Here is a 72089-nt window from a genome sequence, read left to right as displayed (position 1 = left end):
CTATTCAGATCAGGCTCTCCTTTCCTTCTCCATTAAATCTACACTAATGCAATAAAGAAAGAATCTAGCCCTTTTTTCAGGAAACTATTACTGAACATTTACTCCCTTTAGAAAGACTAAAGCAACTTCTGACAGATCAGGTGCTATCTTCTGAACATAACTGCCTCTATTAAACTTATTAAGGGCAAAATATCTTTCCCTGGCTCCCTAGCTCTCACAGCCTCTCAGCAAGCATGTCTCACTATGAAATGCCTCAGTCATTTTATTATAAAATACTAAATGGAGAGATATACTCCAGGCAAATAATACCCATTAAATGAGCACATGCCTTCCATTACAGGTTGTTGATTTAGAACAGATGCTCTGTAAATCAGCTACTTTAGAATGATACTTGGTGAGTTTCTATTGTAGCAGCAGTCCCCACCAGGGAATAACGAGCATTAACTCCATGACTGTAGAAGGCTGATCAATCACTTTATTCTTACTACACTATATGATACTATTTCCTATACTATAGGATAAACCCATCGCCCTTGCCAGACAGTCACGACACACATGTGGATCCAATTGGTCAGTGAATCCAGAACACCATCACCAGTGTCCAATTAAGAAATCACCCTTTGGTAAACAAATCTCCATAACACATTCCTCATGCGCACAACAACAGCTGCAGCAAGTGAAGATAATAATTGTTTCTCATTCTTTTCTCTGAGCTTTCTCACAGCTTCTCAGGAAAATCCTAGGAGAGAGCTATGTCTCTCTCTCTTCAGAGGATATGTGATTACCACAGGTTTCAGACAGACAGTCTTACAGCTGAGGGAAGCCATAGCTGAGGTTTTGGGGCAGGAAGAGCTATAGTGCCAAAAGACAGCTATTGAGAGAACTTTGGTGCACTTAAATTGTTCTGTCTTCCCTTAATTTGGAGATTGGTCAACATACAGAATTGGAGCATAGCAGCAAACAATTCATATTATGCAGTTGCAGAGGCTCTAAGTGCAACACCCCATTTGATGGTTTAATGCCGCTCGCTGGGTTACGGAGTGTCCCCAGATGGCTGCATTAGAAGCAAGATAGCTCAGTTTGGATAAGAACTGCCTGTCCAAGCTCCGAGCAGTGCCTGGCCACCAGCCGCCTTAGTAAGCTTTAGTGATCACAGCTCTTGTGATATTCAGCTCATTAGTGATTTCAGCTCTTAGCTTGCTAGGGGCCGCGGGCCGCAGCAGGCATTCGGCTGATGCGGATAAAGAGAGGAGGAGAGGTGTATGAAATTCTGCAGCGATGTCTTTATCGGTCTTCTCAAGGACTCTTCTGCGAAGGGGTTCAGGGACGGCTCTTCTGATGAACTGGGCAGAAGCAGGGGTTTATATAGGGTAAAGGAGAATTGGGAATTGTCCAATGGTAAGGGTTAAAGGAAAGTGACCTATAAGTGGCCTTACAGAGAGATAAGCAAGGGTCTGAGAGCGGGAGAGAGGGGCTCCTAAGGTCCAGTCATCATGACTCAGCATTTCCTATTTTAGGCTGCCGAATGCCAGGGGAGGCTTGCAGGCCCTGTGCCTGCTACAATGGTTGAGGCAAAAATGCCTGTGACTTTAGTTCCCCTTCACTCCACAAAAGTGAAATCATATTAATGCACAGAAACAAAAACAAAAGGATCATTCCAGCAAGTCACAGTCTTGAAAAGGTCAACAAAATGAAATAAGTCTCGTCTTCATGCTAAACCCTGAAAGATTTCTAGGTTCTCCTGTCTGTGAATTGAAGCGTTGCTTCTGTCTGTGACTCTGCATTTGCAGATAAATGCTTCTAAAAGATGATTTCACTGTAATTCCTAAATCAAACAAACTGGGAAATCCACTGTTGTTTGTGTCAATATCTAACACTACACAGCATGTGTGAGTGCACAACTTTACTTTGCATGCTGGCATGAGCAATGGATCAGACTACAGAACAATTACCTTTACTCTAAAATTGTGCCTTCTATTATAGCGTCTCCAGTTTTAATGAAGATCAACTGTGACAAAGCTACATGGCATAATGGAAGTACCAGAGTGAAATTGCTTTTGAAAACAAAAAGCTGTTTGAAAAGTCACAAAAGGACTGGGGGAGCCATGAGTGAATTTTCTACCCTAACATTTTGGCATTACCCTGTGGAACCTAGTGCTAGCTGCAAGGAATGAAAAATTGCAGTTGACATGTACACCTGGCATTTGTCTCCATTAAAGATTAATGCAGGGTCTCTGTTCTCTTGGCTTAGTCTCCACCTGTCAGGTACTCTTTAGGAGAAAAGAGAGCAGGGAGAAACCAAAGAGATTTAGGCTTCCTTATTTTGAACAAGATTTTCCAGTGAAATCCATAGGCAAGTGTTATACCCGCATTCTTAAGGAAACAATTTCATTCTCGCCTTGCCTGTCTCCTCTCCTTCAAAGCTGCTGTTTCATTCACTTGTCTACTATGGGAATTTTCTGCCTGTCTTTTCATATCAGGAGCTTTAAATCAATGGTTATACTTGGCCCATCATTCCAAGATGATGGAAAGCCTGTGCCATAGCTGTGTTTTGATAAGAGAGAGCCCACTTCTGTGTCTCTGACACAGGAGGTAAAATGCTGCTGGAAGACAGTGCCTGAAGAATTTTTCTATCTGCTATTGGAACAGCAGCTCCTTGGTGGAGATTGAGTGAAGCAGGAAAGCTGGAAGGTGGTTTATCTGCATGTCTCAAAGGAACATCTCTCAGACTGCCAGCAGAGATCCTGGTATGGCTGTAAATGGTTCCAGATTCCCCACCTCCTCCTAACTCAGAGGATAACTCAGAGCTTTGTGCAGAAAGCTGGTTGGTTTTTTCTTGCATTGAACAGGAATGGCTGCAACTTAAGAAGGCAAAAAAATCACACCCCTAGCTTTTAAACACATTGATTTTAGAGGTTATCCATATCTTTCTGGCATGTTAGGTGCACCGACTCGATGTTTGCTTGTTGTGGCTCCCAGGAGCACCCCTCAACTCCTAGAATTGGAGGCACACTACAGCAGTAACCCAGCTCTGTAGTATTTTTGGGCAATTATCTCCACAATGTAAACCTGGGCCAAATTTTTCCAAGGGTGCTGGGGCATGCTATGGTTCTCTTCCATGGCTGAGTTACAGTTGTCCAATGAAAGGTGACAGTTTGCTGTTTTACCATGGTCATTGGAAATATCTTTGAAAGACAGCATAGAACACAATAAAAGAAATAACAGGACTTAAGTCAGGGCCAAGGCTGTTGCTGAATAGAAATCCAAGAATTGTTACAGCAACAGATGAAGGAGATTTTTTTTAACAAATTCATGTACCTTAGAACCCTAACATAGCTGTAACTGTGAGAAAGTCTAAATGGTACCTCTTAGTCTTGTGTGTGTTTGCTGTACTTGCACTCCGGGCTGACCAAAGCTGAGTGTGTCTGTATTGCTGCCATCGTAAGCCCAAGCTTTCAAGACTCAATGAGGATCCAAGCCTTGGATATATCAGCCCAGCCCATCATCTGCTCTAACTGGGACATAATTTTTGGAACACAGTCATTTGTTCTGGAGCCCAAGTGGACCAGGCTTCCATCTGCCCATGAGGTACTGTGGAGGCACAGCCTAGCTGAGTTTGCCTTATTTTACTGTCAGCAGCAGTGTTCTGAAGATCACAGAGATTTAAAGCACACTGCTTTAAATGAGAGATGACAGCTGCTGTGCCATCTCTCACCTGACACGGGGCATGTCTAATCCACTCACTAATAACACAATGTCAGCTGCATGAGCCTGGATTTCAACTAGCATTCCTGCCCCTTGTAATACTAAAATAGTAGCTACTACAAGAGTAGGAGTTTTCCTCACACACAGAAGTAGGAGAAGGGATTAGAAACATCCACAAACAAGGCGTAGATGAATACATGTTCCACTAGAAGCTAACCAGATATTTGACCTCAGGTTCATATTTCTGTAAACACGTATCTTGGCAACGTATCATTCAGTTTCTCAGTATGATGCAATAAAAGCCATTTCTCATTCATCTTGGCTGTCTTGTTGTGTTATGTTACAAATGATTACTGTTAATTCTTTCTTTAATTGTGCTTAGCATAATATATTTATCCAGTGATTTTAACTGTTGGACATAGCAAAATATGGTTGTTTTCTCTTCTGCTTCCTTCTGCTTCTCATTTGTGGATGCTGAAAGCAGCTGGACTTGTTCCATGTGAATGGAAATAATTATGGGCATGTACAACAAATTCATTAATCTCAAGAAGGTATCTCATATGCAGCTATGCTTGGAGTACTCTTCATTAATTATCTTCAACTTTCCGTCCTTACAAAATTCCTTTCTTTTAGTTTTCCGTCACAAACCTATTCTCTGAGAATCTACCTCCTTTCTCTTGCTAATGGGGTTTGCAAGCAAAATGTGTTTCAATTAAAATTGGCAATGATGACATATTTCCTAAACCAAAACGCCTGCCCCAGAGATTCTGGAGAAAAGGGAAGTCCTAAATCTTTCAAATGCAATTGGAGCAGTGGGACTATTTCATAAAATGTGAGCCCAAAAGAGAGCAATTTTGCTCAGTGTCATTGTCCCCTTTTTAAGTACATTTTTCCTGGGTTCCAAATGCAGAGCCCTCAGGGCACAAATACTTTATTTTGTAAAGTTTCATAGTCTGAAAATAATCCATGTATTTTCTGCTAGACTCACTTTTATTTTCCTCTTGGTTTTGCCTTTTTAATCCTTGAGTGCCGTTTGTCAGTCCTTTATCAGACTAGGAGTAAACCTTGTTCCCTTGGTGCCTAGAGGTTCTGCTTGCCCTTGAAGCCACTCCTGGATGATTCTGTTCAAATCTTACCCTCCAAGGCTCCCAAAGTGCTTGAGTAGGAATCCACATGAAAAACCAAGCACAAACCACGGTGCTGAAGTCAGGCAGCAACTATGAAGTGCACCATGATGGCTTTCAAAGAGGATAAGAACCGTGCATCCAGCACAGCAGCAGATGTGTTCAGGTCTTAGTACATACACAATAGTGTACATATTTCCATGCCCTTTCAACTATGAGCACAGGGACTTGTGTGCATAACCCTGTAGTACAGCTAATGAATTTCCTGAGGTACACAGATGGAAGATGCTCCTCCATCTTGAAATCAAGTCTGATAATGCCCTCACCACTGATATTGCCTTTTAAATATACTGGGTTTGATCATATCAGGGAATGTTTCCAGTTTATCCATATTCAATTTATGTTACTTTTGTTTCTTATTTACCCAAAATACACTCTGTGTGAAAAAATGAGATTTTTCATTTTTCTTAATGGAAGGAAGCTTTTGGGGATGTCTCAGCTCTTGTTCACTGTCATCTGCCAAACAGAATAATGAAAAAATACAAGGCAGTGCATACATTGCATCTACTGCAATTAGTCTTCTAATGCAGAGGATGTAAGGAAGAACACTGTCAGCAGGTAAAATGGACCCCATGGTAAATATTTAAAGAGTGCAAGGCTAGTCTGAAATACAAAAAAATACAAAATTAGCAATTTTTTCACTGTAGATTCTGGTTTTATGTATATATATTACTTAATTACATTGAGGAGGAACTGCAGTGAGACTGCATGGAGATGGAGTGTTGGGAGAAGCAACATAAATTTGGTATGGTAAGTTACGATTAAATCCTTACCCTAATTAGATTTTGCAAAGGTGCACTTCAGGCAGTAATTGGAATTATGGACGGTGAATGGCAGTAGAAACTTAAGAATCTATTTATCTTATAATGCACTGTAGACCTCTCTGCACAATTGTTGTGGTTCAAATCCAGCTGGAAATTAAGCACTATGCAGCTGCTTAACCGGGCAAAAAATGCAGCCACAACAAAAGTGACCTCAGTTAAGAACAGAGTTGTATCTTCTACTCAGTATTCAAGGGGTGTCTAGTATTTTATCTGAGTTCTTTCCCATTTTTCTATGAAGGGTTTGATGATGGGACAAAGAGCTTTCTGTTTGCTTTTGTGAATGGGCCTCCAATCTATGCACTGAACCTCATTAGATGGATAGTGCTTTCACAGGCATGACTGGGAATGTCTGGATTTTATGATCCAAAAGGTCCATCTGAGGTCTATAAAAGCAAAAAAACCCAAACCATAATCTACTATTTGCATATTCAGATGGATCTTCCCATCTTCTGTTTCCCAGATAAAATTTCTTGTATTTCCAATTTGTCACAATTAGGGCTGGTCAGAGTTATCTCAATTTTTAAATCGTTATAAATTGCTGATTAGAGTTGTTTTTAAAACCTCCCTTTTTTTTTTTTCTTTTTTCTTTTTTTTTTTTTTTTTTTTTTTTGTGAAATACTCCAGCAGTGGTTCTATCAATAACTATCAGCCCATAATGGAATTTTTACTTGAAAGAGAGACAGGCAAAATATTAGATGTAGACTGGAAAATCAGCAGAATTGAAGTGTGGTGGAGAGGGGCCTTACACTGTATGCAATGTGTTGCTAATGATTGGCCCAGGTACTTGCATGCAGACTATTTTGAGCTGTGTGTACATATAATCCCTATTCCTCCTAGTGCCCTGTATCAAACTGAAAAGCTGTGCTGTCTTAGGCTCATATGAATTGAAAACTCTCCCCAGCTTACAAACATTTGAGGATGTAAAAATTCTTGTTTGTTAGCAAACTTCAGCTGCCCTTTCCTGATCTCTAATCCTACCACAACTTACATGTCAGCGCAATGTTACTTTGATTTGAAAAACTTGTTTAGGAATTGAGGACTTTTTCTAGTGTAACAGTTCCAAAATTGGCATATATTAAAGAACTGTGTCAAAAACACATGGAAAAAAATTTCATCGTTTTGTTCTCAACATTTTGAACTATTCTTTTGTGAGTGGAGCTCCCTAGAAGGTCATAAATAAATTTCATAGAAACATCTGAGTTCTTCATTTAGTATTCTTTCTTTTCTTTCTATTCTTTCTTTTCTTTTCTTTCAATCCAAATAACAGATTTGATTCACAGACAAGAAAGTGGTTTTGGCATTAATTTCTAAATGAATCCTGAGGATGGCAAACTTTGTGTGTGTGCATAGATTCACAGTAGGAACTGGGGCAATAGACTGTCCTGTAAATGGTCCCTGGTTAAGTACCATTTTCTTTAAAATGTCCCTTCTTCTCCATAACTGGTGTCTTTGGATAGATAATATTTTGCAAGCAAGGAAAAAAATCAGCTGCTTCAGGAGGGACACACATTCATTTAATTGCTGTTATTGTATATTTCCATGTCAGCAAAGTACAATCTGCATTATTTTTCTACTGTCATAATATTCTTTCCAGTTCAACAGCATTCTTCAAAGTGAAAATCTCAGCTGTTTTCAGTTAGTCTCCCAGCTAGGAAGAAGATTTGAAATCAGTTGCGTCAGCAACTTGTTCTTGCTGGCATTGAGATTATATTTTCTTGCCCCTCCCTAAGTATCCTAATGCCTTTTTCTGTTCCCTGCCACAGCTCCACTCATGAACCAGCCATGCAAAATTAAAGATTCAAGGCTTTCTTGCAACAGGAGTGTCCTAGAAAAAGGAGAATGGGTATCTAAATAGCTATGTGCTAGCAACAAAAAATAATCCATTCTGATTATGGAGATCTTTGCACAAATTTGGTTATGGCAGGATTTTGCACTAACTGACATGGAGTGAAAAAGTTATGTAGGGACAAAAAGAGAGTAAGTAGTTGTTGATGTGGATGTAACAGAATTTGTTCAGTTTCTTCACTGACTTTAGGACTTGAGAGCATAGAACTTAATACTGTCCTAATTAGTATGCCAGGGGAAAGCAATTATTTAGATCTCTTTTTAGTATTCTGTAGAAGTGGTAAGTCCTGCCAGAGTGTCAGTTAGATCCATGGACCTCTCCAGGGAAGGAGGGGAGCTAGGGAAGCATGATGATTATTTAATGCATACAAATGCTGGATAAGAATAGTTATATCTAATGAAAATGCTGCGGGGGTGATAGCCACTGTTTTCATTTCTCTCCAATCGCAGATGATATGTCCTGTATTTTTCCTCTTTGTGCATGTCTTCTTTGGAGTTCTAAATGTACAATTAATGCAGCATAGAAATGTGCTCTAGCCATATTATTGAAAGTTCTCATGGCATTAACATTCAAAAATGAGTAGCAACTTGAAGTTGAGGCTATATAAAAGACTCTCTGTGAGGAACTCCATGACAATGCATTGAAATTTATTTCAATATTATTTTATTAGAGCTTTTTAATTACTATGGACAGATAAGCAGGTCTGTCCATTATCTTTGCAGAACATCTGTATTGATAGTGTCACTCAATTTCCAATGATTGCCACAGAATATTCTGTCCCTTTTAGGAGCTTAGTTTAAACTTATATACAAAAGCCAATCTTCTACAGGGCCCATTCTCTTCCACTGGGCTCCCAAGTCACAGCGGTTTTGCTCAGCTGGCTGACAGCCCTCCCTTAAGCAGTATAGCCAAAGAAAACAGAAAAAAAATCCCTCCTGGAGCACGTCCATAATAGCAAGTTCTGAATGCATGCATGGTAGACAGAACAATAGTCATCTTTTTTGTTTTAAGATAATCCTGCTGTTTATAAAATGTGAGACAAGCTCATTTTGTAATGCAAAACTGTACTTACAATTATTTACAGGTACTTCTGTGGGTTAGGTTTTCTTTTTTTTTTTTTTTTTTTTTTTAATCCATAACATGAAGCCCAGCAATTTATTTCAAAGCGTAACTTTGCTTCTAAGTGGGATATTTGTAGCTATGATAAGGGATGAAAGAAGAAGATATATTCTAGTTTACCCATCCTCTTCAAAAAAATTAAGTATCAAGTTCTAACACTGAATTTGAAGTAGCAACAGCTTTCTTGTAATGCTACAGAACTCACCAAAGCCTTACATGTAACGTTCCTGGTTTGGAGTGATATCCAGATTTATACATTTCAAGCAGGAGTGATATTTTTTGTGGATAAGCTAAGCAAATAATTATTTATGGATATCATTTATGCTACACTGTTCTGAGTTTTATCTGTGGGAGAACCCATTATGTGTGGGAGAACCCACACATAATGAAACAATTAAGAAAGTCAGGGTTTGCTGTAGCACCACAAGAAATACCCATTTCAGTTCATAATGAGATTTTTAAAGTACTGCTGAGAAGATTTCTGATATCTATATTGGCTGCAAACAAGTTTTTGTCCTTGAGTTATCTTGACTTCATTTAGTTCAGTTCAGTTCAGTGTTTGTATTATACCTCCACAGCTCTCCAAATCTTACATAGAAAAGGGACATTAAGATCCATTGCACTCTCTCTTCTTTGCAGGTCAAGGCAGTATTGTTCCTTAAATTGCATTTTTATGGCATTTGACTGGCCTTGGTAGGCAAAGCCATAAGCTTGGTAAGCTTTGTTTGGCTGATTTTTTAAAAGGGCAGCTGCAGAAAAGGAGCCACACAGAATGGAGATGAGAAGGCTTCCAATTTTGGAAGCTGATAAAATTGGGTTTTGGTATTCATGCCAAAATGTGGCAGGAGTGTCTTGAAAAAGTGCGTTGGGGATGACTCCTGCTGATAAGTGTAGAATTGCAAGTACAGATGTCCACTTGTGGCTTCAGGGCATGAAAACACAAGTACTTTATGAAAATCAAGTTTATGACCTTAAGGTTTTGCAGTTGTGCACTGTGAGAAATGAACAACCTTTTAGGATGCTGGTACAAAAGTGAGAGAATACTAGATTGAATGCTTAGATGCATCTGTTCAGGTTTTTTCTCTTGAACTCTGAGTCTTAGATACTATTCATACAGTTGAAAAAAAATGCAAGATATTGTTCTTCTAATTTTAAAATTAAAACAGATTTTGGGGTTTACATGGAATATTGTAAGATTTAATTTTTGTCTGCTGACCAAAGAGAAGTGTTTTATCTGTGGGAAAAGTTAGGAATTGCATAGCCAGCAGTGGAGTGGTGGGAAACTGGATTTATGCAACTGAAAATACCCTTATTTCTAATTCTAGTGCAGTTATTAACAAAATATTAAAAACTAAGATAATTTAGAATTTACCAGAAATAACTAATATGATAAGTGTACTGCTCAAATATCTGTTTATAAAAGCTTTTCTACAGCTTTTCTAGCTGTAGTCTGTGGTCTTACAAATAAGTTGCAGTTCAATGGGGAAATGGCACAGTTGTTAAAAATAAGAGGTAACAAATGTAAGCATTTCTATAAGTGACATTAGATGGTTTACCATGATATATGACTCAAAAAATTGGACAGTTGCTGGTAAGACTGTCTTTACCTGAAATTCCCTTCTTTCACTATGTTTTTTATTATTATCATTATCATAATTTTGATCTTATGAGCTAATTTTGAAATATTAGCAATACTCTCCATGCTGCCCTCCAACTTTTAAAGCCACAGCCCCTTCACTGAAATGTTAACTATTGGCATCTTTCATGCAACTCTTCTATTTTACAGTCTCATCCTGTCTTTAAAAACTTTTTCTCCTGGATTTATACATCCTTTGTCTCCCTCTTCTGTGTAAATCAAGTGCCCCTGTAGGTCTTCATGGTCACCTTGCAGTTCTTTGATAAGCACTAGGAACAGGAAAAACACTTAAAATACTATTTAAAGTCATCACTTATGGCATGTGAGGTAGTGCTTCTTGAAGTAAGCAGGGCTGCTCATGGTTGAGAGTTCCAGTCTCTCCACAAAATCCTCCATTCCTTTCCAAGGAATGCACTCCACAGCTGAAATCCCTCTGCAACTGAAGCAGTTACAGACAATGGGTTCCTCATACTGAGGTAACTGTCCTTGTGCTTACACACAGCATATGTGAAGTAGTGTCACTTATTTTGAGTTTCTGTCATCTGGAGAATCCTTGATGCACGTTTGCTGAGTTCCTTTGTTTTGCCTTTTTCTTTGGCAAAAAGGGATTGGCTTCTGAGAACAGGATTCACACCAGTCTGTTAGCACAGCACAGCATTCCATATGGCCACACATTCCTCCTTACTGTTTACAAAGGGTGCCACAAATGAGTTGATGTGCTCATCCACCTCCTCTGAAATACTGAGAAGAGAAGCGTTCACAAAGGCAGGAAGGGCAGGTGATAGGGCTCCATGATGTGCAGCTTCTGGGAAAGGGGTTGGAGTAGGGGCTAAGGGTGAAATGAGAACTTGAAATAGAGATATTGTCACAAATCCAAACCTCAGCACTGTATGGGCTGCTATGAAGGAAATCAACTCCATCTCAGCTAGACAGAGTACACACACCAGGAATGTTCAGTTCACAAAGAAAATACCTCATTCCCCAAACCTTGAGGCTATGTTCAGCCAGCTCTACAAACATCCCTGTGAGATCCCAAACCAAATTGTCAGTTTTCTGCAGCATGTAGGGCTGGACATTTTCTGCAGGACAAATTCTGCCCTAATTGGTGACACCTGTACAAAGACACTTGACAGCGGGGTTTGGGTGGGACTGATTTCCTCCTGATGTTTACTTAGGTCATGAATGAGCAAACAGCAACAGTATCTTTCCCTCTGTAGTGTGGTCTCAGTTAATTGGCAAGCTAGGAAGAAAATAGGGAGAAATTTCTAGTCATGGCAGTCTGCTACAATGATCATTAACAGTATATGGATCTGTACAATAAAAAGAAAGACCTTAATGCGGCTCTTCAGAGAGGCACTCTACTTGGAATACTTTTTTCTCTGTCTACACAAGATACCCTGCGTAAAGAAGGACAAAAATACTAAACACATGTAAGCTTGTGAACGGGAATTTGCTGGCTGCAGTTAAACATATAAGTCAGACTTGAAAATAAACCATTTAAAAAATAATCCTATGCAGAAGGCCAAAAAAAAAAGGAGAGCAACCACTGTGAGAGCCAATAATTTGCCAATTGTTGATATACCTGAACACCTGCTATATCCTGTGAGTTTCCTGGGCTTCCATCAAACCTGCCTTCCATGTGGGGCTTTTCTCCACTAGACTTCAGTGTAAGGGACCAGAAACAGGGGCTACTTAACATGAGTGCTGCTGGCTGTGTGTAGAAGGGTGCTCTGTACTTTTTCTTCCCCATTATTTGAAAGAGAGCAAGCACTAGCTAATATCCTGGAGCTCTTCCTTCAATTAATTACTAGTCATTTTAATAAAAGAACATCCTTGAGCAGGAAAGAGAACAGGGTTGTGAAAACCACATTTGTTCCAGTGACTTACAATGAGCTTTTTTTTACCTTCTTTTTTTTTTTTTTTTTTAAAGTTATCAATACAGCACCAGTAGCTTCATTATACCTCAATGTCAAGCTTTTCTCAATTCCACTGCTTTCTCTAACTCTTGAGGGTGGTGTTTGTACAGGGCAGGATGAACAATGTAACTCATATGATTAATTCTCTTCTTACATGCTTCAGTGTGTCCACTGCAGAGGAATCAGGCAAGGCTGGAGGGAGTGCAAACCAAAGCCAAGTGCTGATTGATCTCTGTTGCCTCTTTTTCTGCTTTTGTCTCATGCTCTACAGGTATTCAGCTGTGTCTCAGCATCTCCTTAACTTCTCCAAAGCCAAAGGTAAGCCGGCATCAAGAACAGTATTGCTTTTCTTTCTTCACCTGTAACTGTATTATATAGCTCTGTCTAAACACATATTATTGAAGTCATATCCCTGGCATGTTACTGTTCAGGGAAATGCCTCCTCCAGGCTGCAGTGGACTTGTGCCTATTGCTGCAAAAATCCTCTGAGCTGGGAAAAAAAAATGTAGGGGCTGGATGGGAGTTCAAAGGCGAGGTGACTTTTCAGAAGAAACAGAACACTATGATTACAGTCTAGAAAGTGAATAATTTGAGGTTAGTTCTCTGTATATTCTTCTGATGGTGCTTGAAACCATATTTGTGTGAGGAGGTGTGAAAAATGATTGCTCTTTCTCTGGGATGGAAATGTGGTTTATTGAGGGAATTATGTGTCAGAAATTTCCATTGTAACAGCACCAATAAGGGGTGGGGTGAAGAGATTCTTTGAGTTTCGTGGGGGTTTTGTTTTCCTTTGATCCCTTCTAAACAGTATGGGCTGATTTATTTGTCCAAACTGATATCAGTGATATTCTATTTACCTACAGGAAAAGTGCAGTTGAAGCTGGCACAGGTATAAAAAAAGTATTTCTATTTTAAGCACCTGTCCATCAAGTGTCTTATCATAAATTCATTTCAAGTAGAGAGATCACTAAGTGACACCTTTTCATCATTATCAAATTAGATTTGGACAAAAGATGTTGACATAAGTCTCACTGACTTTGCCATCACTTGTGAAGCATAAACCTTTCCTATCTCTGCACATAAGTTAAGACCACAGTTATGGTCTGAAATAGAAAATATTTTGCTTTTATAAAAAATAATCTGAAGGTTGGGATGTCAGCTGCTCTTCTGTTTGTGAGAAATCTGCTTATCAATCACCTGGAGAAAATAGTTAAAGTGGCTCTTGCAGAATGCTGATACTGATCTATGGTGTCTTTTAGAAGTGCTTTTTAAAAAGGCTGGTAAGCCTGACTAGTCTATAGATGAGCAAATAGTATTGTGCAGGATTCTTTCTTCACCTCAGAAAAGTTTTTTGACAAAATTATGATGGGACTGTACATAATAACACTTGAACTACAGAGGAAACTATAATTTCTTAAATAGGACATGGGGATTACAAATGGCAGTCCAGAATAATGAGCAGGGATTAGCTAATTAAATTTTACCTGTGCACGCTATATTCCATCTCTTGTTCCTGTTTTAGTTAGAAGACTCAGACATGGGTGAGTTGCTTTAAATTAAAATAAAAACTATAGTGCTCTCATCTTCAAATTCAATTAAAAGTAATTACCATTTTTTGAAAACTTTTTCAAGGCAGGGAATTGCAGGATTACACTTCTGCATGTTCTCACAAGTTCCTTTCTCTTGGCATGCAAGCAAGTTGCCAGTCATCGTAGAAAATGTTTTGGCAGTCCCTTCCTGACACTTCTGTGTGGGAGGTGTAAGAAGAAATAGGGAGTTTGCTCTTTGCTGCAACCATTCTTTCAAGAAGTGAGATTTTTGAGGTGGAGTTGCTTCCTGAGAGCTAAGCAATGGGGGCTGCCAAAGATTTCCAAAGGGGAGAATAGCAAGAGTTATAAAATGGCCTTTAAACATAATATTTGTTTAAAACTTTTACTACACGAGCGATAGCCTGTTGTAAACAGACTTATGTGCTGTGTATGATCCTTCTTCCACCCAACTCCAGCCAACTTGTCCAACTTTAGAATCCAAATTCTGTGCTTCAGATGCTTTCAGGGAGGCTTTCCTGACTTGTGCTAAGAGCCCTTTGGGTTGACTGACTTGTACTGGGAGCCCTGGGGTACATCAGGGAAGCCAGGAGCAGAAAGGAGTGATGCCCCAATCACAGCTGTCTCCTCCTTGATGGCACCTACAAGCCTTGGTAAGACAGGTTTCTTTGGACTCTGCACAAACTCTGCAAGGTCAAATGAAGAGTGGATGGTCCCTACTTCCTCTGACCTCGTGGGGCCTCCCAGCTGTGTCTGGACTGCCTCTCCAGAGCCCCATCTGGCTCCATCCTCTACTGTCCAGGCCAGTGGTGACATACACCAGGTGACAAACACCCTACTCCTTGTTTAAAAAACACAACTGCAATTTGACCCTACCCCAGTCTTCTCTGGGGCTGTTATGATGCCTTTTTCTGCTTCATGTCAGGCCTGCAAATAAGCAAAACCTCACAGCCCTTCCCCGTGTACATGATGGTTCCACCATCAAGTACACTTTGGGGTGATGCCACTTCCCAATTTTAGAGTTACTCTGTGCAGGGCTGGAATCAGTCAAGTCCAGTCAGAAGCTGGACTTGATTATCCTTTTAGATGCCTTCCAGCTCAGGATATCCTGTAATTCTATGATTTCTTCTTGCTTCCTCCTACCAGGAAGGGAGATCTTTACAGTAACAGCCACGGCCATGTGTGTAATCCCAGAGCATGCATGACCTGAGCCCTTTTTGGATCAAGCCTGGAGTCTCCTGTGTGGTGTCTTTTCAGCAGGCTTGTTTCCTTACATTAACCCTACCTAATAAAGGAAGCAGCACAATTGAAGGAACCGTGGGTTTTGGGCTGTAAAATCCCCCTGGCTAGTTTGGGATTTAAGCCAGCACAGATCCTACATGGACAAAGTAAAGGACGAGAAGCGCTCTTTCTCCACGTGGTTCTGATGTCCTCTTTTATTAGCTGGAAAGGGACATCTGCATTGTAGAGCATCCAGGTGAAAAAAGAGACTGAATTCCAATCCCAAGGGACATTTACACCCGCGGAATGGGAGGCAAGGGCAGAAGGCCGCAGCCAATGGGACACCAGTGAGGAGGGGCGAAGGGAGGGACTACAAGGGACAGACCACCTAGGGAAAGGGGAACCGCCCATGCGTCACAACACCCAGTGCAGCATCCGAATAACTATCTAGTGCATCACAACACACAGTGACACACTGTTATCATGGCTTGTGTAATGGTAAATACTCTGCTGTGTGACTAAATCACCTGGTCTTCCCCATGATAGCCTTAAGCCAAAAAAAAAGTCTCAAGAGGGAGAAGAAAAGATGTCTTTCCAAGGAACAGCGTACAAAACTTATAAGTTATTTCCTGGGAAAGAATGCTCTGTGTGCGAGATTTTTAAAGTGTGAAGGTTTTAAAGGCATGGGGATGAAAAAGGTCGTAGTCCAAAATCCAGACATTTTATTTTTTGAAAGCAAAATATTTTCCAATCCTTTTGCTTAATTAATTAATTTTTCCTACTTTTTCCTACTTTCTGTGTCTTGAGGCCACATGAGTTTCCAATTCCCAGACAAGAGGATCAGAATCACAGTGTTTTGTGTGACCCCCATTCCCCTCCACCTGCACATGGCACATTTCATCTTTTCTCCTTGCTGCCCTCCTGCTCACTGCACCTTTTTGCATGAGCTGCATGGACACTTGGCTGTTATCTCACAATCACTTGCCCCACAAACCACTGAATGAAAGGATTCATCTGCAGCATCCAAAAACAGAACATTGGCACAAATATTCATAAAAGTCCTTGCAAGGAAATGCAAGAAAATTTGAAACTAAAAGTCTATTTAAATTCTATTGAAACTAAATCTAAAAGATCACTTTGTGCTTCCACTTCACTATTTTCAGCTGCCTCATGCAGACACTTCACCTCCTCACCTGTTCTATGCTTCTTTGTGCCCAGCTCCAGGCTACATCTGCCAGACGTGAGCTCTTCCCAGCCAAACTCACTCACTCCCATGGATGCTCTGCTCTCCTGGAAGGAGGCAAACTTATTTTTCGATTCAGTTTTTACTCTCCCAAGCCAAATCTCTTTCCAATGTATTCAGGATTATGTGTTTCTACTAAATAAAGACTTGCTTTCCTTTTTGGAGGAGAAGCTCAGGGAGTATTTCTGTTACAAAATATGACCCATATTTGGGGTTTAACTATGTTATTTAACTGTTTCTACACTTACCAAGGAGTTACACCTTCATTTTTCTCTGTTCTTTTCCCAAACATACCAACATTAACCTCTGAATGTGAAATGTGTTTATCTGCCAAAGTTTCTAGTGGATATCAGCTCAAAAATTGACTAAAACACTTGTCCAAACCACTAAATCAGAAAAATACATGCAGTTCATTACTAACTCCTGTCACTAGGCGTGATGGTAATCAATTGATTTAGGCTGATTTGAGGAGTGTTTTGGGCTTTACGGAAGGTGTTGAGACCCGGGCTTTATACAATGATGTGTTGAATGACTTCCTGGACTGATGTCATCTTGCAAGAAGAAATTCTTGAGTCATCCCATGTAGTTCTGAGGCTCCTTTTGGAAGAATCTCTTTCTCTCACCATTATGACAGTACTATGCAGAGGAAGAAAAAGTCAGTAAATTTAATTGAAACAATCTGGAGCTTTGTGGGACAAAATGAAACTCTGTCCAGAAGCTGTAGCCTATAGAATCACTGGTAGTAGCTGTAGTTTCAATAAGGCTGTTTCAATAAGCCATTTTGCAGATTTAAATCTCAAATTAAATTTCATATCCTTTTGACTAACCTGATCTCCTTTGAATGTGCTTAAAGAAAGTATTTCCTCTGTAAGTGCCAAGGCCACAAGGTTGAGGGTTAGTGGTAAAAAGCATCTCTACTAGAACATGGAAGGGAATTCAGGGAATTCAGATGTTTATCTATGCAAAAGTAAGTCCTCTCTTCATTCAACTTTCAACTGGAATTCAAGTGACATGTATATCCATGCATGAATATTTGTGGGCTGAAAATTTTAATTGTTCTTCTGCTGGTCAATAAGGTGAGTGCCCAGCAGGACCTGTGCTCATTTCTCCGAAAAGCAAAGACAACACAACAGGATCTGCTGTAAAAATTGCAGCTTGGCATTCAAGATTAAATACGATTTTGTAGGTTCTAAGAAATGTAATATTAAAAAAATGTAAAAAAGCTGTAAAATTAAAATAAATACATTAACCTAACTGAAAAAAAATCACAACACTTATTTTCTTATTTTCTTCAAATTACTCAAGCCTTCTTCAATGACATTGAGCCCAGGTAAGAGACAAAAATGAAAAACTGAGTTTCACTCTCAAAGGAGACACTGCTAGCATATTATTATATCTGTCTGTTGTAGGGATTGTTCTATTCTACCTGTGCAATCTTTGCATGGATTCATCACCCTCCAATGTGTCTGCTGATGAAGTACCTGTACAACTGCTATCGTTAATTATTTCTGGAGACACTGCCATTCCAAATTAGAAGGACATCCATACATGCTGGAAAAGCCTCAGGCCTCATTATCACCTTGTAATTCGATAACATTTTCCAGCATTTTTGGAAATCCATTTCTCCAGTTCTCACTGTGAATTGTTATGCCATCTTGACAGCCAACTTTTCTGGGTTTGAAAAAAAAAACTGTGGTATATATTTACTTGCATTAATGCAAGCTTGGAGATCTCTAAAGCCTGCAGTTTAGCAATCTCTTATTGGTCCATTCCATTTAGCTTCCAATCTAGGCAGTGGGGAAAAGAAGAAAATTAATCAGGCATATATCCATATGTTTAGATATATCTATATAGCCTGTCCTTGAGGAGACTTTCTACAAAACTGTTGTTTAGTCACAAGTTAATAACAATCCTGTCACAAGATAATGAGACAGAAACACAATCCATTATTTGCATTGGACATCATGATTGGTAGGGCTGTTGCACATCGAGTGATCTTGTACTAGAAAGGTAATGAATTCACTTCTGTCCTCTTCAGTGCTGTGAGCCATTTTCTGTGAGCCTGAAACACACACGTTTCAGGATGTCCAGTTTTAGGGGGTGGTAAGATCAACACTAAATTGATTGAGTCCTGATGCTGCAAGACTTGTACGAGAAGACATATCACTTGCACCAGGGTCAAATGCAAAGGACAGATTCAGTCTTTGCTAGCCAATTTATTGACACAGATGAGCTACTTTCAATCCTTGCTCAGAACCAGAACTGACAATTTCAAAACATTTCTCTGAGAGTTTCCATTCTGGACATCTGGATATTAACAGCAGTCTCAAGCTAGCAGATTTCAGGGCAGATTAGCTCAGTTTGAAAAAGATTCAGAGAAAACTTGGCTTGCCCAGGCTGTCTTCTAATCAAGTGGCTACAATGCATGTAGACTGCATGTGATGCAGTCTTCTGCTGTGTTAAGCTCTATTAACTCATTAATAGTTCTTTCAGAAGCTCATTTTAGGAGAGTGTGAGTAAATTTTCAGCATGCATTGGTAACTGCCCCTCCATTTCCAGCATGCGATTTTACATGTTAGTTAAGAACTGAAAAGATTCTGTCAAATAACATCCTGTCCTCAGTTGTCACTGCTCTCACTAATAACGTAGCTTCAAAGTTTTCACTGCGGGAAAGAGAGGTCCATCTGATGAGCAATTCTCTCAAAATCCTTCAGCTTCCTTTTCTGGTTTCAGACTAGCATGCCTGAATTACAAAAACTATAATTTCAAGAGAAGGGACTTTTTCGTAATTCTCTTATTTGGTAATTGCTGCTGCATATGCTGTTCATGATACAATTGACTTGACAGATCAAGGTAACCTAGACATTTTAGTGAGGCACAGAGTAATCTTTGGTTGCTATAAACAGTACCTGTAGTTGTACTTGGGCTAGATGTCCTCTGGTAATTATTAAGAGAATGAAAATAGATTTTAGATTGGGGCAGAGAAGATGAGAAAGGAGTATTAAACTGTGTAATCCTGAATAATGAAAAGGGGGATTATATTCTTATTTGTAGAAAAATTATTTCTGTTTTCCACAAAGTATAATATTGAATTGTTTGTACACTTAGCAAAAGGTATTTGTTTCAAATGGCTTATGAATAAAAGCGTGGGGGTTTTAATTTTTTTTTCCTCTTAAGTTCACTATTTACATATTTTAAATAGACTCTTCCTCGTTACTGCAAGTCCTCTAAATTAAAAACCAAAAGTCAACACATGTAGCTTTGCTATAATGTTGCTTTATGAAGTACCGTAGGAAAATTTGGACTGCATCCTGCCCACAGTTTAATGTGGGGCTGTATTGGTCCCAGACCATCAGGAAGCTTGTGGTAGATCTTTCAGCAGTAAGCCTCCACAGCAAGGGTAGCACCATAAATATTTCAACAGAAACACCAAGAGGAAGCAGCACTTTATAGTTCTCAGTGCTGTGTTCAACTAAAGCCAGTTTGAAGTTACAAATAATATATTTTTTAAGTATCTCTTCTAAATAACTACAAAATCAGTTGTTTTTCAGGGCTAAGCAGCCACCACCACCATCCATGGTTTTATTTTTAGTCACTTTCTTTCTGTGGTTGATTTCTTTCCCTTAGATAGTCCTACCTTCATTTTGAAGATATCACAATAACTGCCTTCTCATTGCACCTTGCACAGTCCAGCCTCGCATTTATGATAATATCATAATTACCAGCAGTTGTAAGGATGTTTTATAAGCCTTCCTTGAGTGAGCTCCCTGCTGCACAGCAGCTTTCAATCACAAGCAGGACATAGTTGAATTATTCAGACAGGATTTCACATACTTATTCAGTTCTGCCACGTAGGCAGTGACTGGCATGAAATCACCTTAGCAGTGGCTGCTATGACCAGGAATAAGGAGGTGAATAGGAAGTGTAATTCCAAGCTGACTATCCTGTAATGCCTCATAGAGAAAGAAGCTTTTAGGAGTTGACCCTGGAGGGCTGAAATTCATCTGTCTGTCCTTCTTCCCTCCCTATCCCTGTCTGGATTGACATTGGCATAGGGAAAGCTTGCTCCCCTTGAGAGGTGGTGGTTAAATTTGCATTACAAGTCTCAATGAGTACTCGTTCTATCTCTAAGCCAGTCAGCTGCAGCTCTCAGCCTGCCTAGTGCTGCAGTGGGATGTGGCTTGGGCTCAAAGGGAGCAGATGTTTGCTGTGTTGTCTTACGTTGATCACCTTTACAGATAATCCAGCTTGTTACCACTCATCTCTCATAGAAGGAATTGCTCCTCTTTTTAGCAGCTGGTGGAAAGTAGTCTCTGCAGGTTTGGAATTCATCTCTCTTCAACAGTTTTTGAGGCAGAATAGTAATTACTGATGTTTCTTTACTTAACATAATAGTCACATACAAAGACTGCTTATTTCCTGGCTGAACTTTTTGATTTTTGGATAACTTTCTAAGTTTATATTTTAACTACTGAGCTCATGTTCTCCTATGGATGATGCAAAACACTAACAAATTATTTCACACTCTACATGAAGTGGTTGTGGCAACGCACCTGCCTCAGGTAGGTGGTTTGTATACTTAATCAGCCAACATAAATTGCTTTGAACACAGCTCACTCTTGCTGGCAGCCAGCAGCAGGTGTAGATTAGATGAGTATTTTGTCTCAGCTGTTCTGGTTTAAATTAAGACAACAGAAGATCAAATGTAAAGCAAGGCACAACATTAGTGTGATGTAAGCTCGAAAGGTTTATGCGTTAAAGTTATCTGGGACCAGGTTCAATCACATGAACTACAGCAGTGATGAAGTAGTGCATAGAACTTTCATTGAATACCAGTTATCACTGTTCTGTTTAAAGAAACAATTTCAGGTCATAAAATAAGTGGGTTTTGCTCATTACCTCTACATACTTACCTGCTGAGCTTATAGAAAACTGTATCTTAATACTTATCCCACATTCGACATTTGTAATGTAGGTTATATATAGGTTACTTGGATTCTACAGCTTCTTCTATTCACTGTGTTCAGAATGACTTGCTTTTCTCATTAAAAGAAAGCTATGGACTATTAATCATTTTCTTCAATTATTATTGAAATGGCAGGTTTTCTTACTTCTCCTGTCATGTCTGACTATAGTGAATCCCTTCTTTGTTTCCCTAACAAAGCAAGGCTCCTACAACCATGCTGTCTCCACAGGTACATGTTTATCCCTTATGTCTAGCCACAGTAATTTTTTAACTTGTGGGTTGTTTTCAATTCAATTTGACAGAGTAGGAAAGATTGCAAAGGCAGTTTGATTCTTCTAAGATTGGGAAAATTAGGGATACAAGAAGGTGGGGAAATAGGCAAGTGCTCTGAGGAAGGATTTACAGCATGACTGACTTGCCACTCCCATGGGAGGGACACCCTGTAAGGACCTTGCCTGGCAAAAAGCTGCTGCTGGAGATATATATCAACCATGAGATACCTGGAAATCCTGATTTCTGTCATTCTATTGATTTTAGTCACCGTGTTCACATGAGTCAGAAATAGTTGGAAAATCAGGCTGCCTGGTAGATGTTCTGCATCCATGAAGTTAACATCTATACAGAGACAAACCTGACTCTAGCTTCCTGCAACTCCCCTTCCTCTCTGCTTGTTCCCCCTCTCTCAGAGGAAGTCTGTTCTCTCTAGCCTCAGGGAGTTCTGGTATTTGTGTGGCTTAGGGGCTTTTTTCCTCAAAAAACTTGCAGAATTCAGAAAATAGTAATAAATACTGCTCTCCATTGCACCAGAAGCAAAATGCCCTGAGATCTGTAATTCCACTCCCATGATCAGCACAGATGTACTTGAAGTTCTCTTTAGCTTAACACTATTCTTTGGTTTTGTCATTGCTAAGGTATTGCATGTGTAGAAAAAGCTGTGCTGTGTAGAAAAAGGAAAGGAGCTAAAACCTGTAGGTGGAAACATAAAGATGTGTTGGAAAAGTCATCAGAAAAGGGTCCAGCTTTACTTGTGTTAAAGTGCTGAAACAATATGTGAAGATAAACAGGGGGAGCAAATTCACAAGGTAAATATTTTCCCCAGTTATTAATAAATGCAGATGAAGGTGTTTAATATTCAAATGCTGTGAAAACCATTTGCTCATTGTCATGAGTGGCATGTATTTGATAACACAAAATAAGCACCTTATCCTCCACCGCTACTCATGCATGCACAATTCTACCCATTTAATTCAGCAAGACTAATTATCTGAATTACTGACATTAGCTTGAAGCTATGGATTCGCAGATTGAGTATTGAGTCTCTGGCTTTCAGAACAACTCCTTTAAAGCAATTAGTCATGTCTAAGTACAACAGATCTGTCAAATTGCATACCCTGGCATTGTCTGATGTTTTGGCTGCAAAGCCAGCCTTGTGCAAGACTGTCCTCGTGGCAATAGACAGTGGTTATCCTAATTTTATGGCTCTGACAACCCTAAAATGACTCATAAGGGTTAGGCAGTTACCTCACTAGCTGATAGCAGATAGTAGCTGATAGCACTTCACTTTGCCTTCCACCTCACTAATGGATTTTGTTATCCCCACTCCAGGGATGTCTACTGTCCATCTGCAAACCAGCTCCTGAACTACCCCCATTTTGGTTTAACTTGACATGCAGGCATGAAAACTGCAGTTAACGCACAGAGAGATCACAAACCTCTGCCTTGACAGAAATGACATCAATTAGAGAGATAGGCAGAAAATAGCAGTACTTCAGGAACTGGCTCACAAATTGTGTGGGCATCAATGCCTGCAGAGTTGCAACTTCTCTGGGACCAGCAAGATGCTCAGCTAGAGCAGGTGCACCCTTGGATTTTTAATGCATATCCACTTAAAAGGCAATGCTTATCCTTACAGTCCTGCATTTTGCTATAAATTGAAGAGTTTCAGTAACTCCATCATGTCTGTGCTGCTACTGAGGAAATACTGGAATTTTTAGGGTCTGGAGCCCTAGCTTGTCCAAGGTTGACCAGTGCAGAGAAGGCAGGCAGCAGGGACAGGCCATAACTGTGTTTAACCAGTGAGGTCTTCAGTCTATACATCACTTGTCACCCCATATCTTTGAATGAACTGTTCATAATTAAGTGGTGTGACTAAAGATGTGAAATCATACATGGCAAATACTGAACTTGCACCTCATTTATCTCTTTCAAGTGTTTAATGAATTTTCAGCTACAGCTAATGAATAATGGCAATTTCAGGCTCATTGTCCTATGCAGAGAAATTAATAATGGCCTAAGGATAGTTCATACTTCATACCTAGAAGCATGGTAGAGATTGCCAAAAAGCCAGAATGTGGATTTCTTTCTAGAAGAGCCAACATTATCTTCAATTTTTTTCCAGTTAGTGTATAGTGCATATTCACAAAGAATCCTGAAAGCACAGGAAGAAACTGCTCTTTGGGGATAAAAAGCAAGCAAAAATTTCCTTCCTTCACCTACCCTGCCATTAGGCTACCATACACTTTGTTTTCCTCAACAGGTCATCTTTATTCATGCAGAAATTTTGGCCAAGTTTGAAAAAGCTTTTAATTGTTAGCATTATATTAATAACATATAAAAGAAACATGGAAGCCTCATTCTCTTGTCAAAGATGTTCTGAAATAAGATACATTAATTAATAGGAACCAGGAAACTTCCAAGCTCAAGAACATAAAGAACATTTGTCACCACCATTTTCTTTAGAGGAAAGGAGCCATCAATGTTTCTACTATTTCCTATTTCTGTGGAGTAAGAAAAAACAACTCACAGTAATAGCTGTGAGTTTGCTTCGTTTTGGCATTCAAGACCAAGTACAGAAGATTAAATGAGGAATGTGTACTACAACACCTACAACTAGTACTTGAAAAAATGGAAATGCACTTGAACTACAGAGGTACACCTGAAGCAAATGTGCTCTACTTCTCTCATCCATCCAAAGTGACTGATTTTCATTTCTTATTCACCTCTCAAAAATGTTTAATGTTTAAGGAAAATACTGAGAAATAAAAACGTGGTTTTCAGTCACAGAAGCAGGAATGTGTAGCTTCAAACAATTGTTTAGTCAAAAGAATGTTTTACCTGAAAACACTAAGCATTTTTAAACCCAACCTGCTAAAAGTTCATGGTTGGTTTTCTTCAACTTATTTAATTTATCATGACCTACATCTCAGTTCTACTCATGAATATAAAATATGCAGTATTTAGGCAGAGAATTAGTGTGTTAATTTTGGGTTTAGACCCAAGTGGGATGAGATAAAGTCATCTTATAAAATACATAATGGCAAATACATAACATGCCATATTCTAACATGGCCAGATACAAAATGTGTAGGTTTTAATAGCTTGTTGCTGGAGGCGAGTCTCAGACTGCTGTAGTTGCTCCATGTAGGATCTGATGTTGTTGCTAGAAAAGATGGAATAAATTGCTTTTAGGAAAAAATAAAAAAATCACAGAATTGATTTAAAGATCCTGTCAACAGCTGTAGTCTTCAGATTTGCCAGCTTTCATAAATGTTTTCTTCTGGAAGTACAGCCCCTGAACCAGATTCCTGCATGGGTTGTATAGGCTTTCCATTTCAGAACTATCACTAATCAAGAAAAATAAGGTTGAAAAGACTTCTACTTTTCCATAATGGTCTTTTTAACTTCTAGCTTGATGCTTCTTTGCTACTATATGGCTTCTCAAAAACTCTAGATGTCAATTCCTGTCATATTAGTATTGGGAAGTTTATTTCAGTCTGTGAGTTAACTACCCTTGCTTTGAAATCATAACTATATTTCAGTGGGAGTTCCTGCAAATGTGTTTATGTAAGTGGCTTTAAACCTGTCATATGACAATCATTAGGATTATCTTTCTGGAGGCATAACTCATCCTGGAGTCTGCCTGGCAGCTGCTGCAATCACAGCCATCAGGCACATGAATGCACAACCAGTAATTAGACATAGAGCTTTTCTCTGTGAGGATTTTTTTTCTGATGGGAAAGACAGTGGGTTTTTTTTTCAGAAAACTGAACAAAGTGTCTGCAGGTAAATTTGTCATAAAGCAGAAGTGACTGCTGCTATCCACCCATAACAGTATCAGAAATTGTGAATGAGTAACCTGATGCTTCCTTCCAGTTGCCCAAGGGCACCAGCTGTAGCCTCAGTAGGAGGAAAAATAAATTATAGCTTTTAGCTATTCTCTCCTACTTTGCTTCTGCTCAGAGTAAGTGAAACTAGTGTCACCTTTCAGGTCGAACAGTCCTGGAAAGCTCACTCTGAGAGTCTCCAAGTCAAATTCCTATCTTATAAAAAATAAAAGGTCTTTTGAATAGCTGCATTTCAAAATGGAACACGTTTTCAAAAAGAAAGGTACTTTTAAGTCAATGAAATTCAAAGCATATTCAATTCAAAGTATATTAGAAGTTTACCCATTTTCCTATTAGTGGTTTCGGTCAGACTGACAGATTGCTGTCCTAGTAATTATTTTAAGCACTGAAACTGTAGAGTTTAGTTCTACCTGCTCCTGTCCATTTTTAAGGACTGCAGTATCTTCACAGGAAAAGTGTTCCACAGGAATAATGTGGGTATTATGCATGTCCAACTGAATAATTTAGTAATTGTTCCCTCAATTTGAAAAAATTTTGTTCCAAAAAATGTGGCCAGTTTTAGCACACTCCTTAACAATTTCTCTGAGACAGTTTGCAACACTTCATTTCATGTACTCCTGTGCCAATCTATAAATACTGCTTTCACCAACTGCTATGTCTCATTCGCTGCTTTCTTCTGCTGAGGTTTTATTCCACACTGAATATAGTTTTGTTACTAAAATAGATGTCATTTTTTATCTTTTATTTTTCTCCTCAGGAATTCCTTTCTGTCTGCTTTTTAAACCAGATCTATAGGAAGCAGTTTAGTTTCTGTGGACTTTTAAAAGGATATATATTCTTCAAGCCCTTAACGATCTTTTCCAAAACATACTTAAAAAAGAATCTGCCACAATAAAATGACCACATTTAAATAACCATTAAACTTGGACAGTAGAAAAAAATCTTCTTTAATTTTTCAAGATGCAATTGAAAAATTTTATCTGGAAAAGTTTTTCACTGTGTCAGGTTATGACAGTATTAACCAGTTGTCAGCAGTTTTGTAGGGATCAGTTTTACTTACTTAGGTACACACAGGCTCCGAGTCTATGAAATGCTCTGTTGAGAAACTCCATCTAACACAGTTGTTGAAGGATTGAAGGCAAAAGAGTCCAAGTCCATGTAGTATTGCGCTGTTTCCCTCAAAGCAGCCCATGATTCACTAATCTGAAGTAGATCAACACAGAAAGGAATATTCTGAGCTTTAATACTAAATAAATACTCTCTGTGACTACTGTGCAACCTTGCCCATGTTGAGAAATCAGAAAAATTTCTGCCCTTGACCCAAAGGATTTATGTCATACATTAATTCCAGACCCGTACTTTATTTTTCTCAGTAGGTGCTGCAGGAGGAAGGGTGATACCTGTTCAGCCACAGTGTATGCCCACGTGTTCTGGCTGCTGCCTGAGTCCCAGTAGCTCGGAGAATATGGTATGTGTCGTTTAAGCCGCATGAATTGATTCGCTGATTCTTCTGTCAGAAAGGGTGCTCCAAGGACACTGGAAACAGAAGCTGATAAATATTTGTAATGTCATAAAAATAAGTTAGAATGTGCACTTCAATAATACACTTATGTCCACAAAACATGGTTTTGAATTTGTAGTTTATTTAATAAAAATTGAAGGCAGTCCTACTTTAGATTAACAGAAAGAAAATTTCTTTTTAGGCCTGAAGTTAATAAAACAAATGTTCTAAGTCATTATTTTGCTGTTCAATCTGAAGTAAATAAAGTTACAACCTAATTAAGGCACTAATTTATTTTTAATGCCAAAGTTTGTTACAAAAATTCTCTTAGACTCTAATAGTCTCAAGTGTGCTGAGAGCCTAAAGTTGTTTTAAAATAACACAAACCCTACCTATGAATGTATCTATGGTTTCTGAACCTCATATAAACCATTTTGGTTTATATGTGATATTTACTCTCATTAGTATCAACATAGAAACTGCATGCTTGGGAATTACTTTCTGAACAGAAGATATTGCACTTCTAATCTTGTTATTGCATTGCTTCAGATAGCTTCTGAGGTCACCATAGATGCAGAAGGAGTCCTTGCAAATCTTGAAAAAAATATTCTTCACAAGGCAAAGGCCAGAATTCCTCTTTAGCTTCATATGAAAGGTCCTGGTACAGAAAAAAAAAACCTTTTCTTTTTAGTCTCGAGTGTTTAAAAACATAAATTAATTTTGAGACATAAATTAATCTGGGGATAAAAGAGTCCAAAATAGCACATCAGTCCAAATCACACAATTTTTAATGAACTACTGATTAAGATGGAGCTCAGATCCATCAGCTGAGCTGAGGCCAGTGTCTGTCAGCAGCTGTTCTCCAGTTTAGTCAAGTGGGTTTAAATGGACACTTGAGAGTGACCTGCACATACTTGGAACACATGGGCCAAGAACTTGAACCCTTTTCTAATATATCTTACAGTAGGAGCTCAGCAGGACAAGCTATAAGCTCACTCACAGCCCTCCAATGCCCTGATTCCTGAATTTCTAGGGGGAAAATCTAACTAGGAGTATTAAATGTTTGCTTTCATATGCAATTTCAGTTGAATCCAGTTGACTTTTAATTATTGCTGGCTTTCCTGATCATCCCCAATATTGTTGCTTTTTAGTTTTTTAAATAGAAGAAAATGTTTGCTGAATTCATATAGGTAGAAGCTATGTGAGCTAGAGTGTTTGCTGCTCCCTTTCACTTGGTTTCTTTTCAGTGACAGAAATGCTTAAAAAGAAGATGAGAAAGAGTTTGGTTATACAGTAATGAATAAAAAAAAACAAGTGAGGACGGTTGTAATCTTTGCTCCTGAAGTAGACACCAAATAGTACTTTAGAAAAGTTACTAAGCAAGCAATCACAATCCCAGTAGTTCCTTGCTACTTCAGTTTCTTCATTTTGCAAATAACTATAATCATAAACTAGAGGTAGAAGTTTTAGGGTAGGGAGTTTTCAAGGAATACCATCTTCAAAAATGTTACCAACTCCGTTAAAAAAAGTAAGTTCAGACATTTAGTGGAAGGCTGGGAAAGAAGAAAATATATTTCATGCATATGTCTATTAAGCTGCTATACTTGTATTCTAGAGCTGCACAAGAAAAAACTAAGCTTGTGCCAAATTTCAACATTCCTCTGGCAATTTACTGTTTTCCACTAGAAAAATCTATGAGCTTCTTTAGTGAATTTGGGGAGTTTCTTTTTTTTTTGTATTTAATATTTTGTAAGCCTGTGATTACATTTCTGGACTGAAATAACTGAACTGGGATCAGAAATTGACTCACTAAAAGGCTTCTGTTTTCATTAAATGTACATAGAGTTAGTAAGGGCCATTAAACATCATATTTTATCACCAGTATGTGCTCTGGCCCTCCAAATTTGAAATAAACTAAAAAAAAAAAAAAAAAAAAAAAAAGATTATTATTAAGCAGCTCTGCTTCTTGTAGTTTTTTTTTTTCTTGCTGCCAGTATCTTCAAAAAATGATCTTGTCATTCCACTGGTGGGACAGTGAGGTGTTATCTTGGCTACTGTGGTGCAGAGAGCTGCATCTTCAGGGTATTATATGTCAGTTTTTAATATATAGCCTGCTCTGGCTGCATCTGTATCCAATGAGAAATGCCACCCCTAACTAGGCTAAGTATTCACTTTGAATGAAATGCACTTGCCTGCTCTGAGGAGAGGCAGGTATGCCAGCACTGCTCTTGGCTTTTCTTGTCAATGCTGACACCCAGTTCTTATTCTTTTCTAGCTGCTATTTCATTTCCTGGGAGCCATCTCTGCAGAACTTGTCCCCAGCTGCTGGAGCACTCCAAAAACGCAGCAGTACCAAGAGAAAATCAGGTAAGTGCCTTTATATATCACCTAATCCTTCTGGCTTATCTCATTCTCTCTTTGTCTTGCTGTAAAGTTCACAATAAGTCTCTGAACATGGCAAACTTCATTCACCTCTGGAAAAACTCCAGCGAGGTCATTTCTAGCATAACTAGAATTAGCCCTGTTGGTCTTTCAGTGTGGTGGCACATTTGCTTGTGTTCTGGCAGAGCTCAGAGAAAGCAAGGTATTCACTTAGCTCTAATGTAGACCTGGGGTCATCAGACCAGCTGTCTCCATCTGAGTAGCCCCTATGAATACAGTGCAGAGTTTTCATCAAATGAACTATGTCTTGCCTCAAGTTTCTTGGACTGGGTTTAATTTCCCCCCTCCTTTTGAATACCTTAAAATATTGCGGAAGGATTTGCTTTATAAACACAGAGTATTCCTGAAGGAGTGTGTCTTGTAGAAGATTAGCATACGAACCAGGAGATTGGAATTTCAGAGCATCTGATGTGAGACTAGAGGGAGTTAGAAGCAGGTGGGTGATGTTAATAAAATGGCTCATAGTGTGTAAAGTTGAGCTGCAAAAAATGAAAAACTTCAAGTTGTACTTAAACAGTTAACTCACCATGAAGAGCAACCAAACATGTTGTATTTTTTTATTATTATTCAATATTGTTTTCCTCTCTTACATAAATATGTGATTTGAAAAGTACTTTTAGATATAAATATCCCAGTAGGAAAATAAGAGGAACATGTGTGGAGGGTGAACTATTGCTGAGGTTGTATCAGCTGTTACCTGTTAGATTGTCTCCTTTCATCATCTCCTGAAGATTCACTCAGTGTTCTCACATGAAAAGCAAATTATAGAAAAAAAATTGGCTGGTTTTAGCGAGCAGGTGCTTAGCTCATATAATTATTGCCTTCAGCAGATAGTTTTGTCTATCCTGTGCATCAAAAGACATTGTCCAGAAGGAAAACTGTTAGTAGTCATTATTGCTACCCTGCCTTCTGAGCATCTAATTTTGGATTACTAAGATCTAAGACTAAAATTGAGGAGAGATGGTGATACAACCCTGCCATCTTTATCAAAAAAAGCAAATGTGCACTTAATCCAGCATTGAGTATATTAAAAAAAAAAAAAAGGACAAAAGTCTGATTATAAAAAGGCATATCAAATATCTTAGAATATCAAAGTAATAATAAAAAAAATCACAGTATAGCAAGCAAACTGCACTCAAAATAGAAAATCAACCTGGATACTTCTTAAATTACTGTGCTTTAAAATCTCTTCATCCTAGACTTGAATGGAAGCATATTTCTCTTTACAAGGATAGATTTCTAGAAAGCAACATACTCAGCTGGATGTAGCCACCAAATCTTCCCAGGAAGACATCTTTTTCTGTCAGTTGAATGTGCAGTGATCCACTTCATCACACACTCAAAAAGGTGAGTATGGGATTAAGTTTTGACACATTTGCCTGCTAAGGGACCTATTTATTTGATATACATTTTCTTTTGTGAAAGTTAAGTAGCAAGAGCCATTGTGTGCTTAGTAATCTGGGGAGAGCGGGCGGGCCACAATTTGCACATCTAATGGCAGAGTTTAATGATAAGAAGACAAATCTTCAAACTTGTCTTTATATAGTATATGCTTCTTCCACTCTCTACCCCAAAGCCTGTTTTTATCCAGATCAGCACTATTGTATAAGTGGTAAGGAGCAATCTCTAGGCTTAGGACCAAAATTTATCCCTGGTGTGCATCTACCACAGGGAAAAGTGCTTTATCTCTGATTTGTTGTGATATTTACAAAAAACCTGACAATTATTTAGCAGCACTTCAAACACTCTCTGTGCACACTATTGGTTTTTTCCCAGTTTCTAAAGACTTTCCAGTTTCTGACAACTTGAAAACATATTGCTTAAGTTAATATCAATGTAACTTAAATGTCAAAAGTTGGCAACTGCTCTGGCTCCTTTCCTTTAGGTGAAATAACTCCTCTTTATATTGGCTGAGGTGACTTTGGTCAAAATCTCAGCTCATGGAGGTAAGGCTGCCAGTCTTATCAGCTCTTTAAGACAGAGCTCGGACAGAGGCTAAACTTGGACAGAGCTAAACGTCAATCTTGCTGAGGTGGCAGTTGCTGACATGTTAGGAACTTTGAAAAGTAAATCAAGTCTGCAGCTCAGGTGTGTTTCCTACTACTAGAAATGAGCCAGAATGGACCACCTCCCCACCATGTTTCAGCTATCTGACTTTCTAAATCTAAGTTTACACAGTCAGACCACAGAAATCAGTCTGAGGACTCAGAATACCACAGTGTAACAGCTGAAAAGAATGTGGCAGCAGCTACTTCTCTCCTCACTCAAGTATTTCACTAGATTATGTAGCATTCCATGGAAATCAAGATGTGTCAATCTGTCAATACACTCCATAAAGCAGCTGGATTGCAGCAAAGAGAGACTTGTGGATTCTGCAGGCCAACTCTGGCCCAGATAGAACCTTTTTTTTAGTTGAAAAGTGTAATTGTATTAATGTCTAACACTTACACATTGCTTTTTTCAAATTATTTTTTTAAATATTTGTATGTACATGCCAGGACTCATCCACATATGGGCCAGCAATTGTTAGCATCAGTGCTTGGCACCAATCTGCTATCACCATCAGTTTATCACCTTACTGCAAAACTTTCATACCTTCTCTCTGTGAGTTTCCACAGGCAGCTCCTCATAACACTGACTCCTTTACTCTTCCTTCTACACAGCTAGATGACTCCTTCCTGTCCCTCACACAACCACCTTACCCTTACTGTTCCTCACAGCAACCAACTTCCAGCTCCCCTTTTAATCAGCTAACCCACTTTTTTATAACACCCATCCTTATTGGACATAGCTGTGGCCTATTTAGGGCAGGCCTGTTCCTACTCTTTGGTAATTAGTACAGCTGCAACTCCTCAGGGAAGAGATTGCCTTCAGCACTATCTCTATTCTCCTACAATCCATCCTCCCACATGTACATAGGCTTTGTATCCTGGAGTGTTTGGATGGTAACGAGCCTTAGCATAGAATTAAATCAGTCAGATTTGCTAATACCTGTTGACAGCAAGATTTAAAGTCACTGATTAAGTACTTCAACTCTTCCCATATCACCCAGTTATTGAAATTTTGGCCTTATCTGTTTCTTTTTCAAGCTTGAAGCAAAATAGATTTTATTCTTTGACAATTCTTAATTTTATATCACAGGACACAAAGAGCTCTCTGGTTCAAGAGATGTCATTAACAATCCTTAGAGCTACAGCATCAGCCTCATTCCCTCATCAGCAAAGGCAGAGAAGTTACAGACACTTAATGCAGAATTAGCTATTGAACATATTCAATATGTGTGATGATGCCCGGGGTCAGGACAGTTTTCAGGCATGGTTAAATAGCAAGGCAATTTGGTTAAAATCCTAGACAATCCTAGGGAAGGAGCTACTTCCACTGCAGCAAAGTATTAGAAAAAGCACCAGTCCGTTGGTCCACTCAGTGAGTCCTGTTGAGATTTCCTTTCTACATCCATTTGTGGCAAAACTCCCCCATCAGACACCCAAGAGACTTCAGCAATTGTCTCAGTGCCAAGACATCACACTCCTACCTCATCCCTTGCTGCTGCACTCTCCAGAGGCTTAAGCAAGGTCCAGAGAGCCTATTCCCAGCGCTGTGACCATCGGTTATTATGAGGAATGATTTATAGCAGCTGAATTGAGGGCATGAAGAAAAATAAGATTCTCATAAGTCTTATAGTCTCTATTTGACTTCACGGCCACTTTAACTGTTGCTGAAAGGATTTACAATTAATGAAAACTGAGCTGATTGTGATCAATTAAATTTTTAACAGCTCATTAAAAACTAGTAATAGGTAGTTGTGCATGTATTTTGGAGAATAGAAACCTGAAAAAGAGGGTAAACAAGACAAAAGACATAAAAGAGATGAAAGTAAAGTCTTCCGAAAGGAGGGGCTGCAAGCTGCTGTGCTCCCAGCTTGGCCTCAGGTGACACTTTGTGCTATAAATGGCCTTCAGTGGAAAGGAGGCGAAGTTCAAGAAGATAGTCAAGTACTCAGGAATTGTACCAGTTCAACTGCAGATCAGGAAGGACAAATAAGGGGGAAAGGTTTATAGGTGAGCTCAAACTTGCAGAAGAGACAAAGTCCTTTTCCATCTCCTTATCTCCCTACAGAGCCTCACTGCAGTCAAAACTCAGGTTCATATGGCATGGAAGTGAATTCAACGCATGAGAGAGATTATACCTGACTGTGGTCCCAATTTACAAAACATTTTTCAATAATCCACAATTAATCATTGTCTCCCTCTTTCTGCCTTAGCTACTCACATCATGTATTTACTGCATGTGTATTGGAGCACTCAAATCTAAGAAATGCTTTTAATGAATGCATGAGCATAGACCATCTTGTCAAGATGCAGGCAATCACTTGGCAAGTCAGCTGTCACTTACTGCCTGCCTGGTTTGTTCTAATTATGTGAGGAACAAATTAATTCTGCAGCATATGCATCACTGATTAGTGACTCTACCAGTGTGTGCTGCTTTGGGAAGAGCATGTGGTAGCCCTGCCCCATCCATTTTCCCTCTGGTCCAAGTTTTACAGGTTGAGTCTTGATTGTAGATGCTCTGGTTACTCAGTGTTGTGAAGGATCAGCATCTAGACAGCCTGAGTGCTTTAAAACAATCAGTCTCCTTAAGAAATTCAAGACAAGTATTCCAGAAATTACTTGTGAAATAGATTATTTTGGATCCTTATAAATGCATGTGAAATTGTTTCCAATTGCATGTGTATTGTTTACAAACAATAAATGCTGAGATAAGAGATATTTAAAGAAGATTTTGTAGAAATAGCATCAAGCTCTTTTTACAATTTTAACAGTTCAGGAAGTCATCCTGTAAGAATGCCTTTCAGTCAGAAATGCATCCTTCTTCCTTATACATGAGCAGTAAAAGCCTCAAAAGTAGTCACGAAGTGTCACCACAACATTTTTATGAAAATCCTTTTGCCAGGATTTTCTTCTCCTGAGAAGGTGAGGAGCCTCAGGAAGGAATGTAAACAATAACTATCTGCTGCTGTGGAATGCAACAGGTGCATCATTGATTGGTCCATGTGAGGTGTTTCTACTTAATAACCAATCAAGGATGCAGCTGGCTCAGATTCTCTGGTCAGTCATGAGCCTTTGTTATTCATTCCTTTTTATTCATGTCTTGCCTTCAGATGAATCCTTTCTCTCTATTCTTTTAGTATAGTTTTAATACAGCATTTTAATATAATATATATCATACTATAATAAATCAGCCTTCTGAAACATGGAGTCAAGATTCTTGTCTCTTCCCTCGTCCTGGGACCCCTGCAAATCACACAACATTTAGTGACTACAAGTGACTGAAGACCACAACAAGGAGCAGAATCAAACTATATTTCACAGAATTTGCCATGCAATCTTGCGCTCATCCATTCTCCTGTATGTTCCCTGCTGCAGTGATTTCCAGTTAATTCTCTTCCATTGGTGCTGTTGTGGTGGTAACAGAGTTTTTTGGCAGCTGACTATTTAACAAGCATGAAGAGAATGACAGAGATATAATGTCAAGCACTTACCTGTAAACAGCAGAGCAGACACCAAAATTTGAAACATTTTCACAGACATGGCAAATTATTCAGAAAGGGTTTTGTTTGTAAAGTGAAGAGAGTGATACAGTTTTATACTTTGTTATCTTAAGGTTTGTAAATCATTTACCAGATACGTGTAAGGGGTTGGTTCAGGCAGAGGGCAGGGTACAGTGCTTATTTCAGATTTGTCCTATATACCTCTGTTTGTACACTTTGGACTTTGCAAGCTGAGCCTCTAATGAGCCATAATGGCTCATTATTGTGTGGATGGATTTACTTCTTCGTAAGTGTTATGATGCAAAATAGCACATTGGGCTTGTTCTGTGAGCATTTAACAGGTAAGCCTCAGTCAATCAGTCTTTTTTTTGCATGACTGTTTCCCCCTCATCCTGGTGACAGGCACAAGCAGTTTATAGTTTGATGTGAATACAAATGGTGTTTGAGTCCACCTGCTCTGAGAGCAGTGCCAGAGTAGGCTATATATTTCAGCTGCCTACTGCTCTGATTAAGGAAATAAAGCTGTAATAAAATTACCTGAAAAAGCACTAAGCAGGGAAGGAGGGAAGAAACTTGGTTTCTGACCTGAGCCAGGCAGAGGTCCCAGGGTGTCTTGTTGCCTCCTGCTCACGTAAGGACTCTGTAATGTGGGACACTATGAGTTCATGCTGCCTTACCTTTCCCACCCATCCAGTTAGCTGTTGCCTTTTTATATACAACTCACCTGTTGGCAGCAGCAGTTGTACTGCAGAGCAGTTTATCTTCAAAAGCTCACCTACACTGACGATAAGAGAGCAGAGCAAAGCTGAGCTCTGTCATGTGTTGGCGTGCTTCGATCCGCAGTCCATCAACACAGGCTGGCGTGTACTCTGAGGTCTTCATGTCAGGCAATCAGATCCTGCTGACGTTACAGGTCAGGGACCAGGCTCCCTGCTGATGGGCAGTAGTACTTTACCATCCAGTGTAGAGAGTGCATGGAGTAAAGGTTTGCTGGGAAGAAAAAGAACCTCAAGTTATGTAGTTACAAAGCCGAATAGATTTTATTGCACACAGGTGGGTAGGGGTAGGAGGGCACACTACTGAACAGCAGGTCTAACAGTGTAATCCTTAACTTTGCTATAGGTCATGTCACAAATTTAGTATTATTTTAGTATTTTTCTAAAAAAAAAAAGAAAATCAATCCATCCACCCCAGTAGCAAATTAAATATGGAGGCAGGTGTTCTGCATGCTGGTGCCATATTAACAACAAATATTAATTATCCAAATTTATGATCAGTTTCCCCACCTCTGAGCTACTATATTAAATGTTAGATGTCAGCTTTCTTGTGGACTAGAAAAAAAGATGTAATGACTGGGATATTTGCTAATAGGTGGCACAGAACTCTTGAGAACTGTAGATCCCCCAGAAATAAGTTCCAGGAAAGCATACAAGTTATCCTTTCACCTCACACACTTTAAGGGTCATTGCCTCTACCCTTCCACACTTTTGTCTTAAATGGGCCTGCATTTCTATTGCAGCTTTCCTCCCACAGGTTTTTCCTCACAGTTCCTGACATAATGACTGGAAGAACATGTTGGTGTGTCATTTTATATTTATTGCAGTCTTTAGCATGCAGCTTGCTCACAGAGGTGGTCTCTGCTAGTGATATGGCACAGGTGAAGAGAAAAGAGCAGCCAGCAACAGATCACAGGGAGGCATGCTGGACTGGCAACAAAGACCCAAGTCACCTACTCCTCCTACTTAATCTTAGGAAACAAGAGGAAAAGATGAGAAAGTTTTTTCAGGAACAGGAGTCAAAAAAGTGGTAAAAAAGTTAGAGGCCATAAATCCCAACTGATTCTGAGTAACCTAAGCCCAGGCTCCCATAACCTAAAAACAGCCTTGTTCCCATGATTTCCAAATAAAGTCTGGAGAATATTACTTGTCTATATCCTTCACTGATGAAGCCTTGAGTCTGTTATAGAAAAAGTCCTCCCTGAGAGGCAGAGAATATCTTCTGGTAGGGTCACAAAACATGATGGGGATGTTGCAATGCCTTGATCTGGCTCTGAGTTCAGAGCACAAGGCTTTCTCTGCTGTAGAGTGGAACAGTGGTCAGCCAGATTAGGCTTTGATACAAGATCTGGGAAGCAGCTAAATTACGGGTAGCATGTCCCCTAGGACACGGAGATCCATGACACCTGAACACTCCTCCAGTTTTCCTTTGTTTCATCCTCTATCCTGCCATGTTTGCTTCTTGTCTGTTTCAGGCCTTACTCTTGGCCCATACTCTGTCTTATGTAGGCTGCCCAGCTCTGCATTCTTCCCCTGAGACATGTCTTCCATCTTGTGTGTTTTGTAATTTCACATAAAAAGATGTTATGCCTGTAAAACCCAGTATCTTTAGATTGAAGAATTTATAGATCTCTTATGAGAAGAGTGGCTTTTCAGTGTGATTTCCCTTTCTTCCTTCCTTTGGCGTCCTGTTTCCCATATCCACAAGGGATGTTCAGCTCTGACGTTCACTCCCTCCCTACCTCCTACCCCAGCCATGCTGTTTCCAAGTCTCACTTCTGCTTATAATAGCCAGTGTTTTTCCTGAAGCCCTGTAATGTTTAAGTAGTTTGGGGCTTGCATACGTCCTACTGGCTCACATACAAAAATTTTCAAAAGACAGATGAGTTCTTAGCAGTTCTTTGAGGACATTATATAGACAATCTGGATATCACTGAAAACCCAAGAAAAGCATGATTTTTTTTTTTCATTGAATGTAAATTTTCAGCTGTTAATCACTAACAGACATGCAGGCTGTAATTTTTGGAAGATTTGTAACTTGGCCCAAAGGCTCAAATTTTCATATGGAGGAATCAATCATTGTATCATTCTCTTATGATGCCCTCCCTCTCCTGTCAGACTTCTATTCCCTACTTTAAAATACAGAAAGCTTAGTTAAATGAGTTGTCATCAGAATATTCAGTGCAAATTAAACTTCCACACACACATCCTTATTTCATCTGCAGAAATTATCAAGATATTGGCTAAAGTGGTTCCAGAAATTTCAGCTTGATGCAGACACCTTACAGAGTAAAAAAAAAAAAAAAAAATTTAAAAAACTCAGACCAAATTATAAAAGTTCAAATGAGTTATAGGTGAGTGAAAGCAGGATTATCTGAAGGGACATTTTAGGCAATATACAATGCTACCAGACTTATCAAGAAGGTGTAAGGTAGACTTCAAACAGCAGAACTCCGTTAGGGAAAGATCAGACCACTTTTCCTTTTACATTTACCTTAGACAGTAAATCACCATTTCAGAGGAAATATCTGTGTTCTTCCCATAATAGTATTAATTATTCTTCTTTAAGGAAAAAGAGTAAAACCCCAAACCTTAGCTGATTATAAATGAAACCATTTTAGTAAGAAAGAAAAGGATTTAAAGAGGTTGGACTCATTTTAAAAAACATCCTGAGGAAGTTGATGGTGAGTGGTTATACAATGAGGTCTCCAGCTCCTTGAATGATTATTTCGTTTATTTTTCACAGATGAAGTGGTAAAATATTTGAAAGGGTAGTTGACTATCCTTAAGATTATTTGTTGCTTCAATTTGATTGAAAGCAGACAACAGAAAGTTATTGGGAAGGAGAAAGCAGGTAGGAAATCTTTGTTGAGTTGGGAACAAAAAGCTGAACAACTTGAGCCAGAAAATCCATATTCTTTCTCTTCTTTGGCACCAGTTTCTCATCTGCCTAGGAAGCTTAATTCTTTGGTTCACTTTCACAGCTAAGTATAATGCTAATCTATAAGATTTTGTAAACCTCTATGTAACTGTTGAAAAATGTAATCTTCTGATGTATTTAATATGAAATTCCTCATTTGTTTTAGCTTGTCTAACACTTGCCAGTTCTCTTTGTTCATCTCTAAGACATCTTTGATTTAAGTAAATATGCCAACACCAGTGTTTAACTTCAGGTCTTGTGCATCTGAAAATGCCTGTTGTGTTGCTGTGGAATCTTTTCAGAGTAGAGAGGAAAAAAGTGCTAGGTAATGTTTAAAGGAACATGAAACATATAGAAAAACCTCTTTCAAGAAAAAAGGACTAGGGAGAGGGAAAAGAAAATAAAGACCATTTTTGATGTGATGAGTACCCCATGACCTGTACAACCACCATGTTGAAGTTCAGGACATGAAATTAGAGGCAGTAGCTTACTGTTTAGTGTTTCTTGACTGATTCTCAACACCTTAGTTTTGTAACCACTCTTAATATCCATAGATGAACAAGTTGCACCACTGAACCCTGCCCCTGAACATTATTTGGGCAACATTTCTTCTGTTACTTTTGTCTTATGGGAAAGCCTGGCATAATCCTACATCTTATTTCTTGCTTGGTGGAAAGGTAGGAAGGCTACAGTTTGACCTGTTTTCAGTGTGGGTGCTGTTGCAGTTTGATAGAAAAGATGATCCTTGGCAGGAGTTTTGAAAATGTACCCCATGACTTTCAGTATTTTGGGTCAGTCATTGATTCCAGTGCATGTTTCCTATATTCTGTCCCAGAGCCTCTGAGCAGTGCAAGTCTGGAAAGACACCTGCAATCAGCCTGGCTCTGAAGGCATGTATCCACACAGGAACTTGGGGCAGCAAACTGGTTCCAGCCATGGCAAGTAGTGCAGGAGAGGATGCCTCTCTGGAGTCATCACTGCTGACTGACTTACCTTTAGAAAATATTCCCCCCTTGCAGAAATTCATTATTTCCTATTTTTCCAAGGTGATGGTGTAAAGGCAGTTTGTATAAATCTGTGTGCGGTGGAATTGAACTAAGAACCAAAGAGAGGTCTAATTGTGAGCAAGTTAATGGATCTTTTATTAACCACTACTTCAAATATCTGACATATTTTGAAGTAAGCCTACTGGAACAAGGTGAGGTATTTAGCGCAGCAAGACTGTGCACTTTACACCTTCTGACTTGGACGTGTGCTTTAGATCAGTTTTTTCTTCCAAACAGCTACAGCTCCACCAGTCCCATCCTGCTGCTCTTGTGCTTGAGTGCTTTTGTTCCTCTTATATTTATGACTCCCAAGGTTCAAGTAACTCTCTTTTCATGGTGGGAGAAGGCATTAATGCTTTATCTCGACTTGTCTTCCCAGAATTGCACTCTGTAAAACTCTTACCTTCCAATGGCCTGTATTCCTCAGTTTACTGGTTCCAGGAGCAGATTGTGCCCTGGTATTTGCACAGCATGGCCATGTCTGAGGCAGAATTCCTTCACTGGTCTGCACTCCCTCTGGCTTTCCAAGTGTAGATAATAGTATACATCCTTGTTCTTTCCATGACCACAGGCATTTCAAGCCCCCTACAAGTATCACCCACTGGCTCAAATCTCGTAGTCCTTTTCTTAACATGTGTTGCATTACCAGCACACACAACTACTGATTGTGGCTTCCTTCCTCTAATTGGTGCAAAGTTTAAGAAAGGATGCCAACATCCAGATAAGTGGACTAGAAAGCTAATCACTGCTTTAAATTGTCATCTGGTTCCCAAAGTCATGACCTTCATACCTGACTGTAGTGCTTAAGAAGTACATTTCTTGTTGCTGAGATTGTGATGACTGAACTTCCAACATTCTTTGCAGAACATTTCCTATGGTACAAACAGTGTTTTACTAGAATTTCAGCAACTTCATTATGCTTTACAATATTACTGATTTGGTACCTGTTGAGTGCCTTATTTTCATGGGATAATGGATGTATTCACTGCAGAGTGAAATTAGAGGAGCAACAAGTATGTGGATTGCCTAGATTTTTTTTTAACCATTGAACTCAAGTACAGGTCCCAAGGTGTAACTGAGTGACCTGCTTAGTCACCCTCACTGATGAGACACTGGCCTTGTTATCAGTTCACCTGAATGCAGCTGTTCCAATATAACAAGAAAACACAGTGGCATCAGAGTGCCCAAGAAAGTAGAGCAGTGTGCAAAATCTCCAAGAAGCTGTCAGTTCTTTATCATCTGAATGCTTTCTTCCTATTCTGCAGAAGATTATGCAGTGTGGGTGCCTTTTCCTATTTAAACTTTAGGTTTCTACTTTAAAACCTCTCATGGAAGCAAGACCTGCAGTTCTTATGGCAGCAGCCAGAAATTGTCACAGCATTCCAGAGAGGTTGCCACTGTCTGATCTTGCTGCAGTGGAGCCATTCTGATCCATCACTCCTGATCCACAATGGAAAAATTCTGTCTTGCAAAAACAAAACACACACCCTGTGATCCTCTTGATGTATCTTAATGCTACATACAGAATCTTCTGTATGTTTTTCTTGTCTTTCTACCAGCAGTGATGTAGGAACTGTGGTAGCTGCAACTTGAAACAATTTTAAATATAGAATTTTACAAGCCCCTCCCCTCTTCTGGAAATTAATGTATATCGATTCCCCTGAACAGATTTGGGATGATGTTTATGAAGTCAAGATGATCAAGGCAGGCCAGGACCTGATGAATCTGCTCCCTCTAACATGACCCCTTGGAGGCAGAGCATGTGAATACCATTTCTCAGCTAAAACAATAAAGCTGTTGGGAGTGTCTCATGCTGTCACCCCCTTTTTACTTACATAGTGCCACAATTCCTAACAGCTATAAACAAACAAATGTTTTAGTTTGTCATAAAGTCAATTTTTATTACTTCTTAAAAGCTGAATAACATGCAGCCAGAAGAATTGACTTTGATGTATAGGACTGAGCATCAAACCGTAGCCTGCATTCTCACAGTCCTGTTATACAACTGGGAAAATTGTGTCCCAATGAAAAATCAGAAAAATTCCATAGCTAGAGCAATATAAGGAGCATTTTAGCTCTGTCACAAACTATAGGAGGAATTAATTGCCATTGGTGTGACTTATGCCACAGGTGTATTTAACACAGTCAAGCTAAATCCTTGTTCTGTGAAGTCCATCTGTTAATCTGGCTTCGATCCTCCTTTCACCTACTGTTGCTGAAGGTGGATGAACTGATCCTTATGTGCACTTGGAAGATAAGACTTGAGTTTAAATCTCACTAAGCTGGTAAAACATGGATAGATGCCGTAAGAATGGAGCTACACACGTATGAAACGTGGTTAGATCTTGCTAATTACAGTAACACAAGTCTGCATAGCTCCAGCTCTTCATAGATCATTCTGTCACACTATCACAAAAGGAAGGGGGTGTTGTACTCGATCAAAAAAATATCTATTAGCCTTACAATAGCCTTACAACTCAGTAGAGAACAGCCCTGGTACTTGCAGCCCCATTTTAAAGGGTTATTAATGGATGTACAGAGTGCAATACATATATATATATATATATATTAAAAAAAAAACGGTTAAAATGTAATTTGAGATAGGGGATTAGATGCCTTGGTCTGCATTTGGCTGCTTAGAAATTCCTAACAGAACCCTTTGAATTATGTGTTGGAATCACCACAAAAAGCAGCTCTAAACCTGACTCAGTATATCTAAAACTGGATATTGCTCCTGTTCATTAACATGGCACAATTATTTAGTACTGCTAATTAATTCTAATTCTTAAAAACATTCAAATTTATTTATTTTAGCCCTACTCGTTAGTTCCATAGTGACTGCAGATATGTTCAATAATTAGCCATTATTATGTTTTTAAGGATATATTTTTCATATTTGTGGGATCTGAAGTGACCATCATAGTGAGGAAAATATCAACTGTCAGCGGCTTGGTAAAAGCTTTTTCAAAATCAACCATGCCTTATAAAAGTGGTACAGAAATTGATAATGATGTCAATGAAGTAATATAATTCAAATGTTTTGGGTTTCAGGTTTGGGGTTTTTTTCATTGTTTCCTAATGAGAAAAAGGATTTTATTGGGTCACATCTTCCACGATTGTGTTTCCTTTGCTATTTCAGCAATGACTGGTGTCGGTGGCTACTCAATCTCATGAAAATACCAAAGACATTCTCTGCATTTTATTGGAAAAGTAACTGTTGCAACTTTATTATGATTTGTCTGATTGGCCAAAATTACAGTAATTATTAGCACTAAATCTGGGAGGGAAGGTATGATCTACTTTGGCATGGTGGAGACACAGTCTCTGAGCCTCATATCTTAATTTCCTACACATACACAACAAACAGGAACACAGAAATCAAGGTTTATCAATAATCTCTTGCAATTGCTTCAGTAAGAAGTGGCCACCAGTCATTTCAACTCACATACAGTAGACACCATTTTTAGTTGCTGGTTCATGTTGACTTGCCCTTTTAGCACAGTTCCTCAAAGGAGCAGCTCTGTCTAACACGTTTCTGGTCTTCAATGACCAAAGAGCATATACCTCTAAAATTCCTTTATCATGTGCCAATTTATTGTTTTCCATTTTGTTATTATGATAGATGAATTCTTCAACATAACTACCAAGAATACATCAGAAATTGCACAATGTGCAAGTTACTTGCTGAAGTTACTTCATAGCATGAGAGCACAATAGCTCGCTAGCATTACAGGGGGAAATAGTAATTTTAAAATAATTTTTAATGTAAGTTAAAAAACAGCAAAAATATTTCCCAGATTAATTATATCTATAATTATAGATAATAGTTCCCAGATTAATTTATATAATATAAAAATGTATGTATTATATTTACATTTTCTTTTTAATCAAAAACAAGTCATATTCTTCAAGAAGTAAAACAATATTTTTTAAGTCATAAGATTTAGAAATTTACTCTTTATATTTCAAGCACATTCAAAGTGCAAAGTGTCTGGATGGAAGACTGAAATATGTCCAGATAAAAGAAAGTAGTGAGTATTATTTAACTTTCACAGTAGCAGATCTGTATTTAAAGAGGAGATTGGAGAGAAATTTCTTATAACTTGTGGAAGGGGCTAACAGCAGGCCTGTTAGCTAAAGGAGCGAGAAGAAGCTGAGAAGCAAGAAGAAGCTGATAAGGAGCTCTCTCCAAGGCTGTAACCAAGGAGACCAAGAGAAGTGAGGAACAGAAGATAAGAACTTCGCAGTTGGATGAAGTATTTTTAGAAAGTTAGTTAAGTCACTGTAACTTTTCACCAATGGTGTTATGTTGATTTACTGTGTCCAATAGTTAGGGTAGAAGAAGCATAAACAATCAGAGAGTGTATAAAAGGTCAGCCATGTTCGATAATAAACAGTTGCCAACTGAGACTGCTTGTGGTCTCTGCTTTGTGTCACGACCACCTCGACAGCGACAATAACTGAGTATTTACAGAAAGTCATGAAGTAAACGTGCCATGAAAACATGGTAAACAGAAATAGTGTTTTGACAAGATGTTAATTCATCAGTGTGCTCAATGAGCTCAAGGATTGAAAAAATTGTCCAAGTTTCTTAATGCCTTCCTGGTATTCTGGAGGTAGGGGAGGAAAACAAAGTTCATTTGAGATGTACTTGTGAAATAAAGGATAATATAAATAACATTTTACCTAAATATCTCTCTGCTTTGTAAAAAGCGTTTTTCAAGTTGCCCATTGTCAGGCTGTGTCTTGAAGTTCATAAGTGAGACTACTGAATGAAGCAATTGCAAAGTGTTTCCTGCCATGCCTTGCCTCATGTTGCTGACAAGTCTACAGAAAACACCTGGGCTTACCTCTGCCTCGTCCCATTCCTAAGAAATGAATGTAATGCCTTGTCTTTCTTCTGTTCCTCAGAATGTCCTTCTTCTACTGTCCACTTTTTCCCCCAGACTACATGCTCTTGATGGTGGTGAGACATAAGGCAGAAGATCTGTTAAAATATGTCATTAGAGGATGGGATAGGAAAAGGTAACTGTGATCAATCCATCTTTGTGAAATCTCTTCCCATTTGGATCTGACCAGACTCTCACAGCTGGAAATGTGAAACTCCACCCACATCAGCAGCATTCAGGTGTTAATAAAAATGATCAATAAAATGGCAAAGTATCACCCCTCAAATGTCACTGTCATATTTTCTGAAAAAATCCTTCACCAGGATTACTTCTCCTGGGAAGCTGAAAAGCCTCAGAAAAGAATAAAAACAATAATTATCTGATTGCTTTGGAATGTGGTCTGGACATCGCTTACTAACAGGTGCATTTTTGATTGGTTCCATGTGAATTGTTTTTACCTAATGACCAATCACCATCCAGCTGTGTCGGACTCTGAGGAGTCAGTTACGGGGTTTTATTATCATTCTTGTTAAGCTTTCTGATGTATCCTTTCTCTATTTCTTTGTATAGCCTTTTAAAATATAATATCATATCATATAATAATAAATCAGCCTTTTGAGAACATGGAGTCAGATTCTCATCTCATCCCTCATCCTGGGGACCCTCACAAAGACCGCACTCAAAGGCACCCTCAAATGTCACATCATTCCTGTGATGCTGTTGATGCATCCCTGCAAATTCCCTTGGCAAGTGTTGGATGTCTCTGATGTACATTTAGTGAAGCACTCGTCTTGGCATGAAAATCAGATTGAAATATCAGGATCCTGAGAGCTGCACAGCAACATCTGGAAGGCCTAAGGGCTATTTTATTGTAAGTGTCCCTAAGATGTTTAAGTTTTCTGACCTTCCCCTTGCATCAGTGGCATTCTCTGCTTCATTTCTCATGAAATATTCAGTAGCTTGCCTTCTAAAGCTTTCCACCTCTTGATCCTCTCATTGTCTCTCTTGATACCAATCTTAGCTGCTGCTGTGACAGCTTTTTCTAATATATATATGTGAACTAAATGGTTTGGATAAAAGCCAAGAAACATCTTGCCTCTTGGAGAATTGTAGTAAACAGATATTGCATTAAGACCTTGCTACTCAGAGTTTAAAAAAAATCCTAGCAAACTACTGCCTGAACAACAACTTACTTCTACAAATCATGTGAAGGACACACAGTACTCACAGCTCTTGGTCGGTCCCACTTGCTTCCTGAGCTTCAGCATCCCTGAGCTTCCCACAGATGGATAGTAATGGCTTTAAAGTTTAAATTACATTTATTCCTTGCAGTGGCTTTATTCCATTCCTGCAGATGACCTGTTAAAATGAAAGCTAAAACTTTTTTGCCTTTTTTGTTCTGCTTTTTTTATGCTTTTTCCTTTTAACAAGGACTTTTATTTGGGAATCCCTCCCCACCTGGAAGAGCCAGCCACAAAGCTTTCTGGCACTGCTGGCCTGTCAGTGGCCACCAGATGCTGACAGTGCCATGCTGCAGGGTGGTTTGATGTGTTAGACATATATGTGCATCCCAGCTGCTCCCTCCTGCTAAAGCTGGGCCAGTCCCTGCTTGTATAAGCAATGCCATCTATTTACTGAGAACAGGCCCAGGATGGTGCACTTGGAAGGAAGTGTCTGTCTTCACTGTTTCTTCCCTCCTCCTCAAAGGGGAAAGACCCAATCATCAGTATCAGGATTGAAAGGAGGAAAGAGCTCTCTTTCCCCCACTGTTTGCATCTCAGGAGGAGGGAGTGAAAGGGGAAAGGGTTTGTTCTGATTACTGCTGTGTGGGAGAGGGCTTTGGCTCCAACTCCCCTTGCTAACATTCTGTTAGTGTTGACATCTATGCAGCTCCTCAGAGGTCATGTTTTTTGTAAGTCGTAGAGGGATTTTGAAACAAAAATAATTTAAATAGTTCTCTGGATTGCTGAGAATTTTAAGACCTTTGAAGCCATGTACCAGCACTGGCTAACAGCTCCCCCAGGCAGCCTGGTGTGGTCCTCAGGCACTCTGAGGGCTGTGGTAAGGAAGGGGCAATTCCTGACATCCTGCTGGTTGGGGCACCTTGGTCTTGAGTTGGTGCTTTCAGATTCCTCGAGGGAAGCCTCTAAGGCATGCTACCCTTGTGTTTACAGGAAACTTTCTGCCCTTGCATCAAGAATCCAGCTGTGCAACAAAAAAGGAGGGGATAGATTAGGCAGCCCAAAAGTTTCCCTGAGACAGGTTTTTGCTTAAATATGTTCTGGTTCTCTTCTCTGGGGATGTCACAGGGGAGTTCAGAGAACTTTCTTTGAAAGGAATACTCAACTAAATTTATTTTTGAGAACGTATAAGTTAGAAGGATTCATCTTTCAACCTAAAGGTCCTGTCAGTGACTTAGTAGTGTTTATTTTCAGAGTGACCAGACTTGACATATTCACTGGTAAGCACGATGAGCCCCTTCATAGGGGAAGTGACACTAATTGCCCCAGGGAAACATATGGAGAATGTACTGGTCTGTGACCAGATCTTCTATTTAACACTCCTGCTGGCACTCTGTCTCAGGAGTTGAAAGCTCAGCTTCAGAAATGACAGGTGATGACATTTGCATTTCCCTTTGAAAACTATCCCACAGTCATATGGATTTTGCCTGTTAGGAACATTTTTTCCCTTTTTTTTTCTCTAAACTATTTTGTGTTTCAAATAGAAGGCATGCAAAACTGTATGTTTTGCATTTGTGTGCAAAGCCTATTTCTTGTTATTATGGACATCAATGAGCCTGGGAAAGTACTATTTCTAGGTGAACTGTTTTCCACTGACCTTTCTAATCTTTGTCATTGCCAGAAAGGAATGTCAGCTCCACAGAGCTGAGCATTCTCAAACATGTTCTGTCAGTTATCTTGCTAGAAACTGGAGTTGAGCTGATCTGATTGATTCCCCTAACAGACACCTGTTTCTGACAATAAGATCCAACCATAATTTTTTATTACTATTACTATTACTATTACTATTGTTATTATTACTAGATAGGAAGCTTATAAAACAACATTTTTTATAGTTTTGTGATGTCTCAGAAGCTAGCCCTCACTTGTGCTCCTCCCTTCTTCCACAAATGTGTGTCATTTCCTTCATGTGCTGCCAGGAGCATCAGATGTGGCCTTGAATGGAAGCCAGCGTTAGCATAGCTCTCATCAGGTTTGAAATGGATGCCATGAAAAGTTTCCTTTCTGCACAGCTTGCAACAAAATGAAATACACCCATATGTAAAACACAACATTAGTAAACAGCAAAAAATTGAGCTAGAATAGCACATCAGACCATTTTATCAGCTCTCTTCCACGGGTGTAAGGGAAAACTTTCAACCAAAAGAGTGTTAATTTCCTGAATGTTTTAGTGTTTTTTTTTCCAATGTGTAGACATGAGCTAAAAGCAATAGCTATCATGTGACCTCAAGAAAGGTAGTTACATAAGTCCTGAGCTGCACAAGTAAATTTCTCTCTGCTGCTGAGAGGTAAAGTTCTTTAAAGTTTTTGAATACCATACACATATACTAATTTATTATAAAAGGAAAAATATTTCTAGATCAATAAATATGTCTACATTATTTTTATTAGAAGAAAAAAAATCAATATGAGACTAGGGGGATTGGTTTTTTTATTGTCTCTAAGATGACTGTGCATTTTTTTAAAGGAATGTCTGGTTGATCTTAAGAGAAGCCTCTCTGACTTGCTTTAAACAGTAGCACCACCACATGTCAGGAAGTGGTCAGAGGTGCAAAATACCATATTAACTCTTAATCCTCTGATTAGGAGATAAAAAACCATAAAAGTACACTATAGGGAAAATATTCAGTAGTTTTTGTTAATTCTATAAAAACAGGATATTAGTCCTATTTGCAAGTTAGAATAATTTTCTAGCTAAACATCTTTCCTATGATACTTCTTCCTTCATTGTTCAGTTTTAAGTAATTTCTTATACAGTGGCTAAACTGTATAAGGGGGCAGAGAGTCCCACCTGACTGCTCCATTGCCCTCTCTCCAGAACTTTCATTACTTGTTTGCTGCAGCCCTTGCTGTGTTGTCCTTTCAGTTTATCTCTGCATGTTGCTGTCCTCTCGCAGAAGAGGTAAAGTGAAAATCTAGCCAAAACTCCCAGGTGTGTAGGAATTAAGTTTGTGACTCTCATGCTCTCTTAGAGATGTAGCCATAGTGAAAAATCAAAAGAGCACTTGAGAGCATTCTTTGCTCTGAATTCCCCAACTCTCTCATGCTGTACAGCTATCGCCATGGAAAGCTGACCTGCAGCAGTGCAATTGGAGCATTAAAAAAAAAGTTGTGTCATAAATTAATGTATATGACCTTTTGCTTTGAAGCTAGCGAGGGAAGAAGCTTGCAAGGGATACTCATTTACTTTCTGAAAAATATGTAGAACTTTAATTGAAACATGATTTGAGCATTAATTCATGTGCTTTATTGTTACTGAGGTGTGGCTGGCACCTGAATTCCAGTCCTTGCATTTTGCTTAAACCAGGTAAAGTGTAGACACTGAAGATCAGTTATCTGGACATGGTTATATATTATCTAAATCCAGTACTTTAAAGGAAACTGCCGTCAACACCATCTCTTTGCGAGAAAAGAGTCAAGACAAACTTCCATCACTGCATATTATAGTTTTCTACATAGTCCCACACAGTTTCCTGAAGTTCCTTATAACAAATGGCTGTAATGGTGGTAACTTTCAATGGTTTGGAGGCTCTGTGGTAAAATTTTGTGCTTAATTTTGCCATTGTGTTTTGCAAGCTCATGTGTGAACACCACTAAGGTGTTCTGGTATGACAGAGCTGTCATTCACAGGTTGCTCCTCTCTGGGGAAAAAGCTACGTGCTGTTGTAGTAGGGAGTTCTTAGCTGTCTTAGAAGTGTTTTCTGGACTTCTCTTGCTGTGTCTTTATTTGTATGTATCTTTTAAAGACATTTGCCCTTTTTCGAGTTGCCAAATAGTGTTGTAATAAAAAAAGTGTCTTTGTTATTTGATATCCCTACCACTGTCACGTAAATAATGCAAAATCTGTCTCCTGGTATCTTTAAATATAACACAGGCTGAAAATAAGTTGTTCCTGACACGGTGTTGCCAGGTATTCTTGCAAGCCAGCGCTTTGTATTTAAGCCATTAAAAACATCAAGTATGTGGATTTTCCTAAGAAACAGAGCTCTTTAGCAGGTACCAGTACCTCCCAAAGCTCCTGAATCTGCATGTTTGTGCTCCCCTTGTCACGGGACGGCAAATCAGGCTGGTCTCTGTGTGGCCACTCAGCTCTCTGATCTCAAATAGAAGACACTTGCTATTAACAGTGTTCTCCTTATGCTAGAAATGGGAATGCTGCCCTTACCTCTTCTGAAGATGAAAAATCAATATATTCATGCTCCTGAAGTATCCAGAGGATTGTGTCAAATATAATGCAAATACTGGCTAACTTGTAATTAAATATTATATATATTATGTTATGAATAGGATAGACTAGACTAGATTAGACTAGACTAGAATAGAATAGAATAGCATATTTATGGTTTTATATTATTAGAGGGTGGATCCAGCCATTGGAATTTGGCCTCTTGTCTCTGAAATTCTTCTCTGGCTTCTGTTGGTGACTTGGGACAGGTGGAAGGGTGCACATGTTGGCTGCACTGTGTTTGCTGAGCAGGAGGAAAATGTGTTAGAGTCCCACCAAGCTCAACAGATAATAATATACACTTGAGTTCTGATAACTGTTTTGTTTTGAAGCATCATGAGTGATAATAGCACTAAGAAAATTACATTTTTAAAATTCTGTATTGCAAATAAAATTTGAGGTATTATCTGATGAATGCCTTATAGACACAACTTAGTAAATGAAAAGCCTGTTTGAATTTCAGGCAAAGCAAATTATTTCATTTATGCTGCAAAGTTTTCTAAATGGACTTGAGGCTCTAAGATTATTAGCTACAATTGCCTCTTATCTTAAAAAATTGTTCATTTAGTGACAAATTCCAAAAATCTGGCAGAATTAAGTACATGACTGTGAGTAGTCAAAAACTAATGAGTTAGCTAACTCAGTGCTTAGATTACAGTTGGGGCTAATAATGCAGATGAGTACTCTGGAGTACTTATTTTCTGGTTATCTCTAGGGAATCTCTCAGAAATGTATTTTTTCTAATCATCCTGCTTCCCATTGTTTTATAGGTGTTCAGAAGAATGATGTCAACTGTTATTCATATTCTTGCTTCGTATGGATGGAGTTTCTAACTGATCTAGGCAAGAAAAACAGACAACTTCCTTGGTACATAAATTCTGCAGGGCAGCCTGGGATTGAAATGATTGTTACTTTCTCCAGAAATGTTGGTTATGGTTGAGTTATAAGGAGCACAACAGCACTAGTACTGCAAATTTAACCTCGACACATCAGAGTAAGTGCATCAGATGTATTTCCACATTTTTTAAAATAGAGTAGCATCTTGATAACAAGCTTTTGAGAGTAAACAGTTCTTTCTTAATTTTATTGCATGTGAATATTATTCTCTGAAAAAGAAGAGACAATGACATAAATACTACCCTTAATTGTTTTCTCAGAAAGCAGATCTTAACGAGGCAAATTGCTTTTCCTTATTTGCCACACAAGCAGTTTGGGTAAAGCTTTTAGTTAACTGTCTCTTCAGACTGATCAAATTCAAGAGTATTTAAGTAAGTGATGTTTCTAAATCAACAATTTATATTGTTTTGAAAAGAGCTCTCACTAATAACCCTTCTTGCTCACTGTCTGCTGTTTGAGGAAGGAAAATCAAATGGATATAATGGGCTGTGTCTGACCTTTGTGCATCAGAAAAGAGAAAGAAAGGCAGTAGAGATGGAGTAGTATAACGTCTTATACTTTCACAAGAATTTATTTATCTTTCTGGTAAAGACAAGAGAGAGTGAGTCTGTGTCCCTGTGAAAACTCCTGGGGAGCAGAAGTCTAAAAAATAATTTAATCTCTTCATAGATGAGACTCAACATCCTCACAGTTCATATGCTGGTGTCTTTAAATGCCTGTGAATAAGTAGTGGCCACCACCAACACCAGTAGTGTTGGATATTTTCTCATACAGTCAAAACTTCAAGTAAGAAACCAAATAAATTTTCAACAAGTGTACTCCATCTGTAAATGCAGATTTGCATGTGCTGAGGAGAGATGTGATACCAGCACAACAATAAAAAAGAAGGGCAAACACCTTCATGCTATAGAAAAAAAAACCTCTCAAAAACATTTCAGGTGTGTTAAGGGAAAAAATTATAAGCCAGAAACCCCAAAATAAACATCATATTTCTGTAAAAGAGTTACCAAGGCTAAGAAACTGTGACTGCAGAGGAACAATTTATTAGCTGTTCTTTTTCTGCCCTGCTTCATGTCACATGTTGCAATACACAATGCATGGATTTAAATTTCAGATGTGCTTTATATGTGTTTTGTGTTGCCTTTGGTAACTTTCCCACTCCAAATATATAACTCAGTAACAAGAGTGTTGATAAACTCTTATGAGAAAGGACTGTGGATAGCAGCAAGTGTGATCTGGGGCATTCCATAAAATTTTGTTATAATAACAGTTCATGATGGCAGCACTGAGAGCCAAAAAAGATAAGGAATATTGTACGAGTTCCATTTGGGGTTAATCTATGCCTGGAAACATGCCATAGTCATCTTCCTTGGTTTTGGTTTGTTTTCGGTTTTGTTGTTTCAATTTTGGTTTGGTTCTGGATTTTTTTTTTTTTTTGTAAGAGAAAAACGTTTCTTTTGTTGAAAAAGTAAATTGTCTCTCACAGCTGTTTAGTCATTTCTCCTTGAGGTAATGAAACAGTGCAAGCATTCCAGATATCCTCATCTTAGTTAATGTTTTACAGATTTTGAGAATTTGGCAGTGAAGGCCAAATAGCAGTTAGAGTGTATCAAAAATTTTAGAAGAACCTTCCAAGACAACACCCCTGTGAGAAGGACAGTGCTTTGAACTTGACCTCTAGTCATGCACTTGATTTCTTATTTGCAGTCATTCAATGAATGTATGGTAGAGAACAGATCTGAACCCAGTTCTTTAGGCTGCAAGATTACAACAACAGAGTAGTTCAGGCATTCTGCTGTAAATTTGTAGCAGATATCCATCGGTTGGTGTCTGGGTGATCAGCCAATTTTGCTACCTTTTTCAGGGGTAGTCCTTGAAAAGATCTCCACAGAAATAGTGGTCAGCAGCATATATTTCAGAACTATTAATCACATGTCTTGAAATGAAAACTATTAGCAGATTTCTCTGTGGTTTTATTTTCCTTAGCAAAAACTCATTTCAAATGCCACTCTTCTCATCCTTTATTTTTGGGCTAAATATCTTAAGAACAATTCTTTCATTCGTGATTTCTCAAAGAAATTAAACACTCAAGAGTAAGAATGTTTATTTTCTATTTGTGGAAAACTAGTGCATGGAGTATACTTTTAGTTATTTTAGATCATTGTCCTAATGCTTTTAGAGTAACTGAGTGCCAAAGAACCAATCACAGATTATGTTTCTTCATGTTGTGGAGATGCCACTCACTTTTAAATAACTTTTTAAATACTGAGGACGAATTGATGGAACAATTTGGTGCCTTCTGTCACATAAAGAGTAAGTACACAAGCTCCCATTTTAATGGTGATAGCTTTATAATGATCTTAAAATATCATTTATGTGCAGACATTTTAATGTGCAGTAACAATGAAGTATCATTAATGATGCCATGTAGTCACCACTTTTTTTAGTATTCAGTTCCTTAATTTTCTCTTTGGCCAGGTTTACCATTGTTAAAATACATCCAGCAAAAGCCATGCTAAGCGACTCAGGCTAATACAACAGAAGTCAGCCAGACCTACTACATTTTGAGAAGAATTCATGTAGATGCTATGTAGACATTGAAGGGTTTTTTTGCCCTTCACTTGCTTTTGGTGCTGTGTTTTTTTAATGTCTTTTCATAGGGTGCAAGAACATTTGCTTTAGCTTGGGCCTTTACACAAGTGACAGAAATTCTTGTGGTTTTTTCCCTCACCTTTACAGTTCTGATTTTACAAACACTTTGAAGTTCTCCATGATTTCTCTCCATTTCTTCTCTCATTGCCTTTGCCTGAATCAGCACAGGGTTATTATCCTAGTTACGGTGTTCCAGGCATCTAAAAGAGGCAAGATTTGGGAAGAGAGATTTGTGTGCTTTCACCTCCCCAGCTCTACTTCTGCAGCAGTAAACATGTATTTACCTCACTAGTGGCTTTCCTAGCAGGACTGGGACCTGAAACTATGAGCTTTTCTTCCGTGGTTTTGTCTGAACTGAAGCAGACCTTAGAAAATAATAGCCTTCTTTGTGTGCGTTTGAAAATGAATATTTTTCTCTAGGACCTTTAATTTTTTCAATGTCTTAAACTTTGGGGCAATGGAGAACCCAGCTATAGACAGAAACAATTTGAATGCTGAGCTGCTGGGCAGATGGCATGGCTTCATTGGCCTACTGGGATCATTTCTTTAGCAGACTAAGCAGGAGCAAGGTCTGTTATTACAGCAAGCTAATAACACCTCTGGAGGTGAAAAAAAACCATGGAAATGGTGCTAATTTTTAAATAAAAAGGAATATGGAGGCCTGGTTGCGAAAATGAAATTAAGTATGGAGGCAGTAACAAGGTTTTGGTGTGGAAAATAAATGGGACAGCATTAGGGCAATATTCAAGCATTTTTCAGCGAGGTTGGATGACCAGTAGGGAAAACGTTAAAAATAAATAAATAAATCTACTGCCTATGTTAGCCAGGATTTTTTGACAAGAACTACCAATAGGATAAAAAAAGGCAAGTTCAACTCTTAAAAAGGAGGAAGCCACAGTGGAAATAGAGAATGCTTTAATTAGTGATCAATCTTTGTATTTATTTTGGGGGTACTTTTTTGTCTTCCGGCCCATAAGGGTAGTTTCAAATAGTTTTTTAAAGTGCCATCTTCCAGTGATGCCTTTAGAGGAAAGTTTCAAATTGCTGGGATTTTTTTCTTTAGAGAGCACGTCAGATATGACAATAAATCCTGACTCTCATTTCTTAGAAGGAATTTCTTAGAAATCTTGAGCTGAGAGGGAGAAGAAATAGATTAAACAGAAAAGCTGTACCTGGTGACCAAAAGAAGCTGTGAAAAAATAAAAATTGAGGCTGTAAAAGACAAATCTGCAGAAAAGCTGTGGCAGCTGCTGGTGTTTCCTACGCACAGCCTCCATGCTAATCTCCCATGCTTTGTTTCAGGATTCAGCAGGGAGCAACAGTGAGCACAAAGACAGGAAGAAAACGGAGGCTGAATCTTTCTTTGGTCCTGGAGCAGAGCACCTGAAAATGGGTGAAGAGCTTCCTGAAGCCACACTCAATGGGCAGGAAACACAACCCTGTCCTTTGTAGCTGGCCAAGAACTGCGACCAGGAAATGTCTAACAAAGCAACATAAGCAGGGCAGAGGAACAAGTCTGACTCTGTCTCTTCCAGCAACCCATGCTTGTTTCCAACATGTTTTTCACTACGACTCTTTTCACACTGACAGCAGTTCCTGCTGATTTACTAACTCTGCAGGACAGCCATGCCTTGGACCTGCCTATCTATCATTAAATCCCTCCAACTGGTAAATTTTCATGCAACATAGCCCCAGTATTCCATTATAGGTCTTGTTTCTAGCCAAGCATAGTGAGTCTTTATTTCTGTTAGATTCAGCTCTAGAGAAAATGCTCAACTGAAGCTTCCTTGCAAGGATCTGAGAAACTTACTGCGAGGAAAATTTACAAAATCCTCTAAATTTACACAAAGTTTGTGGAGGTCACCTAGACACTTCAGTCTAATAACTCCGTTATGATTGTGTCTTCTTTGCTTATTATGCCCTTCATATTCACTATATAATAGAGTTTTCACTTTGAGATCTGCAAATAAGCTCATTCACATGTTAAACATTTCAGCCTTCCAGGATGGCAATCACTGGAAGACTAGGTAGCTATTATTATGTTTTGACCCACAGATGAGAACATTTCTTCAAGCTGAGAAGGCAGTTGCAAATCACTTGCCTTCTTTTTTTTTTTCTCTAGACTCAGGTGAATAGATTTGCATTATTGTTGCACTCTTGGATATTTTAATTTTCAAACCAATGCACTTGAAAGTTTAAATAACCTTTTTTGTCATGGTGGGAATTTACTTAGATTGTGGGGTTACTTATAATTTAGGTAAAGTTCAAATCACACTGGCAGGCAAGTCTGTTTAAGCGCAACCATCTGTGACAAAAAAAAGCAGTCACTGCCACCTAAGGCAGCAAACATGGTACAAAATATCACCTTAATATGTCCCTCATTTCTTTTCCCCTTGTCTCCAAATTGTATAAAAGTTGCCACATAAGAATATAGGTCACTTATGCAGGTCTTTTAAAAGGGACCCTTAATCTTTTAACACATCATTTACACAGAATTGCTCCTGAAGTAAATCTTTCTATACCTAATTGGTGGACATATTCCCACTCCTGCTGGGACCTGATCCAGCCATCTCAGATGTCAGCACAGAGACTTTAGGTGTACAAGCTGAAGCAATCCATTATTTAGCAGGTAAGTTGTTAATACAGGTCCTTAATGGAAAGACCGATCATTGGCCCTATCAGTCTGTACCACAGGTACATAATGTAAAATGTTGCTGAGTCTTGTTGGGGAGGTCTGAGTAAAAGGGCTCTGCTAAAGCTTCTGCTTTGTGTGAAATGCAGCTCAGCCAAAAGAAGACATTGGAATTTCAAACCCCAGTGGTGGGGGTGGCACAGTGGCACAGTGTGGTCCTGGGTGTTCTGGGTGTTTAGCCTATGTCAGATATATTCAGGTCTAACACATATAAATACTGGTGGTACAGCTTCTGTAAGAGCTTTGTGTAAGTCTTTAGGAAGACTTGCTTCCAGTCCTCTTTGTTTGTGATAAATTACAAGTGTTGGCATGCTGTTCCCCAAGTAATGTAGGAACAGACTTGATTTTTATCTTGATCCAGTTGTCGGTTTTTTATCAGGATTAAGTTTACTGTTGTTTAGATGCAAATTTTCTTGCATCCTTTGCAGCCGTGGAGTCCAAGAGTAAATTTTTCAGTGTTTAACCTTGACCTTATTTCTGTCTTTTCAAGTTAATGATGTTTGGCCAGTGCTCTTCCCCTGCCCGCTGCTTGTTATCTGCCTCCTGGCTGTGGGGTGAGGGGCAGACTGCACCTGTCACCTACATAGCTGGATTTCATAAATGATTCACACCTATTTTCAAACAAGTGCACTTTTCATAAAATTCCTTGTAGTAGGTGTTTTATAAACTCAGCAAGCCAAATGAGTTCAACAATATAAATCAGAAAAGACCAAGGCTCTGAGGTTTTTTTTTTTGTTATGACCTTGCCTGTCCTTAAACCTAGATTTCCATCACAAAACCTGCCTTTCCAGCTCTAACTTCTGAAACTGGATCACAAACTCACGGCTTTCCTCTTTCTTGTCTCATGTTTTCCCAGTGGATTTACTGTCACAAGTAATTTTTGCTCTGTGCCTTTATTTTTGTATCCCACTGAGCTTGACTAAGGGCTCTTTTAAGGAATTCTTTTACTTGAGGTATATACATTTAAATATTTGGGTTCTATCTAGCAGTGTTAGCATTTCTCCTACTTCTTTTTCTAATTGTGATAAGTGTTTATGTATAATAACTGCTTAAGAATAATAAACTAATTATTCCTGCTAGGCAGTTTTCCAATCGGAGTTGTAAAAAAATTGTACAGTAGCTACCATTTTTTGGGTAAATACAGAACTTATCCAAGTATTTCTGTGAATTTTGTAGACATTTAAGATGAAAATAGATATCTAAAGTCAACTGCTGAGCCCAGTTGAAAGCAGCACACATAAAACTTGAAAGGTACACTTGGTCTGGAGAGCGATATCAAAGTATGGGTGACATTTTGGAAAATGCTGAGCACAAACTTATTGGGATAAAGAGGTACAACAAAGACTGCTGGCTTGAAGAAAGTGAATGTTCAAGAGCTGTGGTATTAACATAGTGAAATCTTTAGCTCCTGCCCTGAGGAGTTGCTTTTCATTGCTTGAAGTCTCAAGTCTCAAGCCTGTTAAGTAGTGTCAACAAATTAGTCACTGCAGGTTTCCTGCTTTGAATTGGAAAGCACTCTGGATCAGAAAGGATAGCAGGAACCTAAGCCTTTAAATTTCTTCTGCATCAAGCAAGTTAGCTGATGTCTTCTGGATGACCTCTGAAAGTCACTTGTAATTCTTCAGCAGGCTGGAACCCCTGCTGCAATGCCACCGCAGCTCGCGTCACGTTGTGATCTGAGTTTCCTGGAACAATAACCATCCAGAGCCACCCTTGCTGCAGATGCTAGATAAATATTAAAATACTTTTTGAGGGACCAAAAAATCATTCCTGCTGAAAATAAACTACAATTCTTCTGTTCTAAATACGTGGAATAGTGATAATATTCACTTTCCCCCTAATTTTTGGAGTTGTATTCGTTTTTAGCATAGTATTCATTTCATTTGCATGTTCCTTCTTTGTTTAATCACTTTTTAAATATTAAGCCTATTATCTTGGTTCTCAGTCATATTTAATTGACTTTTCTGTGATGTGTTCTATTTTAAGTACCTATTGCTAGTTCTCTTTTTTTATGTATCATATTTGATTTTCCCCTTTTTTACTTCATTTTACTATGAAATCAGAATCTCTTCAGATCTTATAATGTGCTGCTACATTCTTACATTTATTACAGATTGAGAAAGAGATATTGAATAAAATTAGTCCAATCAACTCCATGTATTACCTCCTTCACCCAAGAGTTTAGAGCTTTGTTCAGTTGGTCTTTACCTGCTCTTTTTTTTCCTCCAGGAATGTGTGGTATTTCAAAATCCTTTTATTTAGTGGGGAGAGGCAGCTGTAAGGAAAAAAAATATCAATCCAACTGATTCTTTATTGCCTTTGATTTGTAAATTGTTTTTGTAACTTGCTCAGTAGTGGAAATGTCACAAAGAGTCATGTTAGTTGTTCATGTCAGCTAAATTTAATCTGCTTTCCATGTTCTTCAGTTCCTCCACAAAACATGTCAATTCAGAAGAGCCTGTGCTGAATGCTGTCATTACTGTTCAGCAACCCAAACACTGAGGTTTGAGTTTGTGGCTTTTATATCTTTTTCTTCATTCACTGATTCCATAAGAATCAAAGATGAAAAAGGTGTGGCTCATGCTATAAGTATCCAGTTTTTAAGTCTTGTTTCTTTGCATCCATAGAAATTGCCATCTTCATCCATTCTTGGCTCTTTCAGGACTGGCATCCTTTGAGCTACGTTCCTCTCATGCCTGACGCTCCTCCTGGTTTGAGATCCAAGCCTGCACTTCAGACTGTGTTTGTTAAGAAAATTCCTTCACACAGACACGTGGCAAGCAAAACACTCTATATGCAGGACCAAGATGCTCACAATTGTGTCTACCTTTCAAGGAGTCTGACTCCACATTCCCTACCCATTGATGTAAATGTTTTCTTTTTAGCATAACTTAAGTTGTTTAATTACAGCATGAAAACATTAGGCATATGTTCAATTTCCAGTTATTACCAGTGTCATTTCTTGTTTGGTTTATGTGCCACAAAGGTTCTTTTTTAAAAAAATATCATTTTGTTTTGACATTCCAGGTTCTGCACCTTTTGAGCTGTGCTGTTGCCAGTGCTCTGTGGGTGTTTGGTCTCTGGGAACCCTCTGGACTAAATAAATGCCTCATCATTCACACTTTATATCTGGCATGTTCTTGAACACTTCATTGCTTCAGGTCCAATATTTTGTTCTGCCTACTTTCAGACTCAGAGAGAGTCATTCTGACTAACTATAAGAATCTTTCAGGTAGCATGAAAAATCTGTGCTATTCATACTCCTGTTGTGCTGTGCTGCCACATTCCTTTGTGCTTTTCTTAGTAAATGCTAAACACTATTTCTTGATTAAGAACTGCAACATCTTTCACTTATTTCTTCCCTGTCCACATGGTCTCAAGGTGTAGGAAATACTTATCTGAACTCCTGTTGTCTTAAAGGTTTCTGCAATAACCAGAATTTCTAACTCTGAGCTACTCTGTGGTCCCATAAGGCAGAGATAAGTAGATAGATAGATAGATAGATAGATAGATAGATAGATAGATAGATAGATAGATAGATAATAGATATCTAAAACCAGCTTTCATTGAAATTGCATATTTGTCTCATTCTTACTGTTCTTAGATGAAAGAGATTAATCTTTCGCTAAAAGCACAGCTACATTATTATATTTTCTTCAAAGATTTTTTTTAACCTCCCTGCTACTCCTCCAGCTCAAAGTGAACTTCACATTGGCCAGTCTTTTCTTTAGTTTTTGTCATCAACAAAAGAAGTATGGCAAAAGGGTGAGCAAATGCTTGTTCACATCATGGTCCTTGAATAAACAGAGTATCTGTTGCTTCATCAAAAACACCAGAGTAGCAGCATCCTTCTGAAGTGACAAACCTTGACTTTTGTGCTCGTCAGTCACTATAAGAAAAGGCAGAAATGAACTCTTTAAAATTCCTGGGAGTTTCAAAAACAAGCTGCTGCTTCAAACAGGGTAAGTTGATTGACTTCCATGACTTTAGTATGTATCTGATACTACCTGATCTTGAGCAGGAGTACAAGCACTGATCGGACACCTGTGGCAATTCTGTTCCAGGGTCTCCTCAGTTGCTCCAGTTCACTACACTGACTAATTATACACCTTCCAATAATTTCATATTGCTTCAGTAGGTGGAGATGCAACACATTCAGATTTTCCCTTGGCCAACATGTGCCATTGCTGGTGCACTGAGAAGCACAGTATCCATCTCCCAGCACTGCATATATTTATCCCTTTTATACAGATTGGCATTTTGCATCATATTGAAATTGCACATAAAAAGGAAATTCAAGTTCTGCGCTCATTCTGCTAGTTGGGAAAAGCAATCAGTCTCTGTTTCTAATATGCAGTCATCAGCTCTTTGATGGCTGTTTTCTACTGTTCAAAAGAACACAAAACACATCTAGGCTCAATTTTGATATTTTGGGTTTTGGGGAAAAATGCTCTCTAGCACAGTATATTTTTCTTATTTTTCCAGTTGCTGGTTTGAAACAGACTCTTTGGAGCCATTGGAGAATCCATGAAATCATCTCATTAATTTTTTTCAATTTTGGAATCATATCAAATCCACTGACAATTGTTAGTTTTCATGTTCTCAAGCAGTTTACTCTTTATATTGCCAATGAAAGCTCTTTAAATAATAGGACACTATTGTATGAATGGACATTTCTGATAATTTCTGCAAATTGCTCTTAAAAATTCAGTGCTTAAAAATTAGTGCTAGTGCTAAAAAAAGAAGAGCCTGGTAATGAGACTAATTCACTCTTCAAATGTTACAGCATCATTTGAACATTGTCACATCATCTCAAATCATTCTTAATTCTAAAAACCCTTTTCCATTTTAATTTTCTCTGGAAAGCTTTCTGCAAAAGCAATGAGAGTATCCAAATTAATTTTAAAGATCACAAAATTGCTATTTCCTTTTAGAAGAAGAGCTGTCTTCTACAGATCTCCTGTATGCAAAATTATCTTAATGGTATCTTCTTTCATCTTAGTATTCTCCCTTGAGCAGTTTGAGTGCTTTCTATTTCTCTTTGGTTGCAGCTCAATATTTCAAGCAGACATCAAAAACATCACAGATTTTGGCTTCTCTCCTTTGAGTTCTAAGAGCATTTCTGATGGGGGCTGGCTGTTCACATCTTTTCTCAGTGCACCATATAATCCAGCAGTTCCTACAATTTTTCTCTACATTTTATTTTTCTAGGAGTTTCTAAGGTCCATGAGTTTTTCTGCCACTTCACTGCCTTGCCCATGGACTCCCCCAGCCCTCGATGTACGGAGGGGCTGCTGCAGTGAGTGTCTCCAGCCTTGGATCTTCATCATTGGCCTGTGTCTTGGACACCCTGCACTTCCCAGGGGCAGGAGGAATTTAAGGGGGTCAGAGGGATGGAGAAAGGATGATTCATTTGCAGATTTAGTGTTTCTCTTGGCTAGCCTGTGTTGCCAGCTCCAAGGTTTATATGCCCAGCAGAGTTCAGCAGCTTGTATATTGACATATCTCTTGATTAAGGTGTGCATGCCCTACAAACCTCTAGAATAAACAAGGACTAGAAAAGAACCAATCTTTCATAAAATACCTGCTTTTTCTTGTTAGCTCTTCTACAAGATTTTTCATGATCTCATTTTCAGCTTGAAATGTAGCTGTCCCATTTGGAAAATGTAATTATCGACACTGGTGTTATCAAGACACTTTATTTGTCTAATCAGCTGAGTTGTCAGGTTGAGTTAGCAAATCCATTTGTATGAATCATAGAGAAGCTTGCTGCCCTGGTGTATCAGTTTACGACATATATTGGTACATGTGCTGGATAGTCTGGATGCAGAAATTACGATTCCTTTGCCACAGTCCTATGCAATTCGTCATACACAAATAATTTTGAAAATCCCTGTGAAAATAGTACCACAGAGATGAGAAATAACTTGTGAATTTTACATTGGAGTTGGGTGGCAGACCACATTTTGAGGAACTTGCTTAACATTATAGCTAGCAGGTGCTGTGCATTGTAGAGCCATGTGCTATCACTTTTTCAGAAGGTAAATTGGTCAAAACTGTGGTAATCCATTACACAGGCCTTAATGTATTCAGAAACATTGTATGTGCTTGCAGCTGTCTTGAGGGGTCTATAAAATCCACCCTTTGAAGAAAAGATTATAAAGATTTGCTGTACTCCTTCGTACAATGTATCCCTTCACCTCAATCATCAATAAAAAGGCTGCAGTAAATGAAGTTAAAAGGCAGAAATGTAGCTGAAGATTGATATGCCGTATCAACATGCTGGCACTGTTTTTTGCATTGCATGCACTCTCACATCCCTGTTTAGTATGTGCTTGTGGTTTACAAAGGTGAGCTAAGCTTGACTAACATTAAAACTCAGTAACATTTTCTTGAGGATTTTCACACTTTGTTCATAGATCTCTATACTTCCCGACTGTTTAAAAACAGCACCAACAGTGATAAGTGATCATTGTTTAGGAATAACTTCTTTTAGAGAAGAATCTTGCCTATCAAGTGAGACTGTAGTGATTGCTCTTGGAACTGGTAAGTGCAAAAGAATGGGAGAAAGGTCCAGTGTAAAGCATAAACAGGAAAATGAAAATTTACAAATTATATCAGTTTGTTAATGCATAGAGTTCTTCTGTTTATTTTCAGTTAAAAAAATAAAAGCAAAATTTTCACTTTGATCAACTGATTTCTCCACGGCAATGGACCTGAATTTTAATAGCTACAATGAACAACTGCTTTTTCTGTGGAAGCACATTTATTTTCTTTTCTCTTTCCCCATCACTCTTCTCATCCTAAAAAACAAACAAACAAACAAACAAAAACAACAAACCAAAACCATAACAAAACTAAAAAGTACCTTTCTTTGAAATGTGTATATCTATATGTGTATATATATATATATATATATATATATATATATATAAATGCACATATGTATGAATTACAAATAAAAGACATGTTATTAATTCATACTTATAGTAAAGAATTGAATTCCAGGTTTTCTAGAAGAAAAAATTGGAAAACAATAATTCTCAAGGAACCAAAACACATTGTAGTTAATCCCCCACTGTCTGGAAGTCATGAAATCCCTTCTCTGGGAGGCAGCCGTCTTCTCATCTATATGTACCCAAGTCTGCCATCCCATTCCCCTGCACTTCCCCTCTTGTTTTTGTAAAAAACATTCATTAGTCAGCATGCTCCTAAGGAATACTTTGGGTTTACTGAAAAAGTGTTTTCTGATTGTTGCAGGTTGCATTATTTGCTACTCCGCCTGCTCTAGGTCTGCAGGCGAACCGCACTTTCTCACTCAGACTGGGGTTATTGTGAGATATCCTGAAACGCGAGTGGGGAAACACACTGCTCAGAAACCTCTGGCTAATTGTTGTTGAGTTTGTGCACATGGCTGGGGCTGGCGGGGTGACGGTGTCACTCTGCCCTCTGCAGTGGCTGTAGCCACACAGCACCAGGCAGCTCGCAAGGAGAGGTGCCTCCAGGCAGTTCAGCCGCGCTCCTGGTGGCCGTGCGTGCCTGGAGGTGAACAAGCACTCAGCATCTCACAGATGCGAAACTAATGACTTTCAAATCTAATATGGCCAAGTTTTCATGCCAATTATCAAATGAATCTTCCTTTTTTCCTGTAAAGATGTGCTTTATAATACTCGCAGCTACACTTTAACTGACTATGTGGCGCAGGCTGTCTGGGCAAACAGGCTGTAAAAGACGCTAAGTGCCAATTAAGGCTTTGGGAAGCAGCTCTTTTGCACAAACCCAGCAAGGCACTGTAGCGTACATAACATTGCTTATACACATCCTGAATTGCTGCCTTTCATTTCTAGTACACTGCAGCTACACCTGGCTTATAGAACCCAGGACATTCCTGTTGAAAATCAACAATGGCAGGCTTTTGGAAAAACACTCTGTTTATTTTTAATTTAATTGTTCCAAACCATATCAAGAACAAGCTGAAGGAAAGGTTCTTGACATTATTTCTCTGGTAGACTTAAATGATAGAGAAGATCAACAGAGCCATTTGCTGTTTGCTGTTAATTACATATTTACTGTTACCAAGCTGGAAGTATTTAGTAGCTTTGGGATCAAATTTTGTCAATCCTCCAAGGCAAGATCTTAAGCAATTGGGCTGATTATAATTCCCTAAGTTTACATGTACTGAATTCTTTACACTTCCTTATGTTTAAATCAATTGTATTGTGGGAGACAACAAATAATTTTTTTTTTCATTTACTTCTTTCCACAGTTGCCTGTCTCTGTGTGTACACAGACTAGAATTCTCTCTGTAGTTTCTCTAGAGATTATAACAGCAAGGCTTTTTTCCTCTGAAAATATATACAACTTTGGTGAATTTATAGAAACATGGAAAAGGAGGACCCGCAGTAGATGTAGGTAGGTAAACAATTGCTAACCATGGAACTAAATTACTTTCTAAATTATTTTTTCACAGTATTCACACTTTTCAGTATTTGGAAGGAGTCTGCCATTTCTACCTGTGTTTTACAGTTTATTTTAAATTTACTTGTCAAAGCCATTGGTTTTATTTTTTCCAATTTTTTTTCTCATCTTCTCATCTCACAGGACTGTTTTTGCTTTTTCTTTTTTACTTTGTGGAGAGAAAATTCCTTCAAGAGGCCAACGTCAATGTATCCTGCTGTTGCTTTCAGCTCCATCTCGTCTACTGAAAGGTGGGAGCAAAGGCTTGGCAGCCTTTTAAACTTATTGTGATTCAGTTTCCAGCATACAAACATTAAGAAGAAGCATCAAGTCAGCTTTCTGAATAAGGGGTAGCTTTGCAACCAACATGATATCCAGATTGTATTCTCTTTTACAGGAGAATGTAACTTGCTCCGTTTTTCTTGATGCAAAATTAGATTTATTTTCCTCCTTCTTCCCCTGAAAAAATAGCCTGCTCAGCTGTACTTGTATCTATACAGGAAAACATAGAAAGAGTGTGTCAGGAACTTGCAGAGAAACAAGGACAGAATGCAAAATATGAAAAGATTGGTTCTTCCATCTAAGGGACAGAGAAAAAAATGCTCTGGGATAATTGTAATGCATAAAGAAAGCAATGTCTGACATTCTGGTTCCATTTGTTAGAAGTGTGGGGAAAATTTTCTTCTGTGCCAGGGAGATTAATTTAAAACTATGTCACAGTGGGTTTTGGAGCCCCCAAGTACAGCTAAGCCACTCAGGACAGCAAGTGTGTAACAGGCAAGGCTGCTGGTAGTTTATAAACCTGGGGGTTTTGAGAGGAATATTCTGCTGTTAGATTCCAGCTGGTATATTCCTGTACTGGTTTCTGGGTGGTGCCTGTACTTGCTTCTCCACAACATCCTGTTAAAATAATTATTTCTATGATTATGAGCTTGTCTCACAATCCCTAATGTTAGGAATATTTTTATTTATTTAGTGTATTCTTTTGGAAAGCATGAAGGAAATAGAGAGCCTGGATTGTCTTTCTTGGCCAGGTCATCTTCAGAGTAGCTCTTGGATATCCTTGGGAATACCACATGAGGACACCAGTATTCTGTAGGTACACTGAGCCTTTTTATCTCCTCCTCAGCAGAGCTGTGACTTTGTGTTCTCTGCAAGAACAACTGAAATCTAAAGCTATCTCAGTTATCTGTTAAAACCTCTACTTTTATTCCCTTTCAGCCAAGTACTTTGATTTTTTTATCAAGATTGCAGTAGGAATTCTATAGTGGTTCATATTCTCTGTATCAGTTAGCAGTATTCAGAAGCCTCTGATTTTTCTTGCTATCAAAAAGGGTAGATTAGTAATTATTTTTCTCGCTTTTGCCATTATTTTCTCTCACACATTGACAGCTGTTCAATATCAATGAACAAATTCTTTCCAAACCCGGCTTGACAACTGCCATTAAACAGGAAATATGTAAAGCATTTTAAAAAAATAGAAGTAACAGCCTGTTCATTTTTCACAATCTAGAAAATCATGAAAGTCAAAGCAGTGCTACCAAATATTTGGAATAAACGTAGAAAACAGAATTTAGGGCGGATATTTAAAGTGTAACATCTGTGGGATCAGAATGCATGAAAAATTACAACTCAAAAATAAACCACAATCTTAGCAAGGTTTATGTTTGGGAGTTTTTTAATCATTAGACCTTGCTTAAAAACTTATATGTGCTTTCCCAGGAAACAGCAATTTTTAATTGGTGACAAGACATTTACCAACATTTGTAATATCTGAAATTTGGGATATCTAAAATTATGCCAGGATAAAATCATTTGTAGGAGGGCTAAAAAAGAACTAACTGGGTCTTGCTTTCTTCCAAGTCATCCTGCCTATGAAGTTGTTACTCCTGATTATGCTGTTTCAAGTTGGGGTTTTTTGCTGGATAAAACCACAGCAAATGTCTCTGTTACTTCCTCAGGCTCCAAAAGCTCTTCCTTTCTCTCATCTGCTATACATTTTCATATTTTTGTTTTATTCACTGCTCCAAGTGCTTTGACTTCCAGCTGGTTTTCTTTGGGTTTGGAGCTCCTGTAATAGATATGGTGGATGTGCCTTTGGATGTACTGTGAGCAACTCCTGATGCACAGACTTTTACTAGGAATTAAGCCCCTCAGAGTCATCCTCGCAATGTATGCAGGTGGAACACTGGGAGGGCACAGCCACAAACAAATCTGACTACTTGGCCCAGATGAGCAGGGTTTCTTAGGTTCTTGTTTTTCATGTTGTTTGTTTTTTTCTCTCTGGATGTCATTGCTAATCCATTAAATATACTTGGTAAAGTAGAAGGGTAACATAGGGAGAGGGCATAAGTCAAAAATGGTACCCATGGCAATTTCTGGATAATTTTTGCATGCTGAGCATAAATAGTAAACAGATAACTGATGTACTTGTTGTTCAGCTGTCACCTTGTCTGGGAATATATGTAGGAACACAGACCAGTAAGTGCCCTAACACCTCTTAAGAGGCATGTTTGGTGTAGAAGGATATTAGCAATTCAAAAGCTGAACTGGAATCTAAGAAAGGTCATTGTCTGGTCAGCCAGTTTATTTTGGACCTAAGCTGCCTTTAATTTAAGAAACAGAAGGACTGGGATAAGCAAGTACAACCCTAAATGGGCAGCTGGCAGATGTTGAAGCTGAGTCACCCTAAATGGCAGCCCACTTGTACCCTCAATCAAGAGAGGAGAAGGTAAAGACAAGAATGAGAAAAAGCACATCCTCCCTGCTCATATGATGATTTGGTATCAGTGAAATCAAGCCATTTCTTTTACAAGAACAAAGAAAGAAAAAAGGAAAGGCAAATAGAGAACTACGTAAATTTTAAATAAAATCTGCCTATATATACTTGCAAATTAGCTAAAACCCTTGGTTTGTCCAAGTAAAAGCCACATTTTAAAGGTGGTAATCTGTTTTTTGTAGTATTTCTTAATTACAGTGTGTATTACAAATTTATGGAGTATGAATAAATCCTGAGCTTTCTCATAACAACTCAGGAGTGAAAGTAATGAACAATCTTAGTACGGCTTTCTTATAAATAAAACATGCTACTATGTTTTGTTTAGGGTCTTAAGTCCTCAGCTCTATGCTGGTGACTGGAATAATCATGTTCTGGTTTTAAGGTTATGATTTTTTTTTCAATATAAGCATGAGTTTGTCACTCTTAAAAAGACTGAATCTTTCCTTTCTTAAAAAAGAAATTTGTTCTGTTTCAGATAATATTTTTCTCATAGTTTGGGCCTCTTTCATCACCCAGCTCTGTTTCTTGCCACGTCTATTTTCCTCATCCTTCACTACCATCAAGAGTGTTCTTTTGGGGAGGAGCTTTTGGCTGCCTCAGAAGAGTTGCTGTCTTTTCTATTTCAGCTTAGGTTTCCTTTTTCCCTCCCTCTTCTACCTTTGGCACAGAGGTGTTGTTGCAATACTTAAAAGCAGTATTTAATAGATCAGGTGTGACTGAACTCTCCAAAACCTCTGCAAAAAGCTTTTCGCCCAGTTCCCTCCTGAAATATCACTGATGTGGTTGTTTCACAGATTTGTGTAGCTATAAAAGCTCTCAATTGCTATTATTACACACATCTCTAAAAATTTATTGATAGGCTTAAGTCTCCCTATTTCTGATTCCACCCACTAAACACAGGCCCAGTCTGTTTCTCTGTCTGACTACCTTTTTCATCTTGTCTGCTTTCATCCACTTTCATTGTTTGACTATTGAGGGGGGGGAAAAAAGTCATTGCCATGGCCTCAACAGCAGCTGGGAAAAAACACGGTGAAGGAATGAAATATTTCCAGAGCTCCAGTCATAATCATAAAAGCTGAAATGGGATACCTGCTTACTTCATCCCAGGGCATCAGAACTCACTTCTGGTGACTTCCCCACAGCTCTGACCTGTGTCTGAGTGCCCAGACACCTGTGCTGAGTGCACACTGAGATCTCAGGGACAGTAATGTGGGGAGGAGAAGATGCTACTCATCTTTTGAGGCTGCCAATACCTCTGGGTGCAGCATTACGGCTTGTTTGCTTGCTGCTTATGAGATTTAGAATACTAGTGATAATTGCTGAGTTGTATGAATCACCTCAAAAGCAATTTGGCTTTGGTAAAGCATAAAATCAAGCAGAAGTCCCTGCTTCAAAAGATGCACAGAGGCCCATAGCTAACCTGATCAGATGTGCAGCACCCAAGGATGTTTTAAGAAGAGAGGGGCTGGACTGGGGCAATGAACTACCAGTTCTGCTGTCACAAGGATAGAGGGTGGTAGTTGCAGGGGAAACAGTCACACTGGGTGTGCTGTCATTAACTTTTCTTGCCTGTCTTTGCCCATCATGCTGTGCAGCAAAGCTGTGGGCTTTTTGTGCAGAACACAAAGTGACAGAACTGTCTGGATGCCCAAATAACTTGGTAGTCAAGTCTATTTACCTGGGACCATGGCAGAATTTTCCGCAGTTCTCAATGAGCTTCAGTAAAAACCTAGAATAAGAAAACAAATTACACTTGTGTATGCCATGTACACTTATCAACTCTTCCTGCACTGTGAGCTCCACATGCTTCACCAAAACGAAATTGTCTCATTCTTCTGAGACATATTCTGTCAGGGACAATAAAAGGATGAGAAATATTTTCTGGACGTTTACTCAGCTCTGTATTTTTTGACAGTAAATCTTCCATTGTTTCCTGTGATCTTGAGATTCTAAACAATTTATTTTCCAAACCTAAATGCCTACGGGTAGGTTTATAAATATTTTGGAATTAAAATATTTAGGTTTTAAGCACTAAAATTAAATATACAAAGTATTTACATAATTTAGGACTCCATTTTATTAATTGCTTTGATACAAAAATGCTCATTAAATTGATGAGAACTCCTCAAAATTTTATTTTGAGTGCCTCAGTAAAGTTTTCCCAGAATTTAAATGCATCTGCATTCAGAAACCTTGCCTGGTCTGCCTCTGTTTTTCATCATGGGAGACTGGAATATATTTAGCTTCAAGAAAAATTATATAGTTAAAATGTAGTTTGAGAGCTTCCATGGCACTGGAGATTTTTTACGGAATGTATTTTACAAAATTATGCAAAAGTATCTTCTTTTGCTTACAATTGTGTCTTGGGGTTTTGGCAGGTGGTCTTTCATTCTGAAAAGAAATAGCAACACATATCTGGAGAGTGCTCTACTATCTATACATCTCCACTTCTATTTTGCACTAGGCACTTAAAGCATGTCTTCAAATTATAGATATGCAGAAGTTCACAACTTACCTAGTGGAGTTTAATGATGAAGAGATGCTTCCTCTGCATTTAAGGACTTTCAGAGGACTTAGCAGAAATGAAATAATCAATCTTGCTGCAACCCTTATGTCAGGTAGGTAGTTAATCGAAAAAAAGACAACCCTGATGCTTCTGTGGTATCTGGAAGAAAGCCCTTGAAGGCCAGCACAATATCACACAGGCCTGTGTCCTGGCAGCTACTTGCTTCAGTTAGCCTCTTGGCCAGGTGTGCTTCTTGATATGGATAAAATTTGGATAAAATATGTACATTCTTCAACCATAAACTCTGAAAACTACTCAAACATGTTGCTCATGCAGAAGATAACTGGCTGGTTTTTGGGTTTGGTTTGTTTGGGGTTTTTTTAAACACAAAGAGGGTAGCTTCATTCTGGAATATGTTTAGTTTGTAAGTGACAAATGGTCTGTGAAAGCCTCAGGGGCAACTCAATATTAATGAGAACAGGCAACATTGTTGCTCATTGTGGTGAGCCAATGTAATTGGAAGCATATAAAGTGAAACAGAGAATTTCTCAAGGTAAAACCCCTAAAAGGTCGTAAAAATAAAACACCTTGCTTCTGCTCTTTCCAGCACCTCAAGAATACACTGCCATTCCCTCATTTGATTCTTCCCACATATGTTTTATTTCTTAATGCCGTCTTCCTTCATTTTTCATCTCTGCCTAAAAATTGTGTTAATATTTTGTAAAGGCTGATTTGCTGAATTCATTTTTGTCCGTTTTTGTTTGGTCACTTCTGAAGACACACAAGAGACTGCAGCATCGGTGCATCATTCAGAGCATCGCTGTATACCAGGACTCATTACTTCAAGAAAAGAATGGAGGAAAAATTTTTAATTTAAGTCTAACCATCTAAATCTAACATTAATCCTCATTCTAAACTCTTTTTACAAGTATTATCTTACAGAAGTGTGCTCCCTTTAAAGTTGTCTCACTCTTCGTTGCATACCAGAGGCATGCAAGGCAGGACTCTTCATATCAGAAACACATGGTGAGCAGAGGCCTTGCCAGCTTAGTTCAGGTTTAATTTTCAACTTTTTTTGTCACAGCTTCCAGCCATCCCACGGAAGTGTTTCTTTTACAGATGGCCAGCTTGACCTACTGACTTTATAATAGGAAACTACTCCTATGTCTCAGTTTATCATAACATGGTTAAACAAGTGCAGCACAAGTAATTCTGAAGAACTGAAGAAACAGATGTTCCAAGTCAAAAGTTTAGTAAGAAGTGTCTTCAAGGAGAACCTCCTGGAACAGGGTATTCTTGGTGAGTATTCTTCTGTAACAGGTATTCTTTGGGTGGGTATTCTTTCCCCTCAATGTTTCTGAAATAAAGCATTTTCTTGTTTGTCTGTTTTCGTGAAGGAGACTACTGTAATAACAGTAAGAATGAAGAATGTGACATTTAAATTGCCTTTACAGTTAAAAAGGAAAAAGACACAGATGGTGTATGAAATTTTAAATGTCTCTTTATTATATATGTTCCTCTGTTCAGTGTACAGTCAAAAATATAAAATCATTTTCTTCGTCCATGAGATACACATATTTTCATACACCAAAGATTGAAAAATTGTTGCAGAAGAACTGAATATTTGACTTGTACTTGCATTTAATGCTCAGCCTAAGTCAGTGGCAGAAAATTCTCTGCTGTAACACAAAAAAATATTGATAAACATTAAATGAACAAGACTCACCAAAATTTGCCTTAGATCAGAACCTCACACTGCTCAATCTCAAAGTAGCATGCAAAGTACTCATTTTCAGATTCAGAAAGACACAATGACTTGAATAATAAATTACAAGTCCTAAAATTTAATATCTGTCTGATTTTCCCAGGGCACTTGAATTCAAATGCAATTGATCACTTTCTGCAGCAAAACCAGTTGAACAGGAAGTTAGCTGGAGCTGAAGCCATCAAGCTGCTGCTTGCACAACAGTAGCACAATCCTTTGTGCATTTCTGTGACTTCTGTGACTCTGAGAATGTTGGAATTCAGCAGAGTGGAAATGAAAGCCAGCAGTGTGAATTGCAATATGACAGCAGATTTACTGGTTAGTCGTTTCTCAAATATCTTTAAGATGTTGGACTGATGATTAGAAAAATTTTGATTCCTCTCACAGAGGAAGCAACATTTAGAAAATATTCTCCTTCCTTT

At 38.6% G+C, this 72089-nt stretch overlaps 1 protein-coding gene and 1 long non-coding RNA gene across 2 annotated transcripts; one reads left to right on the top strand and one right to left on the bottom strand.

Moving 5' to 3' along the window:
• Positions 1–24544: 24544 nt before the first annotated feature.
• Positions 24545–34951, bottom strand: C1H3orf85 (chromosome 1 C3orf85 homolog). The gene is made up of 4 exons (XM_038146004.1): positions 34814–34951; positions 26732–26880; positions 26392–26534; positions 24545–24646 (listed from the first exon to the last, which is right to left on the bottom strand). The coding sequence occupies exons 1-3, from the start codon at positions 34860–34862 to the stop codon at positions 26415–26417; spliced, it is 318 nt and encodes a 105-aa protein (XP_038001932.1). The 5' UTR covers positions 34863–34951; the 3' UTR covers positions 24545–24646; positions 26392–26414.
• A 92-nt stretch (positions 34952–35043) lies between these two features.
• LOC119704574 lies at positions 35044–57871 on the top strand. The gene is made up of 5 exons (XR_005258000.1): positions 35044–35163; positions 50690–50913; positions 52996–53129; positions 54771–56097; positions 57786–57871. It is a non-coding gene; the product is annotated as an uncharacterized LOC119704574 (long non-coding RNA).
• Positions 57872–72089: the final 14218 nt, after the last annotated feature.

This window comes from Motacilla alba, chromosome 1 (genome assembly GCF_015832195.1).
Source record: "Motacilla alba alba isolate MOTALB_02 chromosome 1, Motacilla_alba_V1.0_pri, whole genome shotgun sequence".
In the NCBI taxonomy this organism is placed as follows: Eukaryota; Metazoa; Chordata; class Aves; order Passeriformes; family Motacillidae; genus Motacilla; species Motacilla alba.
Note: the sequence above shows the minus strand (reverse complement) of the source record. Positions and strands in the feature narration are given on the sequence as shown.

What these genes read in the sequence shown, in the direction of transcription:
- C1H3orf85 (XM_038146004.1), bottom strand. Translation starts at nt 34,862, where the DNA reads ATGTCTGTGAAAATGTTTCAAATTTTGGTGTCTGCTCTGCTGTTTACA. An exon ending in GTCTGCTCTGCTGTTTACAG is followed by an intron (nt 26,881 to 34,813) that starts GTAAGTGCTTGA and finishes AATATTTATCAG; the next exon opens with CTTCTGTTTCCAGTGTCCTT. An exon ending in CATACACTGTGGCTGAACAG is followed by an intron (nt 26,535 to 26,731) that starts GTATCACCCTTC and finishes GATCTACTTCAG; the next exon opens with ATTAGTGAATCATGGGCTGC.